Consider the following 71,497-nt stretch of genomic DNA (forward strand, 5'->3'; position numbering starts at 1 on the left):
GGAGCTGGATCAGCCTCCGGAGATCCTGTTAATTTCTCCAAGTCAGCTGGAGGGGAAGCGGGAGTGAACGCGGCGAACCTCTCCCCAAGCTGCCTGGCGAGCTGGTCTACCTCTGGCGACCCCTGTCTGGCCAGTTCATCTATCACCCTCCAGTATAACCCCTGGAGGGTGAAGAACTGGGTGGCGAGGTTAAGGGGCGTAACGATCTCCTCCTGCGGGAGCGCCGCTGCCGCAGGCGGCGGGACGGGCGTGGCCCCTTTAAGGCGCCGGGGTACTCGCGGGATAGCGTCCCGTACGGCGGTGCCCCCTTTATTCGCCAACCGCTCGGGCCGGAAGGAATTCCGCTCGAGCGGCGGTGGCAGCTCCGTGGCGACCGGCTCCGGTTCCCGCAGCAGCAGGGGTTCCTCCTCCTCCTCCTCGCTTGTCAGCCAAAGCCTGGCTAGCGAGCAGGCTCCTAGGCGGATCCCAGGCTCCTCTGGGATCCTCTTTCTCCGCTTCTTTTTATGGTCTGTCATTCTATCACGACCGGTCGCGGAGGTAAGCGGCGATCGTGCGGGAAAACGGGTAAGCAGGATGCAGGCAGGCAGAATACGGGGATTAACGAGAGTTTACTCAAACAACATGGAGTAGGAGACATGTAACGCCGACTTACATCAATGACAGACAAAGCAAACAGGTAAGACCAGGACTTAAATCCACAAGACTGAATGACAGCAAACGGAAACAGCTGGGTACAATTCGGGAAACACACGTGGGTAAGCAGGGGGCGTGGCACACAGGAGGAGCGGACGAGCCGGGCGTGACACACTGCTGCATTCTCCTCTCCCCCGTCAGCAAATTTTACTGACAGTTTACCCGCCCCCACCCTGATTGGTAAGTTTTACCATTGGCATCCCGCACTTTGATTAGAACATTATTTATGTTCTGTCATTTTTAATTCCCTCTAGTTTGTCTTTCGGCTCCAAAAATATTTCCAATGTCCCACTTAGGGCCCCCCTACCCATGTCAGCCTTGGACCCCCAGAGAAGTTACTCCATCCCTGACTGCAATATGCTGCTGTATATTTTACATTTTGGCTTTTTGAAACTGTAGCAAACAATATTATTTACTCTACTGCTAAGAGTCGTGCAGTTCACTGTACTGCACAGGGTGTTTGTAATACACTGCCATGCTAAAGGTAATAATGGAAGGCAGTGAAATTGAAAGATAGAATTGCCGCCACAGTATTTTCTGCCTTTTTAGCTCTCAATTGATTCTTTGTGTGTTGGGTCTCATTCTGAGGATTGGCAATTATAATGCTGTGTTTTCTTTCAGGGGCATTCTGGGAGTTGTGCTGGCGCTCCTCGTCATTGGCTGGTGTAGTCTGGCTGCCTCAAAGATCTTCATATCCACATTGGCCATGGAGGGCCAGCAGCTGCTGGTAGCTTACCCTTGCATGCTCCTCTATGGGGTCTTTGCACTGTTGACAGTCTTTTGAGACGACCCCAGCAGCTTTAATTCAGTTTGAGAGGAGGTGTTACAGCTTAAAGAAAATCCACTAGGCTCTCCCTCAAGTTAAAACAGGAATCTGACAGCACATTTTTATTAGATTTTTATCTTTTATTAGTTTTATTTCTGTTAGTTTGAGAGTGAACTTTATATTTTTTCTGATATTGCTTCATTTTCCCCCCACATTTATGGTTTTTCTTTTGAATATATATCTTTTTGGTTTATTATTTTGTTTGTTGAGTAATACAAAAAATGTCACGGTGTTATACATTCATATCCAACTGTCAAATCCAGGTCAGCGATGTTCCAAATCTTGTAACCAAATCATATCTGATAAGCCCTTTTTCAGTTGGATTGATTTACAAAGGATGGATTCATAGTCATTTGCTACTTCATGTAGATATGTTGTTTCTTTCAAGAAAGTGACTAAAGTATCACTAACTGAAGTCTTTCAATTTCCATCCATCCATCCCTTTTCCAAAACGCTTATCCTACTGGGTTAAGGGGGGTCCGGAGCCTATCCCGGAAGCAATGGGCACAACCAAGGATGGGGGGCCAGCCCATCGCAGGGCACACTCACACACCATTCACTCACATATGTACACCTACGGGCAATTTCGCAAGTCTAATTAGCCTCAGCATGTTTTTGGACTGCGGGGGGAAACCGGAGTACCTGGAGGAAACCCCACGACGACATGGGGAGAATATGCAAACTCCACACATATGTAACTCAGGCGGAGACTTGAACCCGGGTCCCAGAGGTGTGAGGCAACAGTGCTAACCACTGCACCACCATGCCGCCCAGCACTGTTCCTTCATTAAAGATTTATTTTTTGAATTTCATGTAAATACTTTCAGCTTTCATAATGAATGATTTTAAAAATAACCACCAATGAGCATAATGTGTTTTTTTATAGTGTGAAATAATAATAATAATCGATACTTTATTGATCCTTGTAGGGAAATTGTCTTTACATCTCCCACAACTTGCTCTTTTTTCATAGAGGAAGTCATCTGCGATGGGCTGCCACCCGTAGCGGCGCCCAGGGAGCTGGGGGGGTTAAGGGTCTTGCTCAAGGACCCACAGACTGAGGCTGGGTTTGAATCTTAATCACGCAGGGGAACCGGTATAGATGTAGGAAAAAAAAATTAGGGGTATATAGTTTTCTCTTAGCATTTTCAGGATGGCAGGAAAGTTGTTTCAGTCGGGGAAAAAAGTTTCTGGTTGTTTTGTTTGTTGAGTTTCTCTGTTCATCAATAAATTACAGCTAGGTTTTTGGAAACTGGTGGACTTTTTGTCTTAGAAAAGAAATCTGGAGTATTTTTCCTACACTATCTTGATTTATTTTTTATTTTTTTATCCAGTTGCGGAAACTATGTGTATCCATAGATGTTGTGTCTGGGGGGAATCAGATTTTAGGAATACTTTGTTATATTTTAATATGTATTTTAATAAAGTAACCTGTAAGACGCACACGTACTCACTCTCACCCACGTAAAACTGAGAATGGGAGAGTGCAATATGGCAAACGAAGTGGAAGTTTGAAGGCTTCATCCTCCCGGCCGTGATGGAAACCTGCTGTGACACCGTGCAGTCCGGCCAGACGGCTCCGGGTTTGCCAGACGTCAGTGGCCCCTGAATGTCAGCGGCATTCAGCGGGGCGCTTTCACACCTAACTGGACCTTAACCGAACTCACATGCTGTTTCTACAGCATCTGCATTTGAAATGGCTCTGCATCACTCACTTGTTTCTCTGTCTCTCTCTCCTGTTTCTCAGTTTCATGACCCTCTGAGTACTCAGGACCTGTGTGAGACCAGTAATCTGGTCTGTTGACCTTGGTCCTTGCCCAACATGGCAGGAAGCTCACACGCATGTGTCTGTGTGTGTGTGTGTGTGTGTGTGTGTTGGTTACTGGCCTCTTGGAACTTGGATTTTAAGGTTATATTAAGGTTAAGGTTATATGTATATATTTCTGTTGAGTGTTGCGGCAGCGTGTGGCTCAGTGGGCTAAGCCTGTGTCATTATAATCAGAAGGTCGCAGGTTTGAACCCAGCCTCAGCACATCTGTGGCTCCTTGACCAAGACCCTTAACCCTGGGCACCGCTACAGCCAGCAGCCCTTCGCAGTCAAGTTACTCCACAAAGAGCAAGTTGAGGGAGGTGTAAAGATAATTTCCCTACAGGGGGTCAATAAAGTATTAATTATTATATCTACAATTTGGGATTTAGTTCTTGCTTTGGCACTTTTCGAGTGCATTTTATGCTTTTATATTTTAATCATCATAAGAAACATGGTTGCATTCAGTGCCTTTAGAGAATCACAACAATTATTGCCACGTACATGCCTTGTAATTTTTACTATAGTAAACCATTGAACATGCTGATTTTATTTAAGTCATACAATAATTTTAATTAAAAAACAAATGTGAGTTAAGTAAAAGAATGTTTATACCTGGATATAAATTCTTTTTGTTTAATTGCATAAGTATAAGAAATAATTAAAATTAAATTAAATTAAATTAAATTAATTATAAAATGGTATATATGGTTCTCGGATGTTTTATTAGTTGAGTGTGTTGTTCACTCTCAGTGTAGGCAGTAAAGGATGGCAAGAAAGGAATTGAGTTTGCTTATACAGTAAATAGCCTTTGTTCAGATATTTTCAGAACAGTAGACACTGAGGTGATTAGCAATGTGATTTTGAACTCATAGATGGCTCCGCAATGTGACCTCACTACCACTCGAGCTGGTGGTTTGAACTCCACCCAAAATCTTTCTGTTAAGTATTGGTAGGGGTCCATTCCAGTACTCCAGTTTAATCCTAAAATGCACATGTGGTTAGCTGGATTTGTGTCACACATTTTTACAGTGTTTGCCCTCTGTTGTAGAAACCATCCAGGGCAGGGTGAGTCTGTGGGTCCTGGAAATGTGACCGGCCAATTGGTGGAAATGTGATTGGCCGATTGATGGAAATGTGATTGGCCGATTGATGGAAATGTGATTGGTCGATTGGTGGAAATGTGATTGGCAGATTAGTGGAAAACCTTAAACTGACTGCAGTCGGGCAGAGGGGACCTCCTGCCTCTACATGTCCAGCATTTTCCCAGAACAGGTCCAGTGAGACATCAGACAGTTTGAGCTGATGAAAAAGCAATTTAATTAAAAAATTTTCCACAGATAAATGGTTTGTTGATATTGTACTTGTAACAAAACAATAACATAACTGTATTGTATGCAACTACATAATACATATGAAAAATCTGTATAGATTGTGCTGCTTAATGCAACCACAAGATGGCTCCCTTTTACCGTGGTATGCTGAAGGCACAGCAAGAGGTCAGTGTGCCAAAGCTGGATGAAATTTAGTGGACAGTGCATTATAATCATTAGCACGTAAAGAACACGTGAAATTAAGTTTTATTTTGTTTTATTTCAAATATTTATGACAAAAACACTTAGTTTGATTTGTGTTTATTCACCCTGACTTAACTGTTTGCCATAATTCACGTAAAGCATCATGCTCAGCCTTACCTTGGACTTTCTGCTCAGTTATATTTTAAACAGTGACGCATTGACCTTTAAAAATGATAATATATATGTTTTAAGTCTGCAAAAAAGAATGTGTGCATGAGCTTGATGATACTGCGTAAAGGAACTAAAACAGCAAAACTTGCTCAAATAGGAAAGACATGGCATCATTTAAGGTGACGGTTCACACCTGGAATTCTTTAAGCCAGCAATGCAGAACTTTTCCTGTAGTTCCAGTAGGGTTTTGTTCCGCCTGATTCCATAGGGAGCATTAATAAAGCATTAATAAACAGCTATATCAACCAAGGAAGCACATTTTCAAACTGTAAAATTGTATTTTAATATTTGGTTTAATAGACTCAAAATACATGCACAGTTAGTCCAGGTTGTGGCTGTGCAAAGTGAAATGCTTCAGAAATGTATTCATCTTTATAGAAAGATAAAAATGTATACAATATCAGCTTATAATAAAAATATTATGTTTCACTCAAACACCCTTTTTTATGCACAAATATTTATATAATTAGTTGTGTATTATACTTTTAAAATTTTTGTGTCTTTATTCATATCTTACAGTGTATTTCATTCTTACAAACAGCAAACTCCCATGAAGACTACGGTAACATATGGAACTGTCATTAATGGTAACACCACACTCTCGATTTTGCATGGAGTATGCAAAAGCAACCTGTACTCCCAACACCGAATCCTGACAGCATTGTGTATTAAATAAACATTATGTCAACAAAACAACTGGAATATAAAATATTGATATCAACACCGTTTCAGTCCAGATTTGGTCCTTCTTGGAATGCTGTCATGTAAATCGTTAACTGTGTGCAGTGGGCATTTGAACAATTCCTCAGGAAGACAAGTGTCCAGGTCAAAGTGCGATGACCTTCGGCAGAAATCAACTCTGCACTCCGGAGCTTTGCGTGAATTTCCAGTGATGGTGGGGAGGACATGGAAAGAATCTGAATTCATCTTAGAGTTCATGAAACCACTCAAAGTTGTTTAGCGGTGCATATGGGGCCATTGTCATCCTGGAATATGGGAACATCATGAGGGAGCAGTGTTTCCACTATAGACTGCACCTGCTGCTGTTAAATTGTCTCATATTCCTGTTTTATGACCATTCTTGAGTGATCATCAGACTTAATGACTCCCACAAGATGGCCACCCATACCAACATAGGCTGTGGATTAACGGCATGCTTTGGCTTTGTCCAAACATAAACCTGTCTGAATGCAGGAAAAAGATTGAACAATGACTCTTCAGATCATATTATTTTTTGCATTGCTCAAGGGTCTGCTTTTTGGCTCTTTCTCACCAGGTTCTGAGTCACTGTGCATTGGCTGTGGATCTCTTAATGCCAGTTTTGACTTCAGTTCCAACTCCGAGAAGCTTACAACCTACAGTTTTTCTTGAGAATGGGTCACAGAATTGCAGATTCAGTTTTATTGTCATTTTCAAGGTCATGCTTTTGTGGTATTTAGCGAATATCAGGGCAAGTGTCCATCTTTCTCTGCTGGTCAGCTTTTACTTTGGCAGATTTCATTCCTCTGTGTTTGGCATATGCTGTCATCGTTTTTGCGACTGTTCAGTGACAGACGAAATACTTCTGCAGTTGTTTGGATTCATTCACCTGTAATTTAAGCACTGACTCTTTGGCCGTTTTGGAGCTCAGTGAGTTGCCCTATTGGTTGGAGCAGCAATGTGACATTTATTCCTGGCAACTGGTCAGTTCTGTACGAGTTTGTAGGAAGCAGAAGTGTGGGGTATTATGGGATGTTTGCCATTTCCCCAGAATTCCATCTGGTCGGTGGATGACAGCCATCATACTTAAAACTCAAGCTGAACTGTATGAGTTCCAGCTTTCTCCTGGGGCAGGAATCTACCCAAAATGGGCTCATACTGTATATAGGTTAGTGGAAAAGGCGGAGAATCACCTAGGATACCATTGCATCACTGGAAACACAATCACAGAACAGGTAATTCAGAAATACAAATTAGAATTAGAACCAAATTAAAATGCCTTTATTGCCATTGTAACTTACATTACAACAAAATTTGCTGTGGGCGTCTGAAGACTGATGCTTTAGCACATAGTTACAGTAACAATTAAGAAAAAGAAAAACAAAACTCTAAGTATAAATAAAATAACTATATATGTATAAATAAATAAAATAGCTAATGCAAAGACATGGAGTAAAAAATTAATACTGGTCATATAAGTGTGGTGACAAATATTGCATGTTTGCAGTATATTGTACTTGTGGAATGCATATTGCACACTTGTCTGTGACAGGAATTGCTGATGGTATGGGGGGGGGCATGCTAATGGTGTAGAGGGTAGTGCCAGAGTTCCCAGAGTTCGGTTCGATGATGGTTCTAGGGTGAAAGCTTTTTCTGCCTCTATTGTGTGGGATTTTACTCACCTACTTACAGATTTCTGGGCTGCATAGAACAGAGAGAACTTTGTAGAAATAGAGCTGATTTGAGCCTCAGTCCTGGACAGGTTGGGCATCAGTGTTATTCACTGACCCATTGTGACCGTGCTACTGGAATCACAATAAAACAATTGAACTTGAATCTTGAATCGTAATGGTGGGCCTTTGCATGAAATATAACATGTGATAGTGATAATTAAAAAAATAACAATAATAGATGAAAATCAACCATCCATCTTATAACTGCTTTTCCTTGTTACGGTCAGCGGCGCAAGATGAAAAATAGAGCAAAAATGAATGCACTTTCAGTATCTTTGTCATAATACACTATACTACAGGTATAGTGCTCAAGCAAATCAGAATTGTAGTGATATGTGTTATAGTAAAGATGGCCTTTTTAAAACAAGCGACGTGGCCATGAACGCAGAGTGATGTGAGGGACATATCTGTTCGTGTAAAACTGTTATTATGTCTGACAAAGTGTGTTAGCTCATTAGTCATCGCAACACCTCTCCTAAAGTCACCCCAGTATCTGCAGTAACTATCCTATACACCCATTTATTTTAATCCCCCCCCCCAAGTTAATTAATTAATCTGAGTTGTTGGTGAAATTTACCAGGTATATGGAACGGCTGGGGGACCCTGAGAGGAGTTTCAGGAATCGATTTGATGGTCTTCTAGCAGTTCTGCAAGATATCAGGGACTTTTTTGTATCTAAAACTTCATATGACGTAAGGCTAAACTGTGTTTTCTGAGCAAATATGCACATAATACCCTGCTCATTTTCTTTGACTCCTTAAGACTTTTATGAGGCTCTGTATATACAGTATGTTGCTTGATCCATCGTTCCATTGTTGTTGTGGCAGTAGCTCATCGCCCTGCTGAAAGACCAACATCTCGCGCAGCTTTCTGGCTCGTGGGAGCAGCTTTTCCTCCAGGATCTCTCTGTGTTGTGCAACATCCATCTTCCCAACGGTCCTTACCAGACTGCCAGTCCCTGCTGCTGAAAAACCCCCTTACAGCAAGCATTTTTGGGGGGGGGGGTGTTACCCTGCTGGTGTTCAATGTTAGATCACCATTTAGTGTCCCAGCTCCATTTTAAGTTCCATTTTAGTCTCATCAGAAGACTTTCTTTTGCAAATGTTTCTTTTTCAGCCAGAGCTTAATTCTTTCTTGCCACTCTCCCATAAAGGTCATTTTTGTACAGTTACTTGAAGATTTTTGAGCTGTGAACATCACCTCTAGTCTCAGTCACTGACTTCCGCCAGACAGAGTGACAGTTGGGATCACAGCAGCCTTTTTGACCTTGTGCCCTTCTTTTCAGGGACTAACTTTAGAGGGGCAGTCTGACCTGAGCTCAGAATTAAATTCAGTACGTTTGAAATGGTCTTCTTCCCTTTGCAGATCTGTGCTTCTCTGTAATAAAATGCCTATAATACCAGTATCTCTATAATAATATTGTCTTCATTTTGCTTTCCTTTGTGTAAAATCTCCACCATATTGTTGCACATTAGTGAGAGAGTGGGTATTTTCCCCTGCTAGCTAGCTAACTAACTACCCATATCCCAGGTGGAAATCATCTACAAATTGAGTAAGTTGGTAAGGTAATACACTGTACACGAGCAAAGTTAGTTTCATGTTGACAAAGGGCATGAATACCATTTGCATCTCACAATGTTGAATCTAACTTCTTAGTAAGTTTAAAATGGTCTTGTTTGGTTTGCCATATTTTGCAGTTTCTTTTTTTCGTTTACTTTTTCCTTAATACAAGTTTAGAATCGGATTCAATAAAATGTGAAAATGGTATTGGGGGCTGTATTATTTTTTTATGCACTGCCTACATTTACCGCCCGCTTGTCTGCATCGGCCTTGATTTTTGCCAGCCTTTTATGTATCACTATTGTTCAAACATGCATCACAGAAAATATAGCAAGCAAAACAGATCCAGAGTGTTCCATCCAAAACGATTGCCAGTGTAGCCTGAATCAGGCCACTAATACACATCAGCTGCCAGAGCTTCCTGGAGTTAAAAAAGACATTTATCTAAGGATATGCTTCAATGTCTTCATTAACGCTTATCAAAGCTCCAGGGCCTTCTGTGCAGGCTTTGGTGCTCCATAGTAATTCTTGTTTCCCTTCAAGTCTTCATGGATTCAATCCTCATTTTAAGACGCATGCCCAGCTCCAGCCGAAAGATAAGTCTCGCTTGACAGAGATAACTGACTCCCGCGTGCAGGGTGATTTTGCTGGAAGAGACTTGGAGGAACGCAGCGGAAATCTTCTTTGAGGTTCATTAAGACCTTTATGTGTCTGGCAGTTTTAAACAAAGGAAACATGATGATTTGTTAATCACATCTTGCGTTGCGCGTGGCAGAGATATGGCCACCGTGTGCCGAAAAGCAGATAGTGATCAGCCTAAGCTTCGAAACGCTGACCTAAGGATTACGGTAAAATGTTGTAGATTCCAGAACTGTTGCTAACACAAATCCGTGACACTGTCGGCTACCTCATTACACTCCCTGAGCAGAACTTAGCGCACAGATAATGAGAGAGTAAGACATCGGGGTATTATAGTAATTTTCTTGTGTTGCCAGGTCAGTGTGACAATTATACAGGGTGACAGTAGATTAATGGCTTCTGCCATTCTAGAGGAGCACATTCCAGCGCCATTGCTAATGAATCACCTCAAAGTCAGCCACAGAATATTTAACGTAAACAAGTGCATGCATATACAAACAAGATGTAATCAGTGATGTTACTAATACACATTTAGAAATTAAAGAGTATCTGAAGGATATACAACTTGGAACGATTGTGCATTTTCATGTATCAATTCTTTTTCATAAACTATTCTTAGTTTAAAGTGATCTTAATGTCAAGTGACTGTAATGTGTATCTTATATCTCAGAAAGCTACTAGATAAATGTTTTCCCTTCAGTTTTACCCAAAACAACCTCAGACATGCCAAAACTGCCCAGGGGACAACATACAAATATCTTTATCTTATTTTTCATAAACAAAACCAAAAATCTGCTTCAGATAGTAAGTTATGGTAAAATCTGTAAGACTGCAGAATCACTTCTAGAGAACTGAAATCCAGGCAATAACTACTAAAAATGGACAAAAAAGCAGTGAGATGTATTCATTGGAAATGTGAAAAGGAATCGATTTTCTGAGGGAAAAATAAGCGAACAGTGTTTCACTCTCTCTTGAGTCTCTGTTTTTCAGATTCACCTAATAAGCTTAGGAAGAGTAACACACAAAATTCTTCTCACATGCTTCTGAGGTGTATTTTCCAGGAGTTTCTGCTAAAAGTTATAAGGGAAAAATATTGCTGTCCATGGTTCTGGACCAGTCCCAGGATCAGAACTGTCCATAGATTTGGACCAGGGCAGGCTGAGTTGTTCGCAATGCTGGACCCGTCCCAGGATCTGAGATGATTTTCATTTTTAGGTTCGTTTCATGTGGCCTGTCCACAGGAAGTGAATCAGATTTGAAACTGTCCATTGTGCTTATAGCTTACTGTTTGTAGCTCAAGTACCCAAGTAGGACTGGCCTCACAGTTAGCAAAGCAGAGCAGCTTATTTTGGGAGCGTTTCATCCATAATCTCAATGCCTGAAAGTCTGGTGTGTTTTCTATATGATTTTTTTGCAAGAACATCTACCATCCAGAAAACTGAAAAGCAACCAATTTCCACTCTGGTTTACCATTCATGCTATAATTTCTGCTTTTCTGTCCTTATTTAGCTACTTTTCATACTTGACCTTTTGTCACACATAGTCAGCAGTGCTGGAAGAAAAAAGCCTGTCGAAGCAACACAAGGTGAAAATTATAACATGCGGCTGTTGATTGGATGCAGGTGAAGGTACAGTATAGGGTGCGGGTAGAGAAAATTGTCTTTAGGCAGCTGCTTTGTACCACTGTATCATCATGCCTACAGGGCTGGGGGGTTTGAACCCCATCGGAGCCATTTGCATTCTCCCCCCCATCAGGTGATAACGAATGATTTTGCTGCCTAGGTGCCTGGGATAGGTTCCCCCCGATCAGGATAAGCAGCTGGAAGACAGATGGATGGTGCTTTTAGGGTGATTGAATATTGTTTGTAGTACTCTAGATCAGGAACAATGGTGCCCATTAACATTGGAATTGAATCCTAAAATACCATAAGTATGGTGTTTCTTGAGAGTAAAGGCATCCTCATGTATTTTGTGAAAGAGATATGTGAGCATAAACGCTAGGAAATGATGCCATTTTATTTTGTAAATATAACACCATCCTAGAACTATTTAGTGCTTTTTTGGGGTATTTGGCAGCTTGTCATACAGTAGCTGCAACACACTCTAGAGGACAAAAGAAAGACATCCAGCGGGTTTCATCTTTTGTTCTCCTGGCTGGTGAGAAAAATTTAATGAGAGCCCCCAGACAACAGAGAAGCATTGTGCTGGATTTTGGACCCGTGCCTGTTCAAGGCTTATTTTGTCTCGCTAACACTTCCTGGTGCTGACATGGTCTCATGTGTCCCAGACGGTTTGTGTGTAGCTCTTGCTGTGCCAGCCGTAGCATTTTCCCAGCTCTCCCTTGGCCCATGCCTGTTGTGCATTTCATCTGCTCGCCCACTGGGAGGCAAACACTATGCAAGCATTAAGAGAAAAGCGCTGGGCAAAGCCTAAATGGTGACCCTGTAGCCAATACCAGTGTGGAACACTGATAGTGATTTAAACCCTCCAATGAAGATCTACCATACTGTAACCCCCTCCAGGACTTCAGCCAATCACTGCCAATGATAAGGGATGTGGGAGTGAGCATGGCCACTCATTTTAGAGTACGGTTGAATTCTCAGCATCTGATTGGATGGTTGGTCTGTTTGTGGGGTTTCTGAAACCTTTCATATGTCTACAGACAAAAAAAGTGCCTGGAAGTACGGAGTTGGTACGGACATTTCAGCGGCTGCACTCGTTCCATCTTTTATTCTAAAATTTAAATAATTAATGGTCCTTTTTCGAACGTTTTTCTTTCTGAAAGAAACTGAAACATTTCTTTCTGTTTCTCTCTGCTCTGTCTGTCTCTGTCGTGTTTTTGTTAGAATTTTATGATATAACATTTTACAGAAATGAAAAAGGTTATATTTATATATTGCTCTGGGTGGGGCAATTTCAGATGACAAGCACAAGCACATCCATTCACCTGACCAGAGCCTTATTGGAATGTCTAGCAGACTGAGTTTTCTCTCTGCAAAAAAAAACATGGAAGCATGCTAAGCCCAAGCCCACTCACATCCATCCTCCTGATGGGGGCTACTGATTGCAAGTTTTTTTTAGTAACAAAACCCATAGATCAAATGTCCACTCCAAACCATTTATACAAAAATTTGGTTAACATAGTATAATCTATGGTAATATATCTTACACTTGGTCAATCGATCCACCGGTGCGGTACATCCTCTTCCGAATCAGTGAATTTTACAGAGAAGACTCTTGCCCCCACCTTGATTGGCAAGTGTCACTGTTGGCCCCCTGTGCCTTGATTAGCATATTATTGATGTTCCACCATTTTTTTAACTTCCCCTTGTTTCTCTTTTAGCTCCAAAAAAAGAGCTAAATTGGCCCCATTAAAGAGCCCCCTCCCCATTACAGCCCCTGCTCATTCCCAAGCCAGGAGGCTCTACTCAGTGTCCTGCCTCAAACCAAAGTTACAATGTTATACTAATTTATTATATATTGTATTGTTTTGTGAAATGTTCGCGAGACTTTTTTTCGGGTGGCAGTACATGACTTAGAAGGTCGTCAGTTCTAATCCCGTGCTGAGTAGTCACATTTCAGCAGGGTCCTTAACCCCCTTAGGAATGGCTGATCTTGTACTCAGAGCCTAAGCTTTGCTTTCACCTGTCTGTGTGACTCAAATGGTTAGAGAAGCACACTTTTGATTGAAGGACTGCTGGTTCAAATCCCCGACCAACAAAGTGCCAATGAGGTACCCTGAGCAAGGTACCATCCCCAAGCAGTGCTCACTGGACACTGAATTAGCTGCCCCCTGCTATGTCACAATGTCACATATGGGTTAAATACAGAGGACACATTTTGTTGTTGTGTACTGTGGTGTATCAACAACGACCACTGATCACTAAATTCTAAAAAAAATTAAGGAAGAGCAAGATGGGATGTGTGAAAACGAACACATTTAAGTCAACCTGTTCTTGCGCAAATGGCAGATTAAGATTACAGAAAACTGACCTTAAATTTCATTCCTAGTCATTCACATCTTTTCACCTATCACAGTTAAAACTAGAAAATACATACTGTACCATATGGTTTTTGCATTTGTGAGTAAAACGGCCGTGTGACAAGTGGAGATTCTTTTCTTGATGTAAAATGACACTGAAGACATTAAATGATACGCCGGTGAATTTCATATCATGGGAAATGCTTTCAGCAGGTAAACGCTCATTACAAACTATGCCCATCAAACTAGATAAATGAATGAATAAACGTCAAACTCTTTGCACACATGCAAATCATCCGCCCTCCAGAGGGTTAAAATAATTAGTTGCATGTGGAAGAAATTAATTCTTTCAACAAACCATGAAGAAATGTAAAAGAATCTAATTTCCCTGGTACTTACATGGACGTGCAATTTAGCATGCTAATGAATTTCAGTTCAGAGTAGAACAGCAGGTTGACTTTTACTGTTTGTAATTTGCAAAATGGCTGAAACAGGTACAAGTGCTGGGTTGGCTGTCAAATATGGAGTATAATAACAACAACAGCAGCAATAACAACAACAACAGCAAAAACATACCATATTTTTTCACAAACTGCCTGAAATGATGACTGGACTAATGTTCAGGTAATTTCCAGTGTCTGTGCATGCCTTAACAAATAACATTCACTAGGTGGTGCTCTGTGTTACTGTATGTACAACTGAAATTATTTCATGAACACAAGGTAACAAACATTTTTATATCTTGTTCTGTCAATACTTCATGGGGTGAATGATATTCCTTTCTATAACAGGACAAGTTGTGTTAGTACTGATTTTTTTCATTATATTTATATTTTGACAGAAACTGATGATGTGATGACAAATTCAGCACTATACCTTTAAAAGGAGGCCTCGGGAGGCCACACCCCCCTTCTCTTTCTCACCCTCGGGGTGACGTCACCGCGGCTTCCCCAGCCGTTAGACTAATGATGCTGGGAGCTGAGCAGTACTGATTTTTTTCTCTCTTCCCAACGTGGATGTCAGTCTATCACACTCTGCACTGTCTCTCTCACTGGTGCTCTGGCTGAGAATCGGAGAATCTGGGAATCAGATTCTCCTCTCTTTTCCTCTTCTCTCTCTTTTTCTCTCATTTTTTTCCTCTTTTTTAGCAGGGATGTAGTACTCTTCATTCCAGATTAACTTCAGCAACTCCTTGGCTGTCTGACTTGCTTTTGCTGGCTGTCCAGGTTTTTTTTTTCTTTGTCTTTGGTCTTTTATCCTTCTGCTGCATTGGTTCTGCATTGGTTCTGCATTGGTTTTGCTTGGTTTTCTGACTGGTTTCCAGGGACCATGGCCCTGAGGGAGAGCGTTCTGCCCATCAGTGAGGTGTCAGGCCCCTTCCCCGAGGTGGTGGAGCTCAACGTCGGAGGCCAGGTGTATGTCACCAAGCACTCGACGCTGGTCAGCGTGCCAGACACCACGCTGCATGCCATGTTCTCCCGCCGGCCACTCCGCGACCTGCCCCGCGATAGCCGCGGCCGCTTCTTCATCGACCGTGACGGTTTCCTCTTCCGCTACGTATTGGACTTCCTGCGCGACCGGCAGCTGGTTCTTCCTGAGCATTTCCCCGAGAAGGAGCGGCTCCAGCGGGAGGCTGAGCACTTCCAACTGGCGGAACTCCTCCGGCTGCTGGGACCACGTGTGGCTAAGCAGAGCTCCGGCAATGATGAGGGCTGCCAGAGCGACATCGAGGAGAACTCGCAGGGCAGCGACCTAGCTCGGACCACCTCGGACAAACGCTCAGGCTTCATCACCCTTGGCTACCGTGGCTCCTACACCACGGTGCGCGACAACCAGGCCGATGCCAAATTCCGCCGCGTGGCACGGATCATGGTCTGTGGCCGCATCGCCCTGGTCAAAGAAGTCTTTGGCGAAACGCTCAACGAGAGCCGAGACCCGGACCGTCCCCCGGAAAAGTACACCTCCCGCTTCTACTTGAAGTTCACGTACCTGGAGCAGGCCTTCGACCGCCTCTCAGAGGCTGGGTTCCACATGGTGGCTTGCAACTCCACTGGGACGGCCGCCTTCATCAACCAGTACAGGGATGATAAAATCTGGAGCAGCTACACAGAGTACATCTTCTTCAGTAAGTGAAGAAAAGTCCTCCAGTCTCTGACAGCTACATGCATAAATCACACTTTGATTTACTCACTGCATGTGGGATGCTGGACATCGCAATGGGTGATTTCAGTAAGCAAAGCATGGCATTTTAATAAGCAGAGAATAGCATTGGTTGTTGGTCATTAGGTAATAGGACTGGTGATGGAGGCCTATTAACAGGTTGGATTATGTGAAGGTAGAAACGGGCAGAACTTGGATTAAAAATGGACCCTGTGGGTTCCCATGATAAATTTTGCTGCTCCACATACCTGTCAGACATCATGAAAATGCCCGGTGTGTGCAATGGCTAGTGCAGCCCTGCATAGAAACATTATGGGACGATTATACAGCATTTGTCAGTTATGAGGCATCCTGTTTTCTGCAGCTTGTGCGAAAGGTTGATGAGATATACAGCAGAGAGCACTTGGCATTGGCCCAGTGATACCTCTGCAGGCATTCAGCAGCCACCTTTGCTGGACTCCATTGCTTGTGCCATGAAAGCTTCGGCTACAGAGAGGAAGCTCGGTCACTGCTGAGGGCACCCCACTGAGTACCTTCAGTGGAATGTGTCACTCTGGCACTCTTACTGAATCGCTGGGCATATTGAAGCCTTGCAGACTCAGGGAGACACAGAGAAGCAGGAAGAGAGAGAGGGAGAGACAGGGAGAGATAGAATCTGCACAAAACATCAAGATTATTTCCCTATAAAGTATCAATCAAGGGAAATCTCAGCACTGGAAGTGAATTATAGCAGAGGAATCAGAAGTCTGAGGTCGTAGCATTTAAACAGAAAGTTCAGCGAAGCTTTCCGTAGGTGGGCTTTGAACATGCCAGGCAGTAAATGAGACGCAGGCTCAGGCAAGACACCTGCTGCTGCTGTTTTTCACCTGAGCAGGATTTCGAGTGGGGCTGTTAATTAAGCAGCACGGTTCAGAGAAATTAAATGATGCCTGATTGGGACGGTCATGTTCTGAAATCTCGCCTTTGAAACCTGACTGTGGATATTGTGGGACGTAGAGTTTATATGCAGCTTTGCATTTGACATGATATAAAATAGATCTAATATGGCCTCTCAGTGCTGGGTCTCTGAAGTTCATTGTAGGTGTATAACTCCTGCAATTAATCACACTGACGTGTGAATGCAGTGGTGAATTTCTATCTGATATACTTGCTCTATAAAATCTCTTTAGAGTTAAGTAGCATTTAGTAGCGCATGTAACATACACAAAATTATCACAAACTGTAGATCTTAAATAACTGAATTCATGAATTAACCTTTCAGAATAAAACAAATAAAATGGCTTTATTAACAGGCTCTTTTAGGGAACCGTTTATAATGAATGCACAACTTGAGGTTATTGCTGTTAGCAGGGAATGTACTGCAGTCCGATATGCACAAATGAATAACAGTAGATCCTGTAAATGACTAGCATTTGGTAATTGCTGCTCAGGTCTGAAGCTGAACGTGCTTCTCACAGGGGGGCGGGGGGTTTCCATGGCTTCCGGGCACTGCATTCTGCGGTCTGTGCTCCTCACAGATAGGGAGCACGCGGGGAGGGCGTCCTCGTTTCCTCTTTTCTCTCTCCCCCTCTATTGCTAATCTTCCCCTCACTCTTTTTCTCCCACCACTTTCACTCTCGCTTCCCTTCTTATCATCACCCTTTCACGTGCTCCCTCCATCCTTCATTTCTCTCTGTTTTCCGCTGCTTTTCAGCTAACGTATTCCACAGTTTTTTTCTTCCTGCTTTGAAAAAGCCTTTCCCTCTCCGTTCCTTATTTTCTTGTCCCGTCCTGAATCTGCTCCCGAGCGAAGTCCCTGAGATTCTCATTTTGCCTCTTCCTCTTTTCCTGCTGCCTTCATCCTTCTTTCCGATAGTCTCTCATGCCATCCTGGCTGCGGTGTGTGTTTTGGGGGAGTATCTCCCTGTCATGCCAGGACCCAGTTCCACGCACCACTGACCACCGACTCATGTGGACAAAGGTTTCATTTGTGAAAAGACGGTCTTAACATTGTCTGGAGCACAATGATAGACTAACATATCAGGCTGGGGAAACACGTAACCAAATTCTATACAGACACACTCTTTTCCTTCAATACTGCGGTTAGAAGGTGCAAAACTTGCTGAAAGTTAACCTTAGCTGTACAATAAACCTGTTCAGGCAAATTTGTAATTATTACATTGTGGGGATCATATTTCCCCATTATGTGATAAAAACCTGTAACTTTTTACCTTATTGGCACGTTTTAGAAAAATCTGTTTATTCAATCAAAGAAAAAACAAAAATGCCCAAAGTCTTGTATTTTGTTTGATTATTTATGGTTAAGGTTAGGATTGGGTGGGGGTTAAGTTTGTTATAAATAGGATTAGAGTTATGCCCATTGAAATGAATGGAGAGTCCCCATACAAATATGAATACGTGGACTGTGCTATGTGAAGAATTTGACTAAGATCTACTTCAGATTTCAGGCAAATCCTTTCATTCCAGAAAAGCTCCTTTAACATGCAAAGTGGAAGCACAGATCCTGTCAAAGCATTAACATCAGCCTGCCTCCAGTAATGAACTTCTCAGAAAGCATGCTGCACAGTTACCCTTTATACAGAATCGATCCGTGATCAATATGTAAGCATCCTACGGCGGCCATGTATCATAGTGCACTCATTAGCTGCGGGGGTGTCTCATGTGAGGTGTTAATGAATTCCAGTGATGGATATCTTTGCATTTTTTTCTGGTCAAGATGCTCAGTCTATAGAGCAATGCAGACCTCACTGCTCAGTGAAGGTTTGTTCCTTGGCTATTGGGCGTGTGTGGAGGGGTATGGGGTGGGGTCATGTATATATTACTTTGTGGGGACCAAATGTCCCCACAATGTGAGAAAAACTTCTTAGTTTGAGGTTGTGGGACCACCTTTTCGGTTTCCACAAGGGGAATAATCTGCAATCAAAAAACTAAAAATGCCAAACGACTTGTATTTTGTTTGGTTACTTATGGTTAAGGTTTGGGCTGGGTAGGAATTAAGGTTATCATAGATTAGATTAGGTTTTTTTCCCGTATAAATGAATGGTGAGTCCCCATAATCATATGAAAACAATGTGTGTGTGTGTTTCCGCGTATGTGTGTGTGTATGTCTGCACGTGCACGTATGGAAGGACAGGGAAGTCCAATGATCTAACAGGGCATGAAGTGATCCCAGTCTTTGCCTTCTCCTGTTAAGGATGGGGGGGGGGGGAGGCAGTGATTCAAGACAGCATGATGTCATTCTTCTTAGAGCACTTCTGAAAAGTCCTCTGACTGACATGGCAAACTGTCTGCTGACAGACTAACAGAATAGATAATGTGCCAATAAATAAATAATGGATTTAAATATAAAAAATACCATCAAAAGGTTTTTTCAAATTACCATTATGCATGCAACTTAAATTTGACTTGATCGGAGGCACAGGTGATTTTTATACATAATGCATATCATTTTATTTTTGGTCAATTCTCTCCCCTGCACCATCCAAGTCTCTGTAATTCATACAATATTCATCAGCCAGGTTCACACAATGTGTTTATATATTATTTAATCATTTAGCTGCTGCCTATATGTAACTGAAGATTGTAACTGATGTTACTTTACAATTTGCAATGAAAAATAGGATAAAAAAGTAATCCATAAAACATTATTTTGTTGTTTTTATGTAATATGCCAATACCTTAAAAAAATCAACCTGTGAAACACACTGAAAACTCATTCACAGTTGTAGATACAATATTTATATTCTAAAACAACCTAATTGGTTAAGAAATATTTAGTTTTAATCCTATTAGGATTTAAGAGAAAAAAATAAATGAATTTTAATCAGACACGACCAGCTCCTGAGCATACAGTGAGATATCTTTCTGTTTTTGCACAGATAATTTCGGGGGAATAGAGGCAGCTGGGATTTTGAATTTTTTATTTTTTTTATTCATGAAGGAGGCTGACTGACAGTAGGTCTGACTATGCCACACACATTATATAAGCAATGTGCAGTAACGGTATTTTTAACCTAACTGACGGATGGCTACCCACCATTGCACTTCTAATTGCAGGGACCAATGTTGCCTCATAATCTGGCCTCAGCTCTGTATGCGTGAGAACATTTCCTCCAGCGTGTGGGTTTTTTTTTCTGGGTATTCTGGGTTCCACCTACAGTCGAATCGTGTATTTCAGGTAAATCGGCAATACGTGCAGGGCATACCCAGGCCTTACGCGCCACTGCGCCCTCTACTGGCTGAGTGACTCTTTTAAATTGATGAATTCCATAAGAAACAGGTAGATGTAAAGCAGTATATAACACACTATATAACAATACATAACACAGAGCCTGATGTATAAGAGACATTTAAATGCTGGGGCTGTCGCTCACCATCTGAGTCAATCACAGCAAACTACTTCTGACCTTTGACCTTGATCATAAAATACAGATGTCTACCTGAAAAAGGCATCATTATAAATTAGAAATCATTGCTTTTATAACCCCTCATTCAGAGTATAGAGAAGGGAAAGTGTTTTACCTTGTGAAATGAATTAATCTCAATGAGCAATACGAACAAGGTAACATGCACAGCTGGCATAGAGATAAATGCAGTCATTTAACCATCATGTCTGAGAAGAAGTACACTGAGACAATGCAGCAGTTTTTGACAGCTGTTGCATAATAGGTGATTTCATCCATCCATCCATCCGTTTTCCAAACCGTTTATCCTACTGGGTCGCAGGGGGTCCAGAGCCTATCCCGGAATCAATGGGCACGAGACAGGGAACAACCCAGGATGGGGGGTCAGCCCATCGCAGGGCACACTCACACACCATTCACTCACACATGCATTCCTATAAGGAATATCATTTGAAAGGTATTATTGATTTTTCTGCATAAAATTACTTTACTTATTTAAGCAACAAAGGCAACTGCAGGCAAAGTGAAAATCTGGGTGAGATCATTTTCACAGGAACACAGGATATTACATTGATCTGAAGTTTTGTTGGCTACCTGGAAACACACAGAAAAATGGTCAGTGTTTCGGTTCTGTAGCTTTTGTGGTTTTTGTGTATTACTGGCTTGCTTTTCACATCACGGTGAAAGTTCCTTGCATTCGCTCTCACTTCTAATCCAAATTTCTTCATCGACCTATGGTCTGCTAAGTAGGGATCGTAATCCAAAAATCCAAGCTTATTTTGATAGTAGTGTCCTCTTTTCGTCACAATTTTCATCACATAATAAAAAAAATCTGTTACTTACAGTTCCTCATTTCACAACAGCAGTCCACAATTTTCAGTCTATGATATATTCCTCTCGGTCTCCATCTCACTGTTGTTTTCCATTTGCTGCAAAGTTACAAGATAGCACAGTAACTTCTGTTTCTTCATGGCTGTCATTTCGAATATGACATCAGCTCTTTGTGACTGTGTTGGTTTCATTGTTTTTCTTTGCAGTCTAAAGAAACACATTTAGTGATTAAACTGGTTCCCCATTCTATACGTATTTTTTGTGTGTAACTTCCCTGGGATACACACTTGTCCCATTTGTACTGTCCCATCTACATCCTTCAATGCACCCTGACCCTAACTAGATGATCGAAAAAGGTGGATGTATATTTTTAAGACTTCCATGCACCATCTGACCATTGTGCCCCTTAAATTTTTAATATTTTGACTCCCCCACCCTGACACTGCTGGCTCTCAAACCCAAATCTCACAGGGTAAGGACCTCTGCTCTGTTATGTTCTTTCAGAATTGTTTGCATGGAAAAGCCTGCGGACTTGGCAGAGAGAACCCTGCGACACTGGAATAAATGAGAGGTCTGATTTTTATTTTATGGTTCTCTTCTGGTAGAGGGAGGGAGCAGAGGAGACACATGCTGCTTGACTGACTGACGCCAGTCTCTGCTTATTTGGATTGAAGCTGAACTGAACACAACCTACGGCACCAAATCTCCTCGACTCCCTGCAACTTTGCCTTTTCTTTACTAATTAAAAATTACGATAAAACTATACATTGTGCATATTTCATTACATTCATACCCAGTCCACTAAAACTTTAGTAAAAATATGCTATGGAAATAAGTAGATAAAAAATGTAATTAAAAAAATTCATTATTACCGCCCTGTACTTTTACTCAAATCAAGATTCACATCAACCACAGGAAAAAAAAAACCTTCCTTAAATTAATGGCTCTCCATAAGGTATAAATGATACTTTGCACCATGTGCTGGATCTGAAGATAAATTACTAACTTACCCTTGTGTTTTGGTACCTTTCTCTGGGGTCTTTACAGGATTGTAGTTTGACTGACTTTTATCCGCAGACCTGTTTGCCAAGGTAGGCACTAGCAGGAGCTCTATGGGAAAGCTTTTCCAATCATTTGAAAAAGGATCACGATTATTAATCTCCGCAAACTGCAGTATTTTTACTGCAATGTGGATAATGGACACTGACTGTGCAGTAAAGACGTGAAACAATCATAACCTGCTTGAGCTACTGAAAATCGAACATGGAGCGGTTATAGTGTTGTGCCGGTATAACAGACGGGCTTTCTTTAATTGGTGTTCAGAGCCGTGTCTGCAAGAGCCCTGTGACGATTCTTCTAAACCCCCATCAGACAGGAAGACAGAAGAACTTATAGCTCAAAGCCAGCACTGATTGCGTTACTGATTTTCCAAGCAACCTCGAATCCTCCCCTGTCAATTCATAAAACCTTGCACCCGAAATGGACGGTAGACTATAAACACGGCCATGGAAGTCCATGAGTGGAAGAAACAGATTTTCAGCATTGCGATCATGCATCTGTAAATAAATTGCAGTTGAGTTCATTCACAGACTTGATGTGCACTGCCTGCGCAGGCGTTGCCTACTGCGGACCACGCAGGAATGTTACAGGAGTATCCAATTAGAAGACGGGACTCTGGGGCCACGTTCACTTGCTAACATGTTCGTGTCTGAGCGACACAGCTGGATGAGCACAGGTCCCGATAACGCAGAGTGCTCTGTCATTCACAACATTGTCAAAGCATACAATAGACCACAGGTCAGATTAGCTGAAAAGAAGCTACTTAGAATTATAAAGCATACTCTCTGGCCTTAAATAGCTATTCAACACTTCCTCTACTGGCTGAGCAGCCCTTCTGCAGTATGGAACAGTATGAAAAGCCATGAAGAGGAACAGGTATTGTTACCCAGCTCAAATCAAAATGAGTCAGGCTTTATGCTCTGAAATCAAAGCCCGCTTCTGGAAACTCAATGGGATGTGGGCTACTGTTGGTCTCTGAGCTCTGACTCCTCCACTTGGTCGCTAGTACAAATAATGTTGGTGGAAAGACCCTTTCAGAAACATTTTCTCTCCCTGTGCCATGTCCTAACCAAGCATCCTTCCCCCTTAACTGCTACGACTTCATGCTATTATTACTGCTTAGTTCAACATGTTGGAGCCGTGTTTCTCAACCTGGTCCTTCGAGACCTGCAGACAGACCACATTTTTGCTCCCTGCCAGCTGGCAGCAAAAATGTCAACTGTCTAGCAGGGAACTAGGAGGGAGCAAGAACATGGACTGGGGGGTCCCCGAGGACTGGGTTCCTGAGTCTTACTGTAATGTCTGCATCCCATACCCTGGTCACAGATTGTTTCTCCGTTGTTATTTCTCCAATTTTAGTGTATTGTCCAGTGTCCTATGTCCAGTGTCATATTCTCCTTTGTTAATATTGGGAGATTTTTTTCATCTGTTAAAACGCTTGTTTAACATTCAGATTCACTACTCAAATTAACAGCAACGGGGGAGACTTTGTGAAAATTTGCAGGGATGTGGACAGTGTGGAGGATAGGCTAGTGCCATTGTTGCACATTTGGTGGGGGGGGGGGGGGGGGGGCTTGGAACCCCAAATAATAAAAACCCACCAATACAACTCGCTAGTTTAGATACTAATATGGTGTTGTTTTGGTATGGCTCTTCCCCTTAAGATTCATGTTAAACAGCCATTTAGCAGCAAAAAACATCTCTTATATTTTGTTTGGTTACTTATGGGTAAGGTTAGGACTGGGTAAGGATTAAGGTCGTCATGATGGGAGTTTTCCCCATAGAAATGAATGGACAGTCCCCACAAACATATAATTACAAACCTGTTTCTGTCTGTGTGTGTTTGTTTGTGTGTCTGTGTCTGTGTGTGTGTGTGCCTGTATATGTGCCCTGTGATGGGGGAACCCAGCCTTGCACCCTGGGTTACCTGGGACTGATAAGTCATTTTATTGTCATTGTACATGTATGAAACAAAATTACAATACTTCAGTGCAGCAGACAGCTAGAGCAAAGAGCTGCTGGACACTATAAATGTTGTTAGGGGGATAAATAATAATAATAAAAAACATAACAGACCACAACGACAACAATGACTCAGTGCAAATAGTACAAGTAAGCAGTGGTGCAGGACAGTGCATATAGAGAGCAGACTGTGCAAATAACACAAATAACACTGGCCACTCTAGTCACTGCATTTAGTCATTGTTTAAAAACAATTCAAGGCACTAGGTAACTTAAGATCATAGGATTTTAACATGAAAAATCTTACAGTAATATACTCTAAGTGTAGCATGTTTACTGGGTGATTCTGCTCTAAATTTGAGTTGGATTGGGACATTGATAGATACATACATATCAGAGCCACATGGAATGGATTTCCAGTTCAGATAACATTTTCATTGCACCTACAAAAATTAAGCATTTCCAAAATAAATCATATGGGATAACTGAACTGAATATCAAGTGTTTTCGTCTATGGAGCAACATGTTCAAAGGTGGTACATAACTAAAAGGTAAACATGCTAGGAATGAAATTCCGTACAAGCCAACAGAGATTTGTGTTATACAGACATCTTCCCCGATTTACCTACACGTATTTTCAGAAGTATCTCTGACTTATCTACCTGAGAAGTACTGGAAAATAAAAGAGGTTCCGAGTTTAACTTCAGTATTGTACGGACACTATAGTGTTGCTTTAGCCAGTTAAGAATTTGTCTATTCCTTGTATACTGGGAACATTAGCAACATTGAAAATTCAGGGCAAGGCTATACTGGGTACAGATTAGCGACAATTAACTCTTAATTTCTGAAAATGGATTCATAATGACATCTCAAATCTTGTTCCAGAACAGATAATAAAAATAGAGGTTTATGTTCCAATTATTACAGTGCAGAAGGAAATGTTCTAGCCCGTTTTGGAGGGATTATAATTGTAAATGGCCTCCCTGTTGTATTCATGGAAGCAGCCGACTACAATGTGTCTAATTTGGCAGTCATGACACTTGTTTAATTGATGTAGAATTTAGGAGTCTGGAATCCAGTAAATAACTGTTCTGATTTAAAATCAGCTGACAAGGGAGGTGGGATTTTCATTAATCAGGCCAGGAGTCACAGATAGTAACATGTCCTGATTATTATTAAGCCATCCATCCATCCATCCATTCATCCATCCAGCTGATTATCCATGACAACATTACACGATATGGCATGTCATACAGCAAATCTCACCCATGCAAAATTTATACTTCAGACTTTAAATGGCTTCTTGTACAAACAGGCCTTTCTTGGAAAATACCACTTTTGATATTTTCTGTTTTTTTATCACTTCAGGTTAGCTCTGTATACAGCATAAGACCAGCACAAGCATGTTCTATCATGGATGACTCACTGGGTAGTGCTGTGGACCTGAGCTTTGATTTGTGCAGTAAGACTAGGCAAACAAAGCCAAACCAAAATGGAGAACAATGAGAATGCCGATAACTATAATGGAGCATCATCTTGGTCTACAGGTCATTTTTCAGCTTCTTCGTTATTTTTAATAACATGTAATCCTAGTAGGTAACTCATAATTGCAATTTTGGTAAAGGTAGCTATGATGAAGTATAATCCCATCACTTTTAAATTTTATGCATGAATATTCTTCCTAGGTATAAGTTTCCTTATCTAGTATCATTAGCTTAAGCAGATAGTAAAGAGACATGTCAAACTCCATCCTTCCTGGATGTCCACGTTGGTAATTGGCAATATCAAACAAGTAATTCAGTGTTGATCCAGGGACTATAGACTTTGTAGCGGAAGTAGGAAAAATGATCAATCATATAGGAGACATTTGCTTAGGGTGCCAAATTCTGAGGGGGCACCGACTTGCCAGCCAATTTCACTTTGCCTCAGATAGGGGGCCCGAGTGGTGATATTTGCCTAGGTCCAGTGTTGCAAGTAGCCTTAAGGCCAATTCATAGTTTACATTTCCGTGTGTGCTCTCGGTCCATGCGTAGGGTGGGTGACGTAAATTTTGTCATCAGGGGTTTATGCTGGATGGTGGGTATGCAACCTGGATTATTATGTTCAGTGGAAGTCATGCACGTTAGTGCATGTCAACTGCTCATGTGCAAGGAAATTGACTAGCTGCAAGGGTCCGCAATGGACAAATGACACAGTTTTCATCATCAGCCATGACTGCGCGGTCAACCGAACCCCATAAGTGCGGCACCAGATTTTTGTGTCTGCACTGACCTGTGATTATCATGCATGTATAGCAGAGACGACACAGAGTCTTGTGATGAAAAGTAATGTGGAGAGATCTATGGCTACCTAGATTATCGCAGTCCATCTCTGAGAGAGCAGAAGGACACCCAAGTGCATGTAAATTTATGATGTGAAATTGCCCAAACTCTAGGAAAAGAAAAAACCTTCTGCAAATAGAAATGGAAATCCCTGGTAGCACACATAAAAATTGTAACCATTCTCTCTACTGTAAGCCACTTTGGATAAAAGTGTCAATAAAATTAATAAAATGTAAATGTGAACAGAGGTATTTGAGGGACTTCATTCGCTCACCTCCATTTGTAGTATAAACAAGACTGGGTGCACATCTGTTTTCCTTGACCACATCAGCAATCCAATTCATTTCGAAGTACAGTATAAACTTTTGTTTTTCTTTCGGTATGTGCATGTATTCTTGTGTGTGTCTGTGTTCAATGACTCAATATTGTCCTTTATCCCCAAAATTTAAATTTATCATGTTATTTTTTTAGATATCACCCAGCCCTAATTTGCACAGTTTTTCTACTCTTTTCTTTACTTCATTAGATCCATTATTTAGTTTTTAGTACAAGTGATTATCTGTAAATTTCACCTAAATCATTATACCCAAATAATTCTGTGATACCAGAATCCTATGTGTTTATCTATTTGAAAAGTGAGAGAAAATAAAGTTATTCTGGGCTCATGTCACACCACAGATTCTTGCCACTGATCTCCATCACCAGAATACTAAGTGGACAATTCAGGTTCCTGATTGTGTATACCTGTGAAGTGCTGCAAAACAAATTCTTAAACTCTTGAGACTCTCATCATAGTGCGAAGTTTAGTTTCTTTTCCTCCACTTATTAGCTGAGTGTCTGATATGCTTTTAAATTCCCTGGAGTATGACTTTTGGTTTTATTTCCCATCTTATGACTCACTTGGAGCGAGTGATCTGATCATCTGTTTAGCTGTGCTGCTTCAGTGGGTTTCATACTGTAATATTCATCGAGAAAGTAGGCTAGGTAGCTATGCATGGTGTTGACTAGGGTGTTTTGAGACGTTGGCACTGAGGGTTATTATTTGGGGAGATGTTCTCTTGGGAGTGCAGCTTGACTTTGAAGGAGATGGTCCTGAGTCCTGGATCCTGGAAGGGATTCTGCAGAAATTCCTTATTGGTGGAAACAGTGATTAACTTTCCCTGGCAGACAAAATTTTGAATAGACAGCTATTTCCAACCTTCTCAGATCGTTGAATCAGAAATCAATTTAGTCTCTTCCTCACCTATTAAATATTCAGTATTTTTAACTTTGATGTCTCTCCTGGTTGCCTTAGTTCAGTGTGGCCTGAAGGACAATGGGAACAACAGTTGGATGACTTGGAAATTCAGCTCATTTAAGTAAGTTGCTTTTTTGAAGAAAAGGGGAAATCTATAACTGTCAAGATTTATAACTGATCGAATCATGCTCCATGCGGATATTTCGCAATATAGTCATCATTGATTCAGAGTGTAATCTTTAGAACATTTCAAGCTCAAACACTTGACAAACGGGCAACAACACCCACATAGCTGACAGTGTGATGAATGTTGTGATGGCTCCAGGATTCTGAGAAGTTTACCTCTCCCCACAGTCGATAAAACTTCGGAGCCTCTGCCAGCTCATTGGCATTCAGGGTTTGTGAGCGGCACCGTCCCACCTGATTCCAGCTCCTCCTGAAGATAACAAACGACAGGCTTACTCTCGTTACCGTGCCGACCAGGTTGCTTGTCAATTACCCATGGCTCATTGTAATTACATTCCGTTAAGATGTGCCGAAGGGTTAGGCTTCATGGACTGCTAGCAAATGATTTGTCCATATAAAAATAGGTAGCAAAGAAAGTTTTACAGTAAAACAGCTTTTCTAACCCCTTTTTGTTTGGTCAGATAATAGTCATTTTGCATGTAAAACACTTAACTGAATGTGGCCAAAGCACAATCTTTTTATGCAGCGCATGAATATGTCCACAGTCAGTATATTTACTCACTCTAGGTGTTTCTTACTGCAAACACTGCCCCGCATTTGAAGAATGTCAAATCTGTTGGTATGTGATTAAACAGTCAATAAAGATTTTGATTAATTGAAAGTGAGCTATTTAAATATAAATACGCTGTCAGTGCTGTTACCATTATTCATTTATATAGTTGATTATTGAATGCTGGATTTTGTAAATAATTAATGACAAAAAAATAAAGATGGTTATCTGAAGGCTATCACACTGCAATCAGATGACAGCTATGTACATGCAAATAACAATAGATATTACTATAATAGTAAATGTAAAAAAATGAATGGGACAACAGAAGAACTCAATATTTCCACACATCTTATGCTAAAATTCAGAAAAATAATTCTTTGGGGTATGAATCAAAGTATCAGCTCAGGAAGGTGATAAATAATGTAAGAATGTACTGTAGGCTTAGGGGACCCTGAATTGACTGAGTGCCCCTTGTTTCTGCACAGAAATGGCTTCAGACTTCTGGGGGCATGGCAGTGCGGGGGAAGGCCTGACTGGACCAGGAAACAAGTCACTGAAACTCCCTAATAAATGCCATAATGCAGAGCTGTGTGTGAGAAATTCAAGCCTAAATCTCAACAGGTCATTTCCTATTTAAATCATTTTCCAAATTCCCCTATTGTCACAAATATGCTCGGACCCGCTGTGGGATTGATCACTGAGTCTTTATTGAGCTCGTCAGAGGTAACAGATCTAGGGAGCGGACAGAGATGTGGTCGTGCAGGCAGGGTCGAAAGCCAGGGGATCAGGAACAAGCGGCAGGTAAGAGTCAGGATCCTGGGTTCGTGGTCAGGGTTGCTGGCGAGAGGGTCGATCACCGGGGAATCCGTCTGAACATACAGACAGAGCACACGGGGAACTCACAAGGAGGAAGAGCGAGGGGAGGAAGGGCAGTAGACAAGGGAGGTTGAGACAAGATGCAGGGAGAGTCGGGCTGGGCAAGCAGAGCAGAACGGAGCTAGATGGGAGACAGGGAAATTAAACGTTGTCTCAGTATGTCTCTATACATCAACATTACCTCACGCCGGGCAGCGGTTATGGTCATGCTTTTGTCCAACGTGGTTACTGGGTATTGGTCGGGGGCAGCTGCTTCCCATTGCCGGTCTGCCAGCGGGGCGTGACACCTATAGCATCACCTATAAAACTGATCTTTATTTAAGCTGCTGCTGTCAATCTGAACATTACCAAGATTTTGTGACAATTCTGTCTTCCTCACAACACTCTAATGATTATTATTGAAGTTTCATTCTGTTATTCAAAAGAGAGATTTTCAGGGTCTGACAGAAAGTAAAGCTGAAAACACAACACGGATCACCCCTTGTCTCCAATGCTCCAATGATAAGAAGTTGGCTTCCATGGCAGGTATCCATTAGATCTTTGACTTTCCTTCTGAGAGCATACTGTACTGTGATATTCATATATCAGTGTTCTTCACTTACAATATCTCTCCCCAAGGTACAAATTGAAAATATATCATTGTGTTGTGTTCTTTTTCCACAAAAAAAACTAAGGATTGAGAACAAAATTGATTTAAAGTGTAGTGATTGAACAGCTGATTGCTATATGCAATTTAAAATGTGAAGCCTCTAACTCTGTAAATCTGGCTCAGTGACACCCATTGAAGCAGAAACTCTGTTCTTTTGTTGCCTTTTCATCTACAGTCTAATTTACTCTTTTGTGAATCAGAAGCTCCGTTCTTCCTATTCTTCACTGATGGTTTCATAGTGACAACCAGTCGCATTTGTGAATTTGTATCCGGAAGGTTGCCAGATTGTGTGCCAAAAAGAACATCGTACTCTGCTGCTGGAACTCTCTGTCCTTGTCAAGTAAACTCCATGAATCCTTGGTATATTATTTTCTAAAGAAGAAAAATCTGGAAAAAAGATGAATTTCTTTATTTTCTTAGAAAAATGAATCCTTTTCACTGCCAGTTAAAAGCATTTGTCACACTTCAAGGAGGCACGGAACGGGGAAACATGAGCAGGAGTCGCAGGATTTGGGGAACGAGGGATTTATTAGGGAAGTAACATTGAACACAAAGAAAAAGCAGACTGTAACGTCAATGACAGGACTGGGGAAACATACTAGAATGCGGACTTACATACACAGAGAAACAGCTGGCAACACGGGGATTCAACATGAGGTAGCGAGGGAGCATGGTGCACAGGAGAATCTGACAAGCAGGGCATGACACATTTTTTATTTTTTATCTAGTGTCATAGGTATTCAAAGACTGTCCCTCTCCACTAGCCATCACTATGAATTCCACTAACATGTCAATACGGATTCTTCCATGAAGAGGCCATTTTAACCAGTGATTTTTATTTTGTTTTTAATTGTCAGTAGGTCCTTGAGTAATTTTGCAAAACGTTTTTGAATTTCAAAAGCATTTCTATTATTTCTGTGAGCCACATTATGTCAAACTACAAATTAATACACCTGTATTTGAAGAGTTTATTTCCAAAATGCATCACACTCCATTTTACTAATCTCAGTTAAAATATACCCATGAAGTAGCTGGGCATCCAGCATCAGAAAATTCTGAAATCTCCCTATATCCTCTACTAAACACACTGCAAGTGCAGATTGTGAGCATAATTTGTTCTGCTAACGTGCTCGTAATCCAAAGCACTTGTACATCAAAGCGAATTTTCACATTAGAAATAATGGAAACTCAAATGATTCATTCCACAACCCAAAAATATTCATATAAAAATGACTAATACAAAATATAAAGTAAAAATACATAAAAAAATTAACCTACACTTTACCTTTGAAATGAATTGTGGATGATGTGAGGGAGACAAGAGAGAGGAGAGGAGGAGGGTTATTTTGTAGAACGACTTTCACTATAACTAACAGAATCACTGCTATCTCTTGGCTCACTGGAATCTTTTTCTTTTTGTGTGACTTTCCAATGGCTGCTTTTGCCTCCTTTTCGATTTTGGTCGAATGTGGACATTGCATTGTCGTTAAACAGATTCATCGCTTGCACTGCTACACCCTTATTCGGAAAGTGCTTTTCTACTAAATTTTAACTACGAGTTACGAGTGAAGGACGCTGACTGAGACCGAGCATGGGAGACAATTACCCACAATCCCACAGCGAGAGAGAAAGAAAAAGGGAGAGAAGAACCATTGGTTCAGTTGTGATCATGTGACGCTTGGCAGACAAAAAGTGTACATAATACTCGTATTGCAAGACGTCACTCGTTTATCAAGTTAAAATTTATTAACATTTTTTGCTCGTCTTGCAAAACACTTGCAAACCAGGTTATTCGCAATCCGAGGTTTGACTGTACTCTTTATTTGCAAAATGCGTTGTACACCAACTCCAATTAATTACAAAATGCATCATTCCTTCGAAGCCAATCAGCGCCCATTAAAGATGCGTTTTACATCACAACCTCCCCTGTTTTTGGTTCTAAAAGATAATGATCAAGAGCCCATGCAGTCCCAAAAAATTACATTTGTTATTATATTGTGTGCAGAAGGTATGAATGTTGCACACTGTCACTGTCTCTTGCTGTTTTAGAGTTATTATAACAGTTATTGTGCTATGAATTTACACTCGGGGCACCTCACTGTAAGTTAATGTGAAGTGTACATGCCTACATTCAAAAATTAATAAAAATTTGCCAGTAAAGAAATCTGGAAACACAAGGGATGTGCAAGAGTCATCATTATCAACTGCTGAACCAATGTCTCATTAGAGCTGAAATAGGCTGTTTTCATGGCAATTAATAACAATAACACAAATAATGAAAGGGTTTGAATCGCAAAAAGTATTGGTGTACATCAGTGTCTCAGTACTGGACATCAACAGTCTGTGATTAAAAACCGCTTGGACTGCTTTTATTAAAACATATTACAACCGGAAAAAACAATACTGAATATGAGGCAAACTATATCAGATATTTTAAGATTGAAGTAAAATTTTATGAGGTGTGTTCACTGCTCCATGTTCACATATGTGTTCAATACCCTGATTATGTTCTGTGCAAAAGATTTAAAAATATATTATTGCAGCATCGGAATATGTGGTATTTTGTAAAAAAAAAAAAAAAAAAAAATGGATAAAATATTTAGGGGAAATGTTATAATTATAGTGAATACATAGTTCAAAGAAAATTTTAGTATCTATGTTGGATGTTTTTCATTTTGATAGTTTTAATAATTATGTGAAGTTGACCCTTTCAGTTAATTTGCTAATTTGCATAAAAAATCCATTGTTTTTTAATTTGACAAAATGGATATGATTCACTTTGCAAATGCACTCATTTGTAAAATTTAAAACACACACACACACACACACACACACACACATAGGTTTGTAATTATATTTTTGTGGGGATTCTCCATTCATTTCTAGATGGAAAACTTTAATCCCAATATGACGACCTTAACCCCTACCCAGTTAAGTAACTTAACTAAATACAGTACAAGACTTTTGGTATTTTTAGATTTTTTCTTTTTTTTTTAGTTTTTTTTTTATTGCATTCACAGATCTTTGTGCGGACCTCAAAAAAATAGTCCCTAAAACATCAAGAAACAGGTTTTTTAATCACATTGTGGTGTACATTTGATCCCCACAATGTAGTATAATATATAATGATATAGTGAATATACTGAAATTTCCTGAATTCTCAAACTGTAGGCTCCTAAGAGTGACAAAAGATTTCATTATGTCAGAAAGTAAAATATAGTGAGAGAAATGTGTGTATTTGTCTCATTAGTATTCAGAATGCCAAACTCAGTATTTGGTGGAAGCGCATTTCCTAGTAATTAGAGGTAATGAGAAAACTGAGGCTTCAAACCCTAGGTAGGATTAAGGTGTGCTGTCAGTCAACGTCTTGATTAACCCCATGGAAATTGGAATACATCAATATGCGAATGACAGTGCACAGTAATCCCACCCACTATGAGCACTGAAGGCATATTGCTTGAATCACTAATCGAAGTCTTCTTGAGGAAGTCTTATAAGCTTCACATGCTAACTGGCAACAGGTTTTGTGGTTTCTGCTTCTCAGATTAGCTCTGGGTCGCTCAGGTAGCTTTGCGATCGCTACACAGAGCATATTTCAGTTCTTACCCCAGATCCTGCAAAACAGTACCATAACTGGGCCTCTAACCTAACTGGAAGCTATATTTACTTGTACTATTAAAGTTCTTACAGTTCATATTTTTGTCTGTTCTTAAAATCGGTGTTCTAATATTGAATTTGCACTCCACTTTGAATGATGGGATACCATTGCCCAAGCAATGCTGCATGCTGCTTTTGCAGAAAACATTGCAATGTTTAGACTAAAATATTAGTTTTTTAAACATACAAACTTCTGGCATGAAAATGCTTAAAGAAAATTAGGTTCTCGTAGATACATGCTGGAAATGAATCTATGCAGAATAACACAATTCTTATAAAATGTACTCATTAGAAAATCTTCCCCACTTTTACATTGCATAAAATTATATTTCTATTACTTCTAGGCCAGCTTTTTCATTTGTTCCTTGTGTCTGGTCTCATCTGACATCTGTGGCACATTTTGAGAGAATTGCTGAGGAGATTTATTCATTCTCTAATAACTGCATCCTTATTAGCCAGGCACACATTTTGCTACAGCAGTGTCCTGATTCTCACTAATGCCCATTCTCCTATCTCAGCCACTGAGATATCCACAGGCTTCCATGTCAGTTTTCCAGGTCTGGCTCTCCTTCTGGAGGAACGGCAGTGTGATTTAATAGACTATGAAGTGTCTTCAGAAACCAGCAAATTTTCCGCACTTTGCGCATTCTGTGGTTTTTGGTGGTTTGACAAGTGAAATTTAGCATGCATGACTCATGATGGATTCACAAAGAAATAATGCAAACAACTGGGCTGGTTTCAGTATTAATAGCCTTTTTGTTTAGTTTTTATCATTTTTGATTTTAATGTGCTCTCATTACCGCATCTTTGCATTATCTGTGTAACAGCAGCCCCATGAAATTTTATCTTTTCATCGCTCTCTGGACAGACCTGCCAGCATGGTGCATGTCCCTCAGGTTGAACCTTTAATCAGCTCGGACAATAAAAGTAAGACATGACATGTCATTTCCAGCAGCTGCAATAATTACAAGAACATATGTCATATACATATATGAAATGCTGTGGATGTATTTATACACACCCACACACACACACATACACACAGGTTTGTAATTATATCTTTGTGGGGACTCGCCGTTAATTTTTATAGGGAAAACTCTAATCCCAACATGACGACTTACTTAAACCCCTACCCAGCCCTAACCTTAACCATAAGTAACCAAACAAAATACGAGACACAAACACACATTATGTTCTTATATATATTCTTATATACAATATTTTTCAGATCTAATTTACTATATGCATGTGAGATATGATTTTTACCTTGACAAGCCCATAATTTCTTAGAAGTAGATGAGATTTTTGTCAGATGCTAATTATTATTATTTTATTTTTGGGGCGAGGGTACAGAATCTATAAAACTGACACTGGAATATTGTTTTTCACAAGTTTTTCAGGAACAAATTTATGAGTCAAACCCTTTGTACTTTGTTCTTTGCTGTTGCAGAACAGGCTATGGCAATATAGCCATCTTCAAAGCACGATTTTCACATTCCTCTACAGCAGTGGTTCTCAAACTCGGTCCTCAAGCCCCACTGCCCTGCTTGTTTTCCAGCTATTCCTGCTCTACACACTGCTGATTACCTGGATCAGGTGTGTTCAGTCAATCAGCAGTGTGTGGGGCAGGAATAGCTGGAAAACAAGCAGGGCAGTGGGTCCCAAGGACCGAGTTTGAGAACCACTGCTCTACAGAGACAGAAGACTTCTCCATTTTATTTTATTTTATTTTATTTTTACAAAAAGGATAAATTGTGAGCACAAACTCCTGGCTTACAGCCTTCTGACAGTATTACAACAAACATGTGCCGCAAAGCAGATTCCCCTCATTGAGGCATACCTGCCTTGCTCTCATGCTTTAGAGGCAACAGAAGTGTAGAAAGACACCATGAAACAGAACGAGAACCCTCTCAGTGCATTTCCTCAGCACACATTTTACTCCTTACCACAAATTTCATACAACAAAAGTTATTTTGCTGAAGCAATTGAAGGGGAACTGACACTAGATAGGAACCCAATTCTACCTGATGTCCGACTGAAAATTTTATTTTGAATCCTGATTCTTATGGTGCCCCAAGACTTGTGTCTTACAGCCAGTATTTCTGTAGGGTTGCCTTTTGCAGACTTACTTTTCAATTATAGATCAGTATCGTACAGTTTTTTTTTACTCTGTCCCTCTCCTTGAGCAGAGGGCAAAACTCTTTAATCTCACTCTAGCCTAAAGTCAAAAACATTCAAATTTGCCAAGATTTTATGTGGTTCTTGGATCCCTGAGGCATTTATATGTTTCATCACATCATATAATAAGTTCTCCTTTCTATCTTCTACACCTACCATTGGCCAGACAGAGAGCCGATAATAATGAAGACAAAAAAAAATTAAGAATGTCAAAATGTCTCCATTCTAGCAAGTGTCTAGGTGAGGGTTATCTCTTAAATATCACCCCAGGCATGATAACTTTCTGCTGGCCTTGTGAATTTTGTTGTGCATTAAATGATTTCATTAGAGATGTGACTCTCTGTCGAATACCCAGCTTCTTAACATTCCCATTATACTCTTCACTAGTTCCATCATTTCAGCTCAGCCTCTTTGTTGGGACTTGTTTGATTCTTCCAATAGCCCAGAGGGGTATTACACTAAAATACAAAGCACCTTAATGCAGTTAAAACATTTAAACCTTTGCTTTATTACTAATACAGTAATATCTGCTACATTTATATGATTATTTTACTGTTTCAAACATCAGTACATGTAGAAACAGCTATTGTTTCATTTGTAAGGGGAAACTTTGAATATGTGGTTATTCAAATAAATAAAATGGGTTTTTTTTTTAAAAAAAAACTGCTACATTGGCCATACACTTGGCTCACCTTCTGTTTTTCAGTGGAAAAAAACAAATTAATTTAATATTTGATTAAAAATTAAATTGTGTATAAGAACAATTGACAATAACTGTATTAATAATTAAAGCATAAATTTCTATTTAAGATAATAAGCCAATTGGACAGCAGGCTACACTAAATCTTGAAATTAACATTTTCTCCGTTATTATTGTTTAATTATTTTAGTTTACTTTCATTCTCTTGAATGTCTGCCTTTAATGCAGCTGTAGATTTCAGAATGGAGATAGCCATAAACAGTAATACTATATTTATCCCTGTCTAGTAGCCTGCTAAATGGATTACATGCATGCCTATCTGTCAGCTTAGGACTGCTACATTATAAAACCATTTTCTCCTGTTCACATATATACAGGACATACACACGCAAAGCATTTACATCTTTATGGCGAGATACAGAAAGACGACGATTGTGAGGGATGAATGCCGACCGACCCCTGACAATACATAAAAATGTCCCCCGGAGATGAATCCTCTAGGTGTTTTCATTTCCACGAAGCTAAACTTATTATGAGACAACCAGAAGTAGAACAGGCAGCCTAATGTAAGAGCATCATTCAGTTCATGAGCAACTACAGCAAATAGGTCTGTTAGCAAAGTTATTCTCATAGTCATTATCACACGCTATTGTGACTTTTAATTTGAAAGACAGAGTACCCAGACAGAAGCCAGATTAACTAATTATTTTAGTATGGTTTGATGCTGGGCTGTACAGAGACTTTTTGAGGGGCAGGTGGTAAAAGGCACCAACAGGGGGGTAGAGGGATTGGTGACGGCAGGGGGGCTGGCGTTTTGTTAAATCCATAAGATAAAAAAGAATGCCTTCAAAGAGAGGCATTTTTAATAGTCCCCCTCCCCCTTTACATGTCCCTGGTGATGGCAGGGTGGCTCAGTGTGCACTGTGACCACCAGGGTTGAGAGTTTGCTTCCTAGCTCTAGCGCTGATTGAGGAATTGGTGCCTCTTTGTTACAGTGCATGCTTTTAGTGTGTGTATCCCATGACATGGACTGATGTGCCATCCAGACTCATTCACTGTGCTTCACTGCAGCCTTGCCTTGGATGTGGTTATGGAGGCCAGATGGACATATAGACTCAATTATACTTATGGATTATTGCATCATAAAGAGTCAGTGAGACCTTGCAGCTTGTCGGAACTTATTTCTGAACAGATGTGATTATGGGATTCTGTGTAATATATGAGTCCTTTATTCTGCAAGCACAGTCTAAATGATCAACTACCTCAGATTATAGTTATATACAGATGAAATACCTAACAAAGGAATTAACAAGAGAACCTACTGATTTTTTTTTCTCAAAGTGACCGGTCATATCATCCTTGTACTAATTAAATTAGCAGAATTTCAGATATTTATGTCAAGAGTCTCTTGTGTGACAGGCGATGCTCAGGAGTTGCAGGTTTGATTATGTGATGTACCCTTTGGTAGGCATGAATGGGAATATGCCAGGTTTAGTAATGATGCAAGGCTTGGAATATTGGATGAAACATTTTAATGGACATCTATATACAGGAAATAAAATAGTCAGCTTTTTGGGTCACAAATGCCATACCAAAATAGCCCCCACCATTCGGTGATATGGATTCCCTGTTATAAACTAGGCCACAGTGGGGTTTTAAATGCCTCTTGGCACTTGTCCACCTTGGAGTGTGGTTGGCCTGATAAGCACACGTTTCAGCAGCTGGGAGACGACGGGAGAGTGGGACTTAGTGTGCCAACTCTTGCATGCTCACTCCATACAATGCTAACTCTGTACCAGCTCACTCGGAAATATCCAGGCTGAGTTAGGAATGTCAGTCGAACTTCTCCAAATGGTGCAGCTTGTGGCGTGGAGCGTTAAGGTCCATAAAAAGCCCCATGGAAATATTCCTGCTGTGGCGGCAGGTCACGTGCACGCAGCGCGGCAGCATCTCCAGTCAAACTGAAACATTCACTTTGCCCTTATTTAGCTAGTCTTTCTCTGGGTCACCTCCAGGGCCCCCGAGAAGATTCCGCTCCCCCTTTTCAGGTTTCCAAGCAGTACTTAGAAGCTCCATTCAAAACCTTTCACCCTCCTCCACTGTGAAGCAAATTAGCTGCCATTTCACAGGGCTGCACTCTGAAGTGTGTTTCGGTGCCCTTTCATGGCAATTCGGCTGATTGGATGATTGCGCTGTTCTACACACTGCACCCAGAGCAAATCTTTTCATGTTAAAAAAAAATTTAAATTCAAAAAGTTTTACATTTTGGAGTCGCTGCAGTGATAATGTATTACATTTTCCTTTCTGAACTACTAATTGCAGTTTCCTCTGCAGAACGTTTCAGAATTTTTAAGATACTGATTTAATGTTTTGAACCAAAATCAGTGGTATTTTGTTGCTGTATGTGCTGGCACAGTGTACAGAAACCTTTTTAGTTGTTCTTTTCAAATTTTCATCTTCTACTTCTAAAATAAATAAGTCTATTAGGGCCCTTGTAAGAGTATAGATTTTTCTAAGGTCTCAGCTAAATGCACGTATTATGCCAAGTTTCTGAACAGCTTAATCTTTAGCATCCTGGCGCTTTTTATTTCCCAAAAAAGCACTGATTGAATAAAGCTACAGCCTTGGATATGTGCCAGACAATAAAAACCGACCCTTTAGTTAGGGCTGGTCAATGCTAAAGGCGACACCAGCGATCACCTAGGCTGCTAGATTGTAAGGGGTGCCATCTTGCCAGCCAGTTTCACTTTGCCTTGGATGGGGGGCACTGGCGGCGGTACTGGCGTAGATCACCATATAGGCCAGGAACGGAACTAAACAAATTAAATGAAAGTGCAGTGTAACATTTCCAGTGCAAAACAGCCAACAGAGGAATGATATAGAAGTACACAAGACAAAGTTTGGCAGTATGTTAGCAGCGTACAGTATGTAATTGAAGCATGGCAGCAGTGTATTACATAAGTGCAGAAAATGCCAGTCCATTGCACTCAGCATGCACAGAGGTAATTCAGAGATGCCTATTTGCTTAACTGCATGTCTTTGGATTGTGGAAGGAAAGTAAAAACCCATGTAAGAGGGGAACATGCAAACACACACACACACACAATACAGGACTCATAGCCCAGCAGTCCTAGCCACTTTGCCTTCCAATATTTATATCATATACCTATATTTGCAATATATACAAACATATATACATATCTACATATGTGCTTATATATTTTAAATCACATAATAGATTTGTAGGGGTTGTGGTACTGTAACTGAAAAAGCAATAATATTGTTTTGAGAAAAAATGAAAGAAAAATAGCACATGTTATCTAGTCATGTTTTATCTAGCGGGAAATTTAGCTAAATAGAAAGAGGTGGTGTTGTGAAGACAAGAAGACAGACACTGATGCGGATCAGCTTCAGGAATTCCCATTTATTAAGTATTAACAACAAGATGTAGGTGGATCTCCAGTTCCACACTGGAGTTCCAGGAATTGTGGTTGCAGGGTTCCAAAACTGAAGACGGCGAAGGTAACCAGGGCGCTGAACCAAAATCCGTAGTTGGTCTTCCAAGTGGGGTCAGGCAATCGGCGTCGGTAACAGGAGGGCAGATGCGTAGAGTGAGGTCAGGGTTCCAGGCAGGGGTCGAGCATTAGGCAACGGTACAGAGGGGAACAGGCAGAAACTCAGGATCTAGGAAGCGTAGCAGACGTCAGAGCACCAACAATCAGACACAGGAAAAAACACTCGAACTCGGGGCACACCATGAAGATCTTGCACAGATCAGAAAACTGGGTTGCCAGATAAAGCGCATAAAAACAAGGAGAAACTAGCAGCAGCTGTGAGAGGAGTGTCCAAAACCGGAGCAACCGGCAAAACTAGAAAAACTGGACAATAGGGCACGAAGCCTCGGGGAAGCCCTATTGGTCAAAATCCCCAGGGGGGTGTGGCTGAGATGGCAATGGGGATTCTCCAGCGCGATCCATGACAGGTGGCTGTTAAAAGGATGGATGCAGTGAGTTTAATAATGGATCCCATAGCTGACAGGAAATATCCTCTCCTCCTTTGTCACTTTTATTACTAACATCATTTTTCCTACAGCAAAAAAAAACCTTTATTTCAATCTTTCAATCCAGGCTGACAGTATATAAGACATTCTGTAAACTACTGTAGGATTTTCCCCAAATATGCAATCAGCACTGCATATCAATTGATTAAAGTTTCAGTTTTGAGAATACTATAGGAATCAGTCTCACCCCATAGCCCCCGTCATCAGAAATACAGTTTGAAAGGAAACAAAACCTTATAACTTATTATTTGTCTGTTGTCCACTGGGTCTTTCAGTCATCTATGCTTTTATGCTTTAGACTTTTCACGTTTGTGTTTTTCTTAGTTTCTGTAAATATCATTCTTTAAACTCACCAAAAACTCATCTGTTTTGCATAAGAGTGCAAGACTGTTCCAGTTTTTTAATTATTTGCAGAAATGGGCATTTTCAGGTGAGTAGCTATTTTGTAATACCCACTCAATAAACCCCTCCCTCATTTATGTTCTCTTATCTTTCCAATGTGGATGGATGTCTAAGGGAATCTGGCCTTTGTGTCACCTCGTGTTTGTATCCTAGGTAATCAGGAAGTCATAGATTGCAGCTTGAAGATTCCTGTTCACTCCAATCAACTCAAAGATGTACAATTTACAGGGGAAACATGCTTCAGTTATTTTGTGTTCACTATGATTTCCAGCGGTGCCAATAATCGTGGCACACGTGTTTTTGTTAATAACTATTATTAATAATAATTATTTCTTGATGAAGCATTTGTTTTTCTATGAATAAATATATTTCAATGGAAGGTTGTATTTTTCTCATTTTTTCTAACCCTTTTTACAAATCTTTACAAGGGGTGCCAATAATTGTGGAGGGCAGTGTAAACAAATTTCCTTTGACTGCCTAAGACTTTTGCACAGAAGTGTATATACATGCAACTCAGGAGAGGGATATCTATAAATATTACATAACATTAAACATTAGTAACAATACCAAGCAAAAACACTGCGGTCCACACCTTTTCAGCAGGCCCTTTAGGCTATAATCAGTTAGCATGTTGGTGGTTTGATAAATCTGTGGGAAGACTTGGCAAACAAAAGTTTAGCATCCTTATTTGCCTCAATGTTTATCTGACTCCTAGTCCTCTTGGCTGGGTCTCTGACTATTTGGAATCAATATGTTTCTGAGAAGCGCCTACTAATGTTTATACCGTGTATGTATAGTTTGGTTTTAAAATGATTTTAAGAATAAACATTTGGGCCTTGTCCTCTGCTTTCTGTGTATTTAGTGCCCTTCATTTTTGGTTCGTTTGCAGTTGGCCCTATTCCCTGGCCCCAGCTCAGTATCTATAAAAATCTACAATGGTTCATAATGCACATTTTTTACCCTTCAGGATCACCACAGAACCCAGTGCTGCTGGTAATTACTATCGAAAATCTCAGATATGTGACACATGAAGACTGGCAGACCTTTTGTGGAAGGCCAGGGGTACAGCGAGCCCCCAGTGAATTTGTGTTGCTTGTTGGCCCCTCCTCTGCGTGACTGATGGTGATTGGCAATGACAGGCGCAGAGAAGTGATTTTCTCAGGCTTTTCTACATTTTTTTCTCGCTAAGATCAAGCTTGTCTATAGGTCCGCCTCTCCACGGCTTCTCGCAGGGGGGGTGGTGCCACCACAGTGCCGAATCGCTGAGTAAGAAGCACGTTTCCAAGAGCCCGCACTGTTGTGTGACCTTGAATCTTTTAAAAGTCAAAATGGTGGGAGGAGGGGAGGAGGTAGCTTTGTTTGTGTAAGCTTTTGGGGGTTTGTTTGGGTTTGCCATTTAGGCAAGATACCTTAGAAAAAACTAAGAAGTGTTTAAGAACTAAGAAGTATACAATATTTTGGTGTAGGAAGGTGCATACTGTATATCAATTCTGAACTTCAGAACTTATATGCCTTTTTTAAATAAGACAGCATTGCTACAAATTGTTATCTTTCACATTTTTTTTAGGATAATGCATTAATGCTCAAAATGTCTAATGTATGATGGATATTATTTCCCACAACCCTATCCAGATGAATGGATGGATGGATCTTCAGTTTTATTTGTAACATATTTCATAGATATTGTTGTGGACACGGGAATGCTTTCATTTACATGACTATTCACTGAATGTGTTGTCATACATATTTTAACGTTGAGGTAGTCAATCATTTACAACAGTGCCATTTTGTAGGTGGTGATCTATAGATAGCGTCTAAATTAGCTATGAGGCAACAAATTGTTTGGCAAAGTCTCTGGTACCTGATGGGTCTGGAGATGATGGTTACAGTCATGGTCTTCTGGACTCTTGGACAAGATGTGCCAATGATGAAATATCTCCTTATCATCATCTTCCATGTCTGTAATCCATTTACATTAAAGTTAACTTGTTAAACCACACTTTTTCTGTGGGTCTTTAAATGTACGAGTAGCATGTTACGGGCAATGACTCAGAAAAGTCAACTTAAACCAACAATTTCTGTTGCAGTAGACACACAGTTTGCATGTTGAGTTTACATTTGATCTTCTGTTCTTTGCAGATTGCCATTGAAATGTGTATGTTTGGTGATGTATTTCTGCATTTTACTAAGAAAGTGTAAATCAATGCTTTGGCATATTGAACCATGACAGGGAGCCTGTTTCTTTGGTTATTTTTCATCATCATAGGACCAGAGCCAATTTACCATGCAGCACACATTGAATTTGTTCCTGCTAAGGATGCCATCTTGAAAAATAGACATATAGGTTAGCGCACTGTACTTTTTTCTTGCAACGCAAACTTTTTTCCTGTCTAGAAACAATTCATTCACCATGGGCCTGCCAGATTAAAACATACTTTATACACTGGATGCTGGGTGCAAACCACTAGTAGGAAGGGAGACTACTTTCAATGAGAAACGAAAGGCCAGCAACGGCAAGATAACTTGATTATCTCAGGCCACTGCCTCAGCCAATGGAATTCATCACCTGACTGCATCTTGTCCATCAGCTTTGAGGCGACACAGGACACTGGCTTCCTGAAGGAAACTGGCATGATAAATGGGGAGTCACAGTGGCAGATAATGTGTCCAAGGTAAACTGAGATATAATAGCAGGATGTTATCAGTGTTATCAAAGTCTCAAAACGAATAAGGATGTTTTCTGTTTTAGGGACATTTGTTGCTGGTATGGATCTGCATTTGTAAGATAAACATTTTCTGAAAATCTATTAAAATTTTCAAAGAATTTTGAAAAAAATAATAATCTGAATACATTGAAAATAAGCACTCATTGTATTTTTGGAGTCACTCACACTTCACTGACAACTAAATTACTCCAAACATTTAGGCATCCAAACAGCCAGACCTGCTTAATAGTAACTGGATAGCTAACCGCAACAAATGAAACTGTAGTTATATAGTACTTAGGATTTCTTTTTTTACATACAAACAAGAAAATTAATTTCTAATAACATAAAAAAATCAAAAACTTTTCAGAGAAAATGTCATGGATAATCACGATGAAGATGATGATGATGATGATTAAATGCAGCCCTAGTCTAATTATAAAAAAATCTTGCTAGATGTTGCCTTTATGAATAAACTGACAACCTAACAGGCAAATGTCATCTATTCCACACATTCAATCCACATATCATTCCAAAAGGAGATGATGTTTTTGCTGACTTTATCAGGCTAACATGAAAATTAAATTCAATTAACTATTTCGATTTGAAGGCTGTATGTGACCTCAGGCAACTTTATTCCCCTTACATGCTATAAACTCAGAGTATTTGTGTGATAGAGATAAAGTCTGTGTGCTCTTTTATTGATTTAGTTTTACTTAGTTTCATCTATCATATGCTCGTACTGCTCTTTTTTGAGAACTGCTTCCAACAGCATTGGGAGTATCACATACTGTACACATATTTAAACCCTTTTCTACTAGCGTATCATAGCTTGATAAAATGGCAATGTGAATGGTAGTTAGTTATCAATTCAGTAACAATCTGGCTTCAGGCTTTGCCTTCGGTATTGAAACCTAGAAAACCTTAACTAGATTCATCAAATGGTTATGGTTTTAGAAAATGGGCCAGCTAGGTGCATTTGTGAGATAAGGCACTATTGCACTGTTTTTTCATTTGTTTAACGTTTCAGGTGGCTTTGTCCTATTTTTGCATTTTCATTTGAGCTTCAGTAATAGAACTGCAATGTGTATTTTTTCATTTTTCCAAATAGAATTGTGTCTTTCTTTGAGCAAGCCAACCTGTGACACTGACAGAGTCTTGCAATAGACCTCAAGCTCACAGCGTGCCACACAAACTCATCAGCTGCAAGCATTAGGGTCAAGACCTGCAATTGTGAAGCATAATTTTTCTACATTACAGTTCTCCAGTCCTTATAACCGCCTTATAACTGATAAAAGCTCACCACCCGAAAGACATAATGATTGATAAAATATTTCTTAGGGCGCAAGTGTTACAAGATTAACAAAAAATGACCAAAAACCCTATAGATATACATATATAAACACACCCTCGCCTCCCAGCCAACTGAATAAGGCACAAGACCTCTTGTTCAGCACATACTATTGTTCATGTAGAAGCGTTTTATAGCAGCACTGTAAATAATGTGGTTTTGTCTGAGTGTATTTTTAATTGAGTGCATCCCACTGGGAACACAATCCTGAAATTGCTCCTAAGCTATCATAGGAGTAGAAAATTAATGCCTCTATTAATTGAGTTAATTATCTGTAGCTGTTACCCCATCTCCCTTTTCACTCAAACTAAGCATGGTTAGATGAATGAACAGAAATCACCCTCTGCTGCCTTAAGCACTTTCCTACATCTCTTAGGAATGGTGACAGACTCTGTGTAATGTAATCTCTTAGCAGCTTGGCTGTTTCTCCTATAAGACCTTAAGTGCTGTTTCACTTATCAGACAGACTCATAGACCTTGCTACTCAGTAGCCTTAGGCAACATATCTGTGGTCTGTGTTTACAGTAGACCTTGCACATCTTTACCATGGAACTGGCTGGTGAGGACATTTAATAACAAATATTTGTCCTGTGTTTGGAACTTCAGGATGATCAGTCAGTGTAAAGATGCATTATACAGTCCATTCTCGGCATTTGTTATGCATTCATAATGCATTGATAGAACATTCATAAGCAGCATATAAGTATACCTTAACATCCTGACGTACCTTAGCAGCTTTAATATACATTAAAAACAAACATTATATTATAGCATGTGTTTTTTTCCTATAAGGTGTTTTGAATGGGTTGGGAAGGTAAACCAACTTAAATATGTGTTTGTAGAATGAATTATTTATGTCTACCAGGAACTGCCTGTACTAGAACTTTCAGTATTACATCTGTCACGCCCAGCTCGTACGATCCTCGTGTATCAGTCCACGTCTTTCTCAGTTGGGTCTGACAGAACGCTGGGTGGACAAGCAGGCTGGACGTGGGGAAGGATGAGGCGGGCAGGCGAGGATGAAGGAAATGGGGTTTTATCAGGAAGACAGGGCAAACGGCGAGGAGCAATACAGCACATAACACCAATAACGGACACCCAGCCAAGAAAGACGTGGACTGATATACGTAAGACAGGGCGAAATAACAGGGAACAGCCGGGAACAATCGGGGAAGCACACGTGGATGATGAGGGGGCGTGGCAACACACGAGGATAGGACGAGCTGGGCGTGACAACATCAAGGTACAGAATTTTAGAAATATTATCCAAAACATATTTTAAAAAACTTAAGGTAATAAAAAATGCTATACCTCAGATAGATCTCATTCAGAGTAGAAGGTTATAATGGAATTGCCATAAAGTCCTATACAGTGTCTTCATATAATAATGAAATTTGATATAGAATAATGAAATTTAAGTAATTCAGTTTGTATGTTACCATTGAAAGCAGTTACAAAAATAGTAAGCAATCTTTGTTGAAGCTACAATTATTAGTGGGGATTAATTCGTTCAGAGAACTATATAGTTTTATTGTGTATTATGCAAATTCTCCGTGACCCAAAACAAGATAAACAGTTAAACGGTAGATTAATGGATGGATTATGCAAATTTATTTAATAGTATTTGAGTCAATAACAAAGAGTACAAACAGAAGTAATTAGCAGTTATATTTTGTGGTTCATATGTAGTAAATGCACATATTGCTTATAGAGGTCACACAAAAAATAGAGAGGGACCTTTTTCAGAAAAATGTATGGCCAGTGTTCATTTTCTCAGTGACACCCCTATTTAGTGCTGCGTTTTCTGCGTTGACTGATTGTGGCGCTTTTAATCAGGTGAACTTCCCTGTTTTCTGTGAGAAACACATAAATTGCTCAGAGGACTTTAAACACTCATTCGTGCAGCAGCAGGTGCTGGATCGCATGCTGCTTAATTGAGGTGGGTTTATTCAGCTGATACGTGGTGAGCAAAGTGACTTTTAATGTCCTTCTCCTTATTAAAAGTATACTTTTAAAGCCAGCTGGCAAATTAATTCCACCACTGGGTGGTAATTTTCTGTAGAAATAAAACAGAAGAATTGGTTCTGCTGTGTGTGAGTAAGGGTGGCGTGGTGGTGCAATGGATAAAACCGTCACCTTTCACCTCTGTGACCCTGGTTCAAGTTCCCACCGTGGCTCCATGTTTGTGGAGTTTGCATGTTCTCCCCATGGGGTTTCCTCTTGATCTCTCCCTCCCCCAGTCCAAAAACATGCTGAAACTAGTTGGAGTTACCAGATTGTGAATGGTGATTGCCTGTGCTCTGTGATAGGTTTGTTCCCTGTCTTAACCCTAACCCTAACCCTTGTGCCTATAGGCTCCATACCCCCATGACCCCAAATGGGCCGGGGAGTTTCAGAAAATGGATGGATGCATTTGATGTATAAGTATTTAATTGGAAAGGAGCTAAATAATCATGATTTGTTAAAATAGTTTCTAAAAATGTAATATCCATCAAACATTCATGCTGTCCCTTCAGATCTTAATTTTGTGGAAGTTTTAATATTCCTTATATACCTTAAAGCAACTACTCCTGGTAACAAAACAGCTGAAAATGACCCTTTTCCCAAAAACATTTTATTAATGTTGAATGACTATATAATGTTTCCCAGTAGGTTTAGTAGTTTCTAGGATTTATGGTAAATATGGGCATGAAAAAAATGATTCAATAAATTTTTATATGAAAAAATAATTAGTTGTATTATTTTTATGGCAAAGGAATGATATTAATTCGCTTTACCTGACACTGGGATTGCACAGTACTTTGTCAATATTTTAAATATATTTTTAGTGATATCTTCCCCAAGAGAAATGTTTCCTAACGAAAGTGCTTAAGGGATTACGCGTTTAGGTTGTGAAAGTCAGTAAATTATACCTTTATTGCTATATTACCTCAGGCTCAGATCTTAATAAAATGACTCAGCTCTGCTTATGATGATTTAACAGTATATAAGCCCGGCCCCACTGTGGATCAGGTATGACTTGTCGTGGAATGCCACTCCCATGATGCAGAGACTTTTTACTATTCGCATCAGATGCTTGTTATACAAAAAAATAAAATAGAAAGCAGATCCTTACATTGAGAAATATTGATGACACGATGTAAATGGTCTGCATGGCGTGAACACTTTTCCTGCTGACAAATGTAAAGTACTTCCAGGGAAAAGCCATACTGTAAAGAACATCTGTAGCCCAAACCTTCTCTCATGTTAGGTACCAGTCTAATGACCCAATTTCTCACCTGTGTGATCATCAACTTGCCTCTTAGAATTGCTTCTGCAAAATGTTTCTTATCCTCAGCAAATGGGCCGTGCTGAGAGGCCCTGAGATGACGCAAAGTAGATTGCCTCCTTCCTCCTGCAAAGCAACCTGCAAATTCAGTAATTACTCCATACATGCAATGGGCTGCAACCTGACTTTTTGATGTTTACATGTCACCAGGACTCACAAACTTGTACAGTATAATATTCGGGGAAAATATGACAACTGGAAGTCACCTGTATAAAAAAAAAAGAAAATAGCGGCTATGTTTATATCGTGACACGCAATATCGTGGAAATTCTGTAGCTATCATGTGTTTACACGCCTAATTAATCCCTAATGAACTGCTTATTGATGGTGCTTAAATTAATCATCTACATTTAGATTTAAATTTGTTTACTTGGCAGACATTTCATCCCAAGCAACATACAAGTCAGATGAATAATATACAGAGTTCCAGTCAAAAGTCTGGACACATTCTTAATGGACCTGCCTCTAATTTAGCTATGTTATTCACCTTATAATAAAGGAGCCCAAGGCAATTACAGTAAGTAAAACATATAAAATATTGGAATGATCAAGAGAAGTGTACAAAATCTCAGAGTTTTTTTGAAATTTTAGAGACTTCAAAATAGTCTCTTTTTGCTTCAGTGACAGCATCACAGACTCTTGGCATTCTTTCAACCATCTGCCAGATGTAGCCACCTGGAATGCTTCTCCAACAGTCCTAAAGGAGCTTTCACAAGTTTTGGGAACAAGTGAGCTACCTTGCTCTTACTCTTCAATCCTAATTATCCAAAACTAGCTCTATATAGTTTAGGTTGGGGGATTGTGGGGGTCAGGTCATCTGTCACAGCACTCTGTCTCAATACAGTCCTTACATAGCCTCAAGGTGTGCATAGGGTGGTTATCTTGTTGATAAACAATATGCATGTCCAGATGTTTGACTGGGACTGTAAGAAACAAAGAGCTGTCGATGGGCCAACTCAGTTCCATGTGCTGCTAGGGTTCAGCCTCCTATGATCAACCAGAAACAAGTGTGACATAAATGTAAGCCTTTAATTTGAAAAGTTTCACTTTATGCAACTGTTTAAATGGAGATTAAATGAAGAAATTGTGTAATATTTAAAGCTTTATATATATTTTATAATCCTACACTGATTAAAACTCAGTGCTCAAGTAACCTTTCAGGTTTCTTCTAATATAAATTAATCTATTTTGATCTATAGTTATTGGTGTGATTTATGAAACTCAGGTGTTACATCCACTGCTATCACGCTACTAATCTATAATTGTCAAGCTCCTCAAATGTCATATTGTAATATATAACACAAGCCCTAAATCACACACACACACACACACACACACACACACACACACACACACGTCAGGTAAACATATCTTTATGGGGACCACTCATTCATTTCTATGACAACATTAACTCCTACCCAACCTTAACCATAACCATAAGCAAGCAAAATACAAGAGTTTTTGCATTTTTAGTTTTTTCATTTCAGGAAACTGGTCCCCATAAGGGAAAAAAACAGGTATTCATCACGTTGTGGGAACATTATGTCTCCATAAAGTAAGGTATACCCACTCACACACACACACACACACACACACACACACACACACACACACAGGTCCTCTATATACAGCGTACTAGGTTATACACAGATACTCATTAGTGATCTCCAATATTTAGTCTTATATCACTTACTCTCTGGTGAGGTGATGACATACAACATTAAGGCTTATTTTTATTAGTGTATTTGTTTCTATACTGGAAATGTCAGGACCTCAGTCACAGAAGATGCTTTTGATGGGATTGATGGCAGAAGCCCTGGTACTTTTTCAGTCATTTGTTTATGATGAATTTTTCCATGTACTCAAATTTCCATAGTTTGCAGAACCCCTTCTGACCTCTGTCAAAACGATCGTTCATCCTGTGTGAGTTTCTCAAATTTCCATTTCCGTTATGGTCATCCATCCAGCCATGCATTAAGTTCCCGTACCATTTATCCAATACAAGGTCACAGGGTCACAATGGGCACAAGTCAGGGGACACCCTGACTATTTATATCATTGCTGGGCACACACTACAGGCAAATCTGAAACATCAAATCCCCTTAACTGCATATTTTTAGATTGTGGGATTAAGCCAGAGTCCCTGTAGGAAATCCGCAGTAAAACAGATAACACAAAAACCCCATGTGAAAGCCAAGAAAAATGTTCTTATTTATTATTTATTTTTGATACAATGAAATTACGTTGCCTACAATTCCAGCCTTTTATAATTTTTTCAATATACTGAAAGGTTCTAAAGTCAATCACCCCCTTTTGGACAAGCGATTTACTGACTTCACCTCCCGATTCTGAGGATCTGGGAACAGTCGGCTTGGTATCGAGTGAGACTGAGCTGCAACATGGTTTTACAGAGACTCATACATAATGACCCCCCTCCCACCCCCCACAAAGTCTAAGAAATGGCATCAGAAGAGTAGCATTGTTTACTGAAGAAATGGGAGAGAATGAAACAGTGTGTGTGAGAGAGACAAAAAGAGAAAGAGTGAGAGAAAAAAGGATTGTTCATGGGTGAGAGACAGGGAACAGACAGAATGGGAAAGAAAGGGCAGCGTGAAGTCACATCTCATTTCCACAATCAGGACATCATAGTTACACAATAGCAGACTGAATGTCTTCTTCCTCGCAATATCAGTATAGGAATGCTGTTTGTCTTATGTGGAATGCCTTACTACCAAATGCTGTCACAACCCTCATACAAATAACACTGTCTTGCCAAAACAAAAACCTCTATGTTACATTACATTTGCTTTATTTAGTGGAGGTTTTTTTTTCCTAAAGTGATGTACAAGTGAGGGAGATAGTACATTCAAAGCAATCAACAAGGAATAAACAAGGAATAAATGCAGCCATAGTGACCTTCCATGTGAAAGCCCAGTAACAAGTGTAAGTAGTACCACAGTAAGAGCTATACAAAGCATTTCAGACATACAGTAGCAAGAAGCTAATGGAACTATTCAATCAAAAGACAAAGTGCAACACTAAGAGCATTCAGAGAACATAGATCTGCAAGGGAGCATAGAATGGTGTTGGCTGGTAGAGGTGTTCCTGGAGCAGATGGGTCTAGGGGCGTTTATTTAAGGTTCTGAGGGAATGTATTGACTGGATGTGAGTTGGAAGTTTTTTCCTCCATTGGGTAACTACAGATGAAAAACCTCTAAAGTGAGACTCCTCACATGGTGAAGCTTCTCCAAAAATCGAACGAGGCCAAAATAACAATATCATTTGTATTTTCCATTTGAGTTGAGTAATACAATTATAATGCTGATAACATTTTTTATTATAATGACAGTTCAATAAGTCAATAAGTGTTTTATATGGCCTGTGTTTTTAAGGTACAACTAAGGTACACAAATTTCAGTCCTGGTGACAGGATAATGAATTGTAGTCATCAAAGAAAACAAAAGCTGTAATTAATGTTGTGGAACCCATGGGAATGGCAACTGTTCGTAACTAGAGTTTTTCCCTTTAATTACTGGTGTTTTACCTAATAACTGGGTTATTTTCCACACAGTCAGTATTGGAAGTAAATAAAAATAGATGCTACTGTTTCTTACTAGAATTCTCTTCCAGTTGTGTAGAGGCAGAAGGATCAGAAATCAATGTAAATCATTTATAAGTAGGATCAAGTAAAACAATTCCTTTTACAAAAAGACTGAAAAATAATGATAGAAATTTCATATATATGAAATGGTTTTAATGGCTGTCATTATAGACTGAATAGATAGTTGAATACACATACAGCAACAAGGCATTTCAACATTAATAAACTGTAAGAATGAATGATAAAGGACAATACTGTAAATAGTAACAGTTCAAGGAATGTCAGGGAAAGTATAGCATGGAATTCTGTAATATAATGTAACTTAATGGCTCTGAAATAGTACCACATAGTGGGTATTGCACAGTGAACGAGTGACGTTCTGTGAATGTTCTGTGCCTAAGTGGCTGTGGTCCATTTGGACAGTTGGTTGTCCCATCTTGCCATAGGGTGACTCGTTGGTGAGTCTAATGGTCAAAGGTAGGAACACCTTTCTTGGAGCGACGTACAGTAGCTGTCTCAGTCTGTTGCTGAGAGTCCATTCTCTTTGGCCAAGACAGCCAGCAGAGAACATATTAGTCATTGTCCAGAATAGGCAGCAGTTTCCTGAGTGTCCTCTGTACCACCACAGTCCCCGGTGAATCCACAGTATACATTTCGCATGTAATCATTTACCACAGATCTGATCTAATTGATTAATGTTCTTCTAGATTTTCTGTTTTCTGTATTTTGTATCAGCATATTGAAAATGTGATTAAAGTAAAAGTATTTTGACAGTCAGTCACTGGAATACTGGAGATGGGTGAATCTAAGAGAGAAGAGATTATTTCGATCTGCTCTACATTAAATCTGGAAATAGTATGGCATTAAGAAATGGAAATAGTTACTGGTAATGGATCATATATGTTAAATAAATTTAGAAATGTAGGATTAATAATAAATATGTACAATGGAGCTGTAAAGAATCGTTAGGGCATCGAAGATCATATCCGGGCTGTTTCAGTTTGCAGTGTGTGGTGGAGGTATTCATCATTTAGCTGAGATTGTTCTTTCGTTCACAAACCAGTTTGTCAGTGAATTCCCCTGCCTGCTAGGTAACTGCGTGATAACACTATGCTGTCCCTTTTGGTCTTAGTCTGTGGACAAGGAATGTTTCTGTTCTCCGGCAGACATTCTTTCAAGAACTTTCCCTCAGAGAAAGGCACACTTTGTTGAACAATTGTAGAATCCAGCGGGTAACTTCCTGGGATGGAAAGGTGCCAGCGGGTAACTTACTGGGATAGAAATGTGGCAGCGGGTAACTTACTGGGATATAAATGTGCCAGAGGGTAACTTACTGGGATAGAAATGTGCCAACGGGTAACTTACTGGGATAGAAATGTGGCAGCGGGTAACTTACTGGGATAGAAATGTGGCAGCGGGTAACTTACTGGGATATAAATGTGCCAGCGGGTAACTTACTGGGATAGAAATGTGCCAGTGGGTAACTTACTGGGATAGAAATGTGCCAGAGGGTAACTTACTGGGATAGAAATGTGCCAGGGGATAACTTACTGGGATAGAAATGTGCCAGCGGGTAACTTACTGGGATAGAAATGTGCCAGAGGGTAACTTACTTGGATAGAAATGTGGCAGCGGGTAACTTACTGGGATATAAATGTGCCAGAGGGTAACTTACTGGGATAGAAATGTGCCAACGGGTAACTTACTGGGATAGAAATGTGGCAGCGGGTAACTTACTGGGATAGAAATGTGGCAGCGGGTAACTTACTGGGATAGAAATGTGGCAGCGGGTAACTTACTGGGATAGAAATGTGGCAGCGGGTAACTTACTGGGATAGAAATGTGCCAGAGGGTAACTTACTGGGATAGAAATGTGGCAGCGGGTAACTTACTGGGGTAGAAATGTGCCAGAGAGTCACTTACTGGGATAGAAATGTGGCAGCGGGTAACTTACTGGGATAGAAATGTGCCAGAGGGTAACTTACTGGGATAGAAATGTGCCAGAGGGTAACTTACTGGGATAGAAATGTGGCAGCGGGTAACTTACTGGGGTAGAAATGTGCCAGAGAGTCACTTACTGGGATAGAAATGTGGCAGCGAGTAACTTACTGCGATAGAAATGTGCCAGCAGATAATTTTGTACCTTTATTAGGTAAAAACAAAATGGCAGCATATCAAGCTTGGCCAGTGTAATACTGCTGACTTAGATGACATTATTTCTACACATAACACTTTTATTATAAATGTATCCTTTTTCCAAGCTCTATGAAAAACATTTTTGCATCTTTTGTATTGAATGCTGGATAACTGTTCTGTTTCTGATCCTTTGTTTTGCTTATTTGGGAAGGAATGCATGTCCACAGGCAATGCTGAAACACAGGGAGCTACACTGAGAACCACAAATAATTGGTCTGACATTTACATCCCATCTATTGTAAGACTCATAAATTGCAGGAAAAACTTAATCCAACCCCAATAAAACAAGGTTGAGTGTGGAAATACTGTACTTGTACTGTTACCTAATTTATGTGATGACATCAGTTCACACCAGAGGGATAACCTAAATTGTACCCCTTTATCTTTGCCAGGGGTGCTAATGCAAGGATATCTGCATCTGCTACAGAGGGTTAACTGATGAATTACAAAGGTGTGAACGTGTGAGGTTGTGATGAGAACCTGTGCAGAATATTATCAGAATAGAAGAAACTGGTCAATTATAATATATACCCTGAGGTGGACAGTTCAGGTCCAGAAAGTAATAACTGGTCGGTTCAAACGAAATCCTTAAAATAAAAATGTAATATATATATATATATATATATATATATATATATATATATATATATATATATATAGAGAGAGAGAGAGAGAGAGAGAGAGACAGAGACAGAGAGAGAGAGGGAGAGAAAGAGAGGGATAGTGCTATTTTCTGGACCTGATCTATCCACCTCTGTAAGTTCAATCCCTTTCATTGTCTCTAGAGTGCAGGATGCCAGTCGCCTTTAAATAAGGACTAAGGGTCTAAATTTGCCACCTTTCACTGCCACATTACACAGTGAAAGAAAAGCCTTGGCCCCTGCTCTGAACAAATAATTAATCACACACTCTCTGTGGAAAGAGAGTTGTCCACTCTGACTCACAGAGCCACAGAGTGCCAAAAAAGTGTTGGTGAGCGAAGTGCCAAGAAAACAAATGGAAACCTTACATAACATAGGAAAAAAGTCAGTACTATTAAGCCGGAAGGCAATTTTTTTGTATGCTGTCAGAGCTGATACGTGCACAATAATATGCACAATTTGTTTTGTATGATATAGGAATTAAAACTCAGAATTAAGATAAAACATATCAACCCCAACAAATTGCCACCCTGTGACGGCTTTGATAATTTTAAGTGAATTTTGTCTATTTTCTATTTAACACCTCTGCCCCAATATTTTGCTTCTGACAGATTAAACTAATAAATTGTGTTTATGAAGTGTTGTTGTAAAAGCACGAATGGGTTTTAAAAGGAGCCCTAAATTGTTTAACAATCAATAAATGGAAAACAGATGGTTGTTTGCATGCCTTTTAAAGTTTAGAATAAAATTCAAATTCAAATACACCAGGTAGGGGTTAGCATTTCCCCAGGGCTATAAGCTGTGAAACTCACGTCACATCTGTCCTTCAGTAAAAAACAAAAACATACACTTTTTTTGGAAAGCTCTTCAGCTCCACCGAGAGCATGTTATTATTTGGTAGATAATCACTGAACAAATGTTATTCTGTTTCACAAGTGTGATTGAGTATGTTTTGGGAAAAGATGATTGTATATTTGGTTTTAGAATAGCAGTTATATCAGTGCCTGCACATGTATCTCTATGGCCAATATTATTATTATTATTATTATTATTATTATTAATATTAATAATAATAATAATGACAATGCTTCTACTACTACTACTACTATTACTAATAATGATAATAATCATAAGAAGAAGACTAAGAATAAAACATACATACAAACATTATGTCACTCTCATTTAAATGTTCGCATTTACACAAACATGGTATATCATTTACTGAGTTTGACCTTAAGCTAAACCAATGCCTTATGCCTCCTTACAAAAATAACCAGGCATGTACTGTTTTAAATAAGGCAGAACATGTCTCAGCAATATTTAAACTGCAGAGACCGCCGCTCCAAGGAGTATGGCTCAGATCCAGTGTGGGCAATTCACTACCACTCCAGATTGCAATCTTTTAACCATAAAAAATATAGGTACAGTTGAAAAGACACTGAAAAGTTCTTACTGCCTTTTGAGAGTGTTTTGGAGGAAGTAGGTTTTGCAACAGACTGTGTTTTTGTGTCTGTGGGTGGATGTGTGTACGGACAAGTTTATCCATTGTGTGTCTGCTCATTGTGGATTACATAAGAAGTATAGTTCTAAGGCACATTTTAGCCTAACATTGTTAGCTGGGTAGTTAGTATAGTAACACTTTACAATATGGTTCCTTAGTAACTTAGTAGTAAATCAATTACTACTTATGAACAAATCATGCAGTAGTAGCTACTTGAGATACTTGTAAAAGATGCGTCACGATTCTTTAATGCTGAACAAACATGAGATCAGTATTTCACTATTTGTGTTATTCATCATTTGTTCCTTCAGTAGTTCACAATTGTCAAAATTAATAAATATAGTATCAAATATAGTAACTGCTTGAAATAAATGACGTTACGATTAATTATGATGAACGAACATAGGATAAATGCATGAGTACATTAATTAACAGGACTAATATATAGATAGTTCCCACACCTTGTTTTTTACCTCAGCTAACCTACATACTGGTTCATAAGAATGATAATTACTAATATCTAGTAGGTAGATAATGATTATGTCCCCTATAAAGTGGTTAACTAAATTCTGTGTTAAGACAGAGCTAAATGACTTGATGCTAAGTACATAATTGGTAATTTTGTGGTTAATTAAGAACACAATAGTGCATTATCCCCCCCCCCCCCAAATAAAGTGATACCATTAGTTTTTACCTGCAGTCATTTATACAGGAAAGAAAGTGATGCCGAATGGCATCTGTACATCTACACACATTTTGTTTTCTGTTATCTCCCTAAGCTATTTTTTATTTACTCCTCCTTAGAGAAAGCACCTCTCATTTGCGCACAAAGAGAACAATGTAATGTGGCTTGACAAGCACCCCATGATCCTCCATATGCTATGCTAGTGGGCGCTGTTCTTTAAATAGCATTTCAAATAAAAATGTAATCCCGGGCTGCTTGAGGATTTACAGCAAACGCATGAAATCTTTATGTTTGAACTTCCATCGCTTATATTTTAGAGATTTATTTGGTTAAAAGACTCAGGGGTCGTGCAACATGGAATTTAAAGCTCTGCTAAATTGATATTGAGAAATATTCTGACATATGTGCATTGGGTGAGAGTACGACTCATTTAAAGCTGGTCATTATTGTTCAGTCACTGCAATAAAATGCTAAATAAGTTGGATATATTTTTATATATGATATGTTGCTTTGCAACATATACATTTTTAATGTAATGTATTCTAAGTTTGTAAAGAAATACAGTTTTTACTCGCTCAGTATGCAATTCTGAGACAAAGAAAGGAGTCAAGAAGAAAACCTGCCTTCAGCGAAGAGCAGACAGAGAGACAGATGGACAGGCTGCTATTAATAAGACGGATTTGTGTTATATTGCTTGGCTTAAAACCATGTTCAGCCTGAGCTCCCTGTGCTTCTCCCACAAAATGGCTAATCAGAAGTGTAATTACACAGCTCAGAAAGATGTATGGATTAACATACCAGCAGAAAACCACACACAGCACATAACATCATGCTCAAAATGTGTTCGCTGCGAATTATGCATGAACTAAAACTTAAAAAATGTTTAAGGCACAACTAAGCACTCACACATACATCAAAATCCAATGAACCGCATAAACATTTCACCAGATCTGTGTTTGATTAACTGCGTACATTGTTTGCCAAAATTTAGGGGTACAATCGGTTAGTGATTTGACAGCCATCGCAAGGTTGCAAACAAAATGAATTGCATTTTGCTAAGAGAATAGAGATTAATAGATATTGCAGCAATGCCAGGGAGACAGAAGGTACACTGACAACAGCAGTATCTGACCGCAGAATAAGCCTAGCGTAGATAACTGAGATGTAGCTTGGGAGTGCAATCTATCACTGTAATTTCAGGAATGTTTCAAGTGGAAGGAACCTGGAAGCAGAGGAAAAGAACAGATGGCAGGTAGTGACTCATTTTTCCACCAAGGAGCCAAACGTGGAAGTGAACTGCCCTTGGTCTTGTGACAGGGCAGCCATGCAGGAATGTTACGGAACACGGTGGTAGAAATACTTCCCTTCTTTTATACTTGTGGTAGGACTATTGCTACTATGGGAAATTGAAAAGTAATGTGGTAACAGGGAGTGCATGAGCCAATTCAATACCTCTCATTTATCGATAACCCTTCATTGATTAAATTAGGAGACGATCACATCTAAGGTGCATTGCCTCACTTATTCATGTTACTGACTCTCAACTACACGTCATACTGTGGTTCTGTGGTTCCTGGTTTCCTCCTGTTTCTAGATCATGTCTGAGTGCATCCCAGGATGTCCCCTACCTTGTGTCCTGTGCTTCTAGGGATCAACTTCAAGCTGTATTGGATGAGCAGTTATAAAAAAGGATGTATTTTCATTTATGCATTTTTGTATATGTACTCTCTCAGTTGAACGGATGTTTATCAAATCCTTTTAGTTAAGCTGACACCTTATTTGTTTATTTATTTTTGTTTCCTTTCCCTGTTGAGTACTTTGACCACTGTGCTCCCTACTGGTAACAAAAAGAGGACCAACTTTCACATCCATTGTTGTGACTTCTTTTGGCAGGACCAGCCAACAGGACAACGTCTCCAAAGCAGGACTGCGAGGACCATAGGCATGAGAAGCATCCAGACAAAGGGAGCGAGAGCGGAGCCTCCCTAAATGAGCTGTCCACCTCCAGCTCTGAGACACACTCTGAAGCCACCTCGCCTCAGGATGGCCCAGTGTGCGGGGCCTCCGGCGCCCCTTGCGGGGCCCTGCAGTCTGTCTCCCGGCAACCCAGCACGCTCACCCTGGGCCGACCCTCTAAGAAAGGGTCCGTACAGTGGATGCAGCTGCCAGACAAGAGGCGCAACAGCGAGCTCTTCCAGTCACTGGTGGGCAACAATAGCCCCCGGGAGGGAGGCCTCAATCGAAGGAAGCTGACCGAGAAGCTGAGTGTCGAGGAGGAGATGAAACAGTGCATCCAGGACTTCCACAAGATCAAAATTCCCTGCGAATTTCCCGAGCGCAAACGCCAGTGGCAGTCTGAACTGCTCCAAAAGTACGACCTCTAGGGTACCTGTCCAGCCACTGTCGATCTCAAGTCCCTTTTTTATTTATCTGCCTGGTTCTGGTTTCTACTCAGCCACAGCGGAATATAATGTACTTTTTTTTTTTTAATGCCGCTTTAAGGCCTGGTCAGATGTAGCACGCAAGGTGCACAAATTGGGAGGGGGGGGGGTTATGTAAATGGTAATTATGGAGTGCAGCAGCCCTCTGCTATCTGGTGAATCTTGTCAGTCATTTTTCCTGCTTATTTACAGAACAAACAGTACGCTGCTGAACCTGGCCTGGATTAAGTCAGTCTGTATTCGTTTTGTACCACAAGCTAGTTTCTGGACAACTGACATTAAAGAACACCTATCGAGCGCCGCATTACGTGGACCCCATGGTGTTTCTGAGGCTTGGTTCTACTACCTTCACCCAAACAAAGTTACACAGGGCAGGGTAATTTGGCTCATTGGCTTCGAGCTTAACTGCCCTCAGACGTCAGCGTATTCACCCTGGGCCTTTTCTGAGGATACAGCGGTCATTAAAAAGCAAAATCCTCTCGTCACAGTCATCTTTCATTTCTCAGTGAATAAAACTCATTAGGGCCCAGACAAAAGATGGCTTTGGACTCTATTGAAAACATTGAAAAGAAAAAAAAACTTTGACTGCTAGAATCAATTTTAGCAAAATCCCCCACTCCTTCTGCATGAACATCAAATAAAATGAGACAAATAAAAAAAGAACAACAATACAGATAAATATACACATTTATCTAAGGAGAAAAACCAGTAATTGCCAATAATTATTTAATTTAGGTACTCTATGTTCCTATATAGCCTCTAGTGGAGTATATGCTTTGTGAATGAGCATTAAAAGGAGGTTTATTTTGATTGCATCTAGACTGTGCTGTACACTGGCTATCAGTTATCTTCCATTAAAGAATTTCTACCAACAATTTTAATTATTAGTTAACTTGTGATGTAATCTATGTGTGAATGAATGTGTTAAGGCCATGTTACAAGTATATTTTAGAGGTGTTTTGACAATGTTTTTCTTGTCAGAATTGTCAGTTTATATTAAACCACCTAAAGGACTGGAGTGGTCTGGGAGGTAAACCTTAGGACTATTTTAATAGCCATAGGCTAACAGTGTCTAGCAGTCTTTATTACAATAGACTTATGCAGACTTTACATCTAAATGTCCACAGTCTGTACATGCACAGTATAAACATTTGCTCTGCTGGGCCCTCATTTCCTCATTGCTGCATCCAGTTTAGCTCATGATTTATTTTGATACCATCTGTACTAAATTGATTTTCTATAAAGCACATCAAGTTAACACGAGAACACATATAATCGATTGGAACTGCACCACCAGGGGGAGCACTTTATTTGTGTATGTTTATTTTATTTAGTTCTGTAATGAAATTCCTGGCAGGTGTGTGTGCCACAATATTCCCATAATTACATAAAATACATAATGTAGTTGTTATTAAAAACATACATTTCAGGAGTACAACTATTTAGCTGCGTACTTAAGGAATATTAAGGTCATGGCTGTACGGTGTAATGAAAATTCGTAAGCTGTCAGGAACCTGTATTTTTGTGATGTTTTTTACATCTAATCGTAACATTTGTTTAAAATGTATTGCCAAATCATTTTACTATGTTAGTGTGCAAATATGTATATATGTGCATGGTAAAATAAAATTATCAGTGAGTCATATCTGTTGTTGCTGTTGTTGTATTACAACACAGGGTATATTTCAGGGAATGTTTTGTTTATTTTTCTAAAATTTGTCACAGACTAGATTAGAATTGCCCTCTGGGGATTATGTCTAGTGTCTGTAGGGTCACATTACAATACTGCTACATAGTTATCTAGCTGTGTAAAACAGGAAAAAAATGTTTTATTTGACTGAGTGTTTGAATGTAAGTTCCATTTCAGTCTGCTCTCGTGCATGACTTCACCTTAGATCTACTACCCGATACTTTATTAGTTTACTTCCTTAACCATGGTTTCCTGATAATTTGTACTGTACATAATCAATCATATATTTGGGACTTAAGCTGTATTGTATTTAAGACTTCCTATTCGCAATTTATTCCGTAATAAAAGCTTTTGGTAATGTTATCACAGTACAACATATAAGCCATCATGATTGCTTTGTCAGTCCCATTAAATAACTTATACCTTTCTTAGATGACAAGTTTTAAGTCTACTAAGTAAACAATTTTTAAATGTATTTTTTAGGTGACCAATTATTGTCATTATTGACATTTTATAATGCAACTGAACACATTATTAGTGAATGATTTAGCATTCAGAGCTCTGATTTTGTGCATCGGACTGACATGAGTGAGCATACCTTTGAGTGATACACCAACAGCACGATCAAAATGGTTTCAGAACTGATAGGACTTACCAATGCCATGCAACATATGCTTTCACACATGGTTTATTGTTCAATTACTATATGTTTTCATTTTCCTTTGACACATAACTAATATCTCTCTGATCCCTAAGAGTCGTTCTGTTTCAAATTTTGTGACTTCAAAGATACCGCATTGCTCAAAGTCAGATTTGTTGCAGTTTAAAGGCTAAGTGTCACGTTATATCCGTGTGCAATACATCAAACTGCTACGGTACATAGCTTTTTATTGTAGGGTAGCACAAATCTGAACCCAAGTCCAGAAAAGTTCACTTATAGAATATGAATCTAAACTCCATAATTATGACTAAACAAATCTGAAATGTTTAATATGAAGTATGGGGCGCCTTTTGTAAAGATAGCAAACATTTTTGTACTTGCCACTTTTTCAACATTTAGTGCAATTTTCTGACATTTAGCTAGAAGTCAATGGTGTTGTGGATCATCAGGTTTTTTTGCTGTGTAAATTATGTTCAAAATTGTTCATCATATGTAAATATAAATGGCTTGTCTATATATAAATATTAAATGTAAATGTTAAATATAAATGTTAAATGTAAATATAAATATAAATGTTAAATATAAAACTTACGTGTAAATATAAATATAAATGTTAAATATAAAACTTAAGTGTAAATGTAAATATAAATGTTAAATATAAATGTTAAATGTAACATCAATTTTATAACTACCTAGCCTAGTTACCATCAGTATGCATAACATCATTAATTTGGAAACATACCCCAATAATTTAAGTACATAGATAGCAATATGTAGCTACCTAAAATTTAATGTGTTTAGTCAGATGTGGTGTGTGACTAAACTGGTTAAAACTCCAGTATCTGGAAAATTGCTGGTTTGATTCTGCTCCCAGCAGATCAATCACACCACCATCACGCCCCTCAGGGAACAACTGAGAGCCATTGTTGAACACGTGCAACTGTTGAGCTTTTAGCGCACTAAAAAAAAGCATCAAATCAAAGACGTGAATTTCACACATACACAGTCACTCCCTGTCACATTTAAAGGTGCTATTTTCTTTGCATTAAAATGTGTTAAAAGTAGATACCATCCAAGCCTAAACCAGCCCTGTTCATCAATTGTCTCCAGTTTCCCCTAAAACCTTTAAACATAACTACTTCATGGAAGCTGAACACTGACTGACTCTGTCTCTCAGGAGACCAAGGTTTCTGATGTGTAAGAATGAGAATTTCAGACACAGGGATTAATAAAGTATAATAATAATCATTATTTTAAGGCATGGGCTAGCTAGTAAGATACCTATCTCTAAATGACATAATAAAACAAATTTTGCCTGGACACTTGGCTCGACCACGAACCTATGCAGCTGTCTTGATATTTCCTATTCCAAATGTCGACAGAGTGTAAGTCCTGCCTGCCGCCTCCGTTATCGATGCTTTGCGACATTTGCAGTGTGCTCCTTTTTACTGGATGTTTTGCAAACCGGATAATTGATGACAAGTCAAGACTGAGAAAAATTTCACCTGATTGCACTCATGTGTGGATTCTAGACCGGACTCGAGTTCAAGTCTTGAATCGATTACCACAACTTTACTTCTAACTTTCTTAGTTGTGAATTCAATATTTGATACCTTTGCAACTATATAGTGATTGCATGTCTGACTTTCCAACTGTCTATAAACCCATATCAGGGAGAATATAACTCTAGACACCATCTTGGCAATAGTGTAGTATATTTCACCACAAAGGTGAGCTTAATCACAAATGAAGTCATGCATGGTTTGTTTTGTGTAGTATATCATCTCTATAAGGCTCTTACTGATTGAGAAATGGCATCTAGTGCAATACAAATAGGTGACTTCAGTTTTGTAACGCTTACCCTGACATTTATCTACTTAAAACGCAAGTTCACATCAGAAGTTGGGTTTCTTTCACAAGCATCTTTTTTTGTCAGATGACTCTTCACGTTCACGTTTATCTCAAAAGGGCTTGATAAATGGTGTCAGTTTTTCTCCTGACAAAGACTGTAGCTGGGGAATTTAGGGCTTTAAAGGAACCATGAGAATCCCCATAGTGGAAATACAATCACATCGCTCTCTGTATATAAATAAGATGTTAAGTTGGCTGGTAACAGTGTCATAATCCACCTGAGCATTCTGTGAAATAATGTTTGAGTGCAGATACCCCACAGGGAGGTTGCAGTCACTCAGTTCAGAAGCCTGTTTTAGTCCAAAGAAAACATTTAAAAGGAAAAAATAAACCATCTCACATAATAAAGGCCTGAGTAAAATGATATAATTTTGCTGCCATTCAAAAGGCCTCATTTAAATGTGTCAGATTAATGATCAGTTATATGACTTATTGGTACCACACTGTTGTACACGTTAATTTTTTATAGTGTTTGGTGGATTAAATTAGTATTATTTAGGGGTCAGATCAAATCAGCAATATGTTCACACTATGTGTTACACCGTACAATAATTTTTTTTTCATTTCTTTCAATTTACCTTAACACGTATCCTAAAAGGTTAAATTGAGTCACAGACTATTTGAGCACTCTTCCTATTAGGGGCATAAATTACATGATTCGGTTTTTCAGAAGCCAAAATTTATCTGGAAATTTCATCATAGGACTGAATCATATTTAGCTCTGATTTTAAGAGGTCCATACATTCAGCATTTATCATGTAGGCTCACATCAGCACAGTGAAATGTATTAAGCAGCACTGTGATTAGCATCTCCATCCCTATAAAAGGGATAAACTCGTTGTAATGTTGTATTAGCCAATGAGGGTTTGGGCTCCTGATTTGACAAAGCAATCAGCCTTTAAATTGCTTCTTTATTATGGACAAATTATTGTTGTCATTGGAATTACTACTCATTCGAATGAATTATTAGTGAATACTAAAGGGGTCAGATGCTTGAAATGCTGACTTTTGATTGCAGAGACTAAATATACAGAGGGCTGTACACTGTGAATATGAATATAAATAAAGATGTTGATGATTATGTTGAGCAAATGGTCATAGAGCATTGATACCTGCATCATAAAGGGCAATGGGATTTTGAACATCTGGCAAAGGAATTTCTGTCAATGAACCTGACAGAGCTATAATATTAATAGTGTTATCAGAGATGTGTTGGTTTAAATCTTTTCAGATTGCTTAGAAAAGTTCATTTATTCATGTTATATACTTACTGCTAGTCCTGTATGGAGTTGTGGGAATGCAGAGCCAGGATGGGGCACCAACCCATCACAGGGCACATACATGCCATTCACAATGATGGAAAGTTTTGAACCGCAAATTCAACTTTGTGTGTTTTTAAACTGAGGCGGGGAAACAGGAGTATCCGGAGGAAGTCCCTAGATCATGCAAACTCCAGACACATGGAACAGGCACAGGAAATCGAACCACAGTGCTTAAGGCTGGGGGATAACTCTGCAGGCCACGACACCACTGTGCCACCCCCTCAAGAAAGCTAAAAGTAATTCATTGATTAGTAGATTAAGTAATCATCTGTTTCAAACTGGAAAGGTGTAACAATTTAGCCTTTCCCAATATTGAAATGTTACTGCACTTATACTCTTTGCTTATATTCAACGCCGTTTCCATGTACTGTGTTTGCAGGTAACTTAAAAGGATCTTTTCAGTCAGGCTTCTAACTGTGTGTCCGTTAATTAAGAAATTCCAGGGAGCGATTCCATCGGGGCCCCTCTTATCTCTGTAGATTGTGACTGAAGGTGAAGGCGGGGTTTTTGCAAACCGCCTTCGTTTTTTTTTTAATTCCAGGAAATCATTAAACCGGTACCTCCATCCTGTCAGATAAGGAAAGCCATTCTCATCGGCAGCATTATCTGCGATCTGTCACTTCCAATGGTACTGATGCCAACGTACGCAGGCAGGGCGTAATTATCACAAGTGAACAGGCTCCAAATGACATAAAATGTACAGAGCTGTTCTGTTTGGAGTTCATTTAAAACCTCCGATTCTAGCCGAGAAGAAAGGAGACCTTGACAGTTACTTACGTACAAAATAAAAAACCTTCAGCTAGAAAATGCCCGGACTAACAATTCTGAATGTGTCAGGTCTGATTTATTCGTTACAAAAGTGCTAATGCTACAACGGTCACAGGAGACTTATAGCTGTTATACAACAAGGCAAGAAACAGGGGAAGCATCTCTTCCTCTACGGAAGGGATGGTTGTGCCTATTTCATTCCTTTTGTGAGGTTACAGTGTGAGAGCAATTAGATTCATATCCTGCTCACAGTCTCAGCAACTTAATAGGATTATCTTTTAGACAAAATAAACAAGGTTTGGGCTTTGTGACTTAAAGATAAGGAAAATGCAGGATCATGGCTTTGAGGCTGCAGAGGTAACAGCTTTGTGTATCCAACTCTACGCCAGGAGGTTATGAAAAGCACAAAAACAGAATCATTTACATAAACAAGCTATATACAGCATACTCTGTACTGATTAAAAGCTTATTCTGAGCATAGCACAATATTTAAGAACTGAAGTACTGTAAATATTGTTAAAAAGCAGATTATAAAATTATAGAATAGAATAGAATGGAATACAATATAGATATTTTATTCATCACCATGTAGAAATTGTGTAGTTTTCACATGTTCCATCTTGTTCTCTGCGACACACAGACATTAATACAGTACAGGGGTCATGGTTCTATGTCACCCAGCATACAGCACCCCAGAACAATTGGAGGTTAAGGGTCAAAGGTGAAACAGTGAAATGTATGCCTGTTTGGCAACTTTAATCAGCCTCGGCATGGACTGTGGGGGTGGGGGGGGAGCCATAGTACCCGGAGGAAACCCCACAATGATACACGGAGAACGTGCTCTATTAAAATAAAAAAAATCCCAGATTATTGCTAATTTTGACTCCAAATATTCTCCAATTTCCAGGACTAGCTGTTTCCATGGCTTTTAAAATTTGATGTGAAATGAGCAATATATGGACACAAAGTAAATTGTGGGGAGATCTGAAAGACTGTTGTGAAATGAAGGGACGTAAGTCATTTAAGCTATAACATGAAATGATGGGCTTTCATTTGTGGCCATATGGTGCTAGATGATTGGTCCATACAGGATGATTCCCTGCATCTGTCATTAAAGGGTAACACCCAGAGTCTTCCAAACTGATCCCTCACCATGGCAACGTATCACATTGACGAAATAAAGCTTTATGGAACCTGACAAAAATATATAATGAATAAAAACACTATGTGATTGCCTTAATAAAAAGACTAGCTCTGAAGCAAAAGAGTAATGATATCTGCTGGCTTCTTAGTTATTTGGTAGTTTGTTTGTAGGTATGAGCCAGGTATTTGATCAAATGCTACTCCATTGTAACTCATTTTATCTTTTCTGTCAGGGGAACATAAATATTCTTCTGTGGTTTCATAACATTCATCTCACTTTTGTTTCTAGTATAATTCACCACATACTTCAGAGGTAGCATTTTTCTGTAGTAAAAGAAATAACAACTTTTGTGTCTCTCTAACACAGAATTCCAAGTCTAAAGCAATGTAAAGTGACTGCACTTTTCAGTTTATATATTCTTACTGTATGCAATACAGTAACTTCTACCTCATAACCGAATACTATATTAGACAATTGTGAATATCTACAATGGTTTTTGTGCATCTTCATACATTTTTTCCATATTTGGTTGAAAACAGCTGAAAATTCTAAATACCCGGAATAGTCATGGCTGTACAAACAGAACGTGATGGTAGGGTGCGTGATATGACCTTTATCACGGTATTTTCACTTTACTTTTTGGCCGGTGACAGTATTATATCACCGTATTACTTTTTTCCAAGGGGTAGTATGTCCTGTCCCTTTATATATATTGAAACAAATATTTTATAATATCTTAAGTACACTTTAATTGCTATTATCAGTTTCATTTTGAAAAGATATATAAAAGTGACATAGGTGATGTTTTCTCATATTTGTTTTAGAATTGTCAGAGTAACAACGCAAAGGGAATGACAAGTTACTTCAGTCAAAAACAGTGCATTTCACTTTTCATTTCAAATAAAACGCAGGGTTGCCAACTTTGGTCAGCTGGCTGGAGTGAGATTTTCAATTTGAGACAAGTCTACACATGCATTTACATGTATGTAACAGGTTTATTACCTTGTAAATCATTTTTAGGATTTTCAAACTACCCCAGCACTTTTAATGTACTTAATTTTAGGTTTATAATGGAATAAAATAGATTTCTTCCGTGAACATAAGGGTCAGAATGTGTGAGTGTCACACCAAATGTGTGAGAGTTGCCAACCCTGAATATACATACGTATGTCACCAGCTTATTTTGTTTAATATATATAATTATACAAAGTTGTTGTATAATTAGACTGAAGACTTCAGTTACTGGTATAGTACAAATTCAAATTGTCATGAGCGGCTCGTATGATCCTTCTGTGTGCCACGCCCCCTCATTAACCTCGTGTGATATCCCGATGTCATCAGCTGTTTCTTGTTGTTTTCAATTAGTCTTGTGTATTTAAGTCCATGTCAGAGTATGTTTCCCTAGTACCGTCATTGTATTGTTGTGAAGATTCTGTCCTGTATGCCTCTCCATGTGCCCATTAAAACCCTATTTCCCCGATCCTTCATTGTTTTCACCTGCAAGTCATAGCACATATCGTAGTGCACTATCATGCCGGTAATGACACAGGTGTAGCGCCCACCCCTATGTGATGTAAAATGGTAATTAAACTAAATTAAGCTAATTTGAAAGCAGACTGATGGATGAGAACAGTGGACGAATACAGGCCCGAGCATTCCATACGAGGGGAGAAGGTGACATTCAGGTGGTTCAAACACCTGGGAGAACTCCAGCAGCCAATGCAATGATTATTCACTTCCAGCACTGTGGATTTGTCACATAGAAGCTATATGAATTCTGTTGCTTTTCACATGATTTTATTTCAATATTTCGGTAATGCTTTACTTGAGGGGGCACTAATTATGTAGTAGTACACTCTTAGTGAATGTATTAATTAACCAGAAACTAAGCGTTAGTTACATACTGATTCCATATTCTTTCATTATTAATCAGTTGCAATGGTTTATGTATTTCATGCAGTTTCTAGTTACTTGTGGCCCCTCAAGTAAAATGTTACCCGTATTTCTGTTTATGCATATTCCATAACCGCTGATCTAGAATTAAGTTCTTGTGGACCTTGAGGAATAAAAAGGCACAAGGGGACACTGTGTATGGGATGAAAATCCATCAAAGAACATGCATGCATGTGCCGAGAATGATCATGTTCAAAGAGAACAGAGGAACTCAAGTTCAAGACAAGTACGAGGCAGATGTGCCCAGTTTATTAAAAGAAATTTCACTGAACTGGCTTCAAGACATGAAATAGTAACAAAAAGAAACCCTACATCGCACCATAGAGGTTACGGAAAATGACAGATAATATGCAGAACTTTGCTAGAAACTGAGGAGCAGTGCTTGGACTATAGTAGGCTCCGTGCCAAAGAAAAATTGCCTGTGGGACATCCATAAAAGAATTCATACTTATATAAACTACGGAATTGTTATTATTAATTAGAATGACTCATACTGACAGGATGATGTCTTACAGCAATTAAACTTTATTAATATCACTTAATAAGGGTTATATTTATTAATAATTAGAAGCTCATTATTTTTTGGAGATGTACTACATGGAGAGTTTACTATTTGAAATAAACTTTTAGAGTTAAAATGTAGAATGTAATGGAACATTCCAGAACATTAAAACCATCCATTTTACAAATGCTTCTCCTGTAGAGGGTTGTCAGGGTGCTGGAACTTAGCATAGGGTGCAATAAGGGGAACATCCAGGATAGATTAGCTGTCCATCACTGCAAGCTGGGTTTCTCTCATGCATTTTTTTTCATGAATTTTTTCTTGCATTGTCAAATGTCTTCCAAATTGCTCAAATTGCATTTTTTTTTCACAACCTGCTTAGTATGTCAAGGTGAAATTGAAAAAACTACAGGTACACTGATTATTAACAATTGCACCGGATCCTTCTTTGGGTGCAATGCTGCTGGTTTACTGCTTTGTTGCTGTGTCTGCTTTGCCAAATTTAACTTCAAGCACCACACGGTTTCCACTCCCAGGATGTGAGGAAGTGTAAAATAACGACATGATAATACTTCTGTAATTACACAGCAAGAAACCCGCAGGAAAGGCAGTTCTCCACTTTAGTGAGGAAATTCCGGACACCTCACACGGTGAAGCAGATCTGTTACGCAGGAAAAATTTACAGTTTAGCTGGAGGTGCCTGGAAGAGCTGAAAATTACATCAAAATCCCTTAGACAAAGCATTAAAATGCGACAGGAATATATAATTAGGCTGCAGATATTGTTTTATTCTGAGATTTTTTCCCCCATCACAGAAAACCTGCAGTGGCACAGCAATAACCAGACTATTTGTGAAAGAAGATAAGCACAACTAATTCCATGGGTCTACCTAATTGTGGGACCAGATGTGAAACTTACGGCAAATTACTTGAGCTGTTTTTGATGTGTTGCAAATGAGAAAAACAATGAAATTAAATACATATAATTTATTCAGACGTTATACGAAGAAGATACTACATTATTTTTGACAGATTATTACAATAACCTTAGAACTATCTTCAGCAACCCATACAAGCAAATACACAGGCGTACATAGCTACCTATGTGTATGCTCATATTCCTCACACAAAGGCAGTCACACACATACACACCAAACTCTTTTTTCTCACCTGCACAGACAAGTAATCAGCATCCCAATAAAATCTTTTCTCCTTTTTCTCAATTTTTAAAAAAGGTGTCATTCATCTCAAAGTGCTGTAAAGGTCATAAGATTTATAAAGTTCACTCAAAATGCCATGTAGGTTCGTGCTGTGCGTCATTTCAGCAGGCTGACGAATCACAGGTATCAGCAGCTCCAAGAAATGCTTGCAGTTCTGTGGATTTGTGTTCACTGAACTATACCTGGCTTTCAGTCCCATGATATTGCTTATGTTGACATTGCTTATGTTGACAACAGAGGTGGAGATGGGTTGGATGAGGGGTTGGATAACTTAATGGACAAAACACTGAAATGTTTTTGAGTTTTTTGTAGCTCTCTCCAGTTAAGGTAAATTAGCTGCTTAACTGAGTGGTACTTGCAGAGGCGAATTTAGGGACTCTCCCCCTCTGTCACGATCGGCGTTGAAGCGGGTGATTGATGGGTAGGCGAGCGGACAAAGAGCAGGCAAGGCAAACGGAGTACGGGGATAAACTAGGGATTTATTAAGGAAACGGGAGGGGCAAGACGAAACAACAGCTGAAATACACAGGACTGATCAAAGTAACTAGACACAGCTGGGTACAATCGGGAAAGAACATGTGGGTAATCAGGGGGGCGTGGCACACATGAGGAGCGGACGAGCTGGGCATGACAGAACCCCCCCCCCAAAGGTGCGCTTCACCGGGCGACGGACGGGACGAGGGACACGGGACCTGGAACAGAAGAACAAAATCAAGGAAAGACAGGAAACAGGACCGAGGCACAAAACAGGGCAAGCGACAGGACGTAGGACAAGAGTTGACAAAGGGCAGGGAAGACGGAGAGACAGACCAGGAAGGGAGAAAGAGGAGGGACAGGCAGGACACTAGGAGCGGGAGTGTAAGGAGGGAACAACGGGAAACAAGGAGCATGAAAGGGCGGAACAGACGGGCGAGGAACAAAAGCAGGGACAAAGGGCAAGAAGGAGGAGGAGGAAAG

The 71,497-nt window shown here is 39.6% G+C and overlaps 2 protein-coding genes across 3 annotated transcripts in view; both read left to right on the top strand.

Annotated features, from left to right (window-relative positions):
• Positions 1-3,538, top strand: part of LOC125723183 (protein YIPF7-like) — a 9,624-nt gene extending 6,086 nt beyond the window's left edge. Inside the window, exon 6 of the mRNA XM_048999598.1 lies at positions 1,315-3,538. Coding sequence (XP_048855555.1) covers positions 1,315-1,477 — 163 coding nt within the window. The 3' untranslated portion in view covers positions 1,478-3,538. The remainder of the gene's footprint in view (positions 1-1,314) is intronic.
• A 10,924-nt stretch (positions 3,539-14,462) lies between these two features.
• Positions 14,463-60,524, top strand: LOC125723173 (BTB/POZ domain-containing protein KCTD8-like). Of its 2 annotated transcripts, XM_048999579.1 has the most exons (3): positions 14,463-15,812; positions 21,586-21,652; positions 28,885-29,301. In XM_048999579.1, the coding sequence occupies exons 1-3, from the start codon at positions 15,017-15,019 to the stop codon at positions 28,964-28,966; spliced, it is 945 nt and encodes a 314-aa protein (XP_048855536.1). In that variant the 5' UTR covers positions 14,463-15,016; the 3' UTR covers positions 28,967-29,301. The 2 variants fall into 2 exon arrangements, with proteins under 2 accessions (XP_048855536.1, XP_048855535.1); XM_048999578.1 differs by lacking the exons at positions 21,586-21,652; positions 28,885-29,301 and adding an exon at positions 58,823-60,524.
• Positions 60,525-71,497: the final 10,973 nt, after the last annotated feature.

The sequence above is a fragment of the Brienomyrus brachyistius genome, unplaced genomic scaffold (assembly GCF_023856365.1).
Source record: "Brienomyrus brachyistius isolate T26 unplaced genomic scaffold, BBRACH_0.4 scaffold46, whole genome shotgun sequence".
Taxonomy (NCBI): domain Eukaryota; kingdom Metazoa; phylum Chordata; class Actinopteri; order Osteoglossiformes; family Mormyridae; genus Brienomyrus; species Brienomyrus brachyistius.

Excerpts from the sequence above, each read along its gene's own strand:
- LOC125723173 (XM_048999578.1), top strand. The coding sequence starts at position 15,017 with ATGGCCCTGAGGGAGAGCGTTCTGCCCATCAGTGAGGTGTCAGGCCCC. Across the intron at positions 15,813-58,822 it reads CACAGAGTACATCTTCTTCA|GACCAGCCAACAGGACAACG; the intron begins GTAAGTGAAGAA and ends TTCTTTTGGCAG.